This window comes from Mirounga leonina, unplaced genomic scaffold (genome assembly GCF_011800145.1).
Source record: "Mirounga leonina isolate KUSES-001 unplaced genomic scaffold, KU_Mleo_1.0 Mir_204, whole genome shotgun sequence".
Classification (NCBI taxonomy): Eukaryota; Metazoa; Chordata; class Mammalia; order Carnivora; family Phocidae; genus Mirounga; species Mirounga leonina.
The window spans coordinates 510,113-582,201 of record NW_023270513.1 but is presented as its reverse complement, the minus strand read 5'-3'; the positions used below and the strand labels follow the sequence as shown (position 1 = coordinate 582,201).

Genomic DNA, 72,089 nt, shown 5'->3' with positions numbered 1-72,089 from the left:
CCAAGCCAGCTGGGCAAGTGAGATGGTAATGAGTCTACTCTCAATGTCCTGCCTCAGCTCATGCTGGTTGGGACCCTCAAAAATTAGGAAAGGTGAGGGTTCTATGGGTAGGAAATGTCCTTATATGACCCAGTCCATTTATGCTATAGTTCTGCCACCACTTCCCTGACCAGAGTAGGGCCCTGTGCTTTTCACTACCAGGCTCTAACTTTGAATTGAAGTAGAGAAACAAAGTATGCAGTCAGCCCCTTGTCCCAGAGAAGAGTAATCATCTCCAGGGTAATTATTGGTTGAAAACATTGTCTCTCATAATTACTTCAAGGTATTGCTTCATTGTCTTCTAGAATGCAAAACTTTTTTATAAGAATTCTAAGGTTACTCTGGTTCTTATTCCTTTGTATGTGACCTATATGTGATTTATACTCTGAAAGCTTTTAGGATCTCCACTTCCTCCTTAATGTTCTGAAATTTTGACATACTGTGGTTAGGCATGGGGCTTCTTTTCATTCCTTGGGAGGACATTCACTGTACCCTTTCAATTTAGAGACTCACGTCCTGTGCCTCTGAGAAAATCTTTTGAATTATTTCTCTGATGATTTTTTGACTACACCTTCTCTCCTCTTTTTTATAGTATCACCCTTATTTAAATAATGAGTCTCTTGGATCATTTCCCTTATGTCCCTTATCTTTTTAATTCCTCCTGTGTTTTCTTTATCTTTGTCTTTTGGTTCTCCTTTTGGGGGATTTTCTTGCCTTGTCCACCAATTCCTCCATTGATTTTTTTGAAATTTAAAAACATTTTAAATTCCAGGAACTCTCTTTCATTCTTTACTTTTTTCTTATTAATATGCTTTTCTATTCTAAATATATTTTTAATGACTCTGAAGAGACAGAGTTTAATTTCACTTTTATTTCCTGAATTTTTTACTGTTTCTTCTAGAATAATCTATTTATCTGTCCTGTACATTTACTGTTGGAAATATTGATCGTGTGTCTGGGGATCCTTGATTTTCCATTCATATTTTATTATGGGGCATTAAGAATCTCATTAGGAATAAATAAAATCAAAAAGGATAAAGGAAAGCCAAAAATGACAAACAGAAACAAATAAACCCAACTATATTTCAAATGAATAACATAATCTCACTGAAGAAGGAAATAAAGAACTACCTAAGTAACTTTAAACACAGCATTTTTACTGTATATCTTCTGGCTATAGACAAAAAAAGAAATATAAGCAAGTATTAAACTGTAGTTAGTTGGTTTGTTTTTTACAGTGGTATGATTTATTATTTCCAAAACTACTTTATATGTGTTCTAGGATTCAGCACAGTAGTAAATACATTGTGGAAAATGGGAGCCAAAATTTTCACTATTAAAGAAGGGAGTTATAATATGGAAAGGAAGATGATTACAATTAACCATATGGTGTTAAGTTGGAATTGGAAGTAACAGTAGGATTTTTAATAGATGTCTATATATGCACCTATTCTAGCTCATCCTCTGAGAACTTCATCTGTATTTATTTCATTGTCCATTAAAAATGAAGAAATGCACAAAAGACCTGAATAGCTAAAGCAACCTTGAAAAAGAAAAGCAAAGCTGGAGGTATCACAGTTCCGGACTTCAAGTTATATTACAAAGCTGTAGTGATCAAAACAGTATGGTACTGGCACAAAAACAGACACACAGATCAGTAGAACAGAATACAAAACCCAGAAATAAACCCACAACTATATGGTCAATTAATCTTCAACAAAGCAGGAAAGAATATGGGAAAAAGACAGTCTCTGTGGTGTTGGGAAAAATTAGACATCAACAAACAAAAGAATGAAACTCAACCACTTTCTTATACCATATACAAAAATAAATTCAAAATAAATTAAAGACTTAAATGTGAGACCTGAAACCATAAAAATTCTAGAGAAGAACACAGGCAGTAACCTCTTTGACATAGGCCATAGCAACTTCTTTCTAGATATGTCTCTTGAGGCAAGGGAAACAAAAGCAAAAATAAACTACTGGGACCTCAAGACAAAAAGCTTCTGAACAGCAAAGGAAACAATCCCCAAAACTAAAAGGCAACCTACAGAATGGGAGAAGAGAATTGCAAATGACATATCTGATAAAGCATTAGTATCCAAAATATAGAAAGAACTTATAAAACTGAACACCCCCAAAACAAATAATCCAATTAAAAATGAGCAGAAGACATGAATAGATTTTTTCCAAAGAAGACATACAGATAGCCAACAGACATATGAAATGATACCCAACAGCACCTATCATCAGGAAAATACAAATCAAAACTACAATACAAAACTATCACCCCACACCTGTCAGAATGGCTAAAATCTGTTGAACAAGGGGAAAGACAGGCAAACCAAGAAAGAGACTCTTAACTATACAGAACAAACTAATGGTTACCAGTGGGGAGGTGGGTGGGGAGATAGGTGAAATAGGTGATGGGCATTAAGGAGTGCACTTGTTGTGAACACCAGGTACTGTATAGTTGTATGGGAGTGTTGAATCTCTATATTGTATACCTGAAACTAATATCACACTGTATGTTAACTAACCGGAATTTTTTTCAAAAAATTTTTAAATTCTTGTTAGTTAACATACAGTGCAATATTGGTTTCAGGAGTAGAATTCAGTGGTTCATCACTTACATACAACACCCAGTGATACCCATCACCCATCTAGCCCATCCCACCCACCTCCCTCCATAAACCCTCAGATTATTCTCTATCATTAAGAGTCTCTTCTGGTTTGGGGGCTCCTGAGTGGCTCACATGGTTAAGCGCCTGCCTTTGGCTCAGGTCACAATCTCCAGGTCCTTGGATCGAGCCCCGTGTTGGGCTCGCAGCTCAGAGGGGAGTCTGCTCCCTCTCCCTCTCCCTCTGCCTCTCCCCCTGCTTGTGCTCTCTGTCTCTTTCTCTCTCTCAAATAAATAAATAAAATCTTTTTAAAAAGAGTCTCTTATGGTTTATTTCCCTCCTCCTTTTTTCCCCTCTCCCATATGTTCATCTGTTTTGTTTCTTAAATTCCACATATGAATGAAATCATATGGTATTTGTCTTTCTCTGATTTATTTTACTTAGCATAATACACCTCTACCTCCATACATATCATTGCAATTGGCAAGATTTCATTCTTTTTGATGGCCGAGTAATATTCCATTGTATATATAGACCACTTCTTCTTTATCCATTCATCAGTTGATGGACATTTGGGTTCTTTCCATGGTTTGGATCATTGATAATGCTGCTATAAACACCAGGGTGCACGTACCCCTTCGAATTTGTATTTTTGTATCCTTTGGGTAAATAGTAGTGCTATTGCTGGATAGTAGGGTAGTTCTATTTTTAAATTTTTGAGGAACCTCCATACTGTTCTCCAGAGTGGTTGCACCACTTTGCATTTCCACCAAAATTGTAAGAGGGTTCCCCTTTTTCCACATCCTCGACAACACCTGTTGTTTTCTGTGTTGTTAATTTTAGCCATTCTGACATGTGGGAGGTGGTATCTCATTGTGGTTTTGATCTGTATTTGCCTGATGATGAGTGATGTTGAGCAACTGTTCATGTGTCTGTTATCCACCTGGATATCTTCTTTGGAAAAATGTCTATTCTTGTCTTCTGCTCATTTCTTAACTGGATTATTTGATTTTGGGGGGTGTTGAGTTTGATAAGTTCTTTCTATATTTTGGATATTAACCCTTTATCAGATATGTCATTTGCAAATATCTTCTCCCATTCTTTAGGCCACATTATAGTTTTGTTGATTGTTTCCTTCACTATGCAGAAGATTTTTATCTTGATGAAGTTCCAATAGTTCATTTTTGCTTTTGTTTCCCTTGCCTCTGGAGACGTGTCTAGTAAGAACTTGCTACAGCTGAGGTCAAAGAGGTTGCTGCCTGTGTTCTCCTCTAGGATTTTTATGGTTTCCTGTCTCACACTTAGGTCTTTCATCCATCTTGAATTTATGTTTGTGTATGGTGTAAGAAGATGGTCCAGTTTCATTCTGTATGTTGCTGTCCACTTTTCCCAATACCATTTGTTGAAGAGACTGTGTTTTTCCCATTGGATATTCTTTCCTGCTTTGTCAAAGATTAGTTGAGCATATACTTGTGGGTCCATTTCTGGGTTTTCTATTCTGTTCCATTGATCTATGTGTCTGTTTTTGTGCCAGTACCATACTGTCTTGATGACTACAGCTTTGTAATATAGCTTGAAGTCCAGAATCGTGATGCCTTCAGATTCGTTTTTCTTTTTCAGGGTTGCTGTGGCTATTCAGGGTCTTTTGTGGTTCTATACAAATTTTAGGATTGTTTGTTCTAGCTCTGAGAAAAATGCTGATAGTATTTTGGTAGGAACTGCGTTAAATATGTAGATTGCTTTGGGCAGTATATACATTTTAACAATATTTGTTCTTCCAATTGATGAGCATGGAATGTTTTTCCATTTCTTTGTGTCTTCTTCAATTTCTTTCGTAAGTGTTCTATAGTTTTCAGAGTACAGATCATTGACTTCTTAGGTTTATCCCTAGGTATCTTATGGTTTTTGTTGCAATTGTAAATGGGATCGATTCTTTGATTTTTCTTTCTGCTGCTTCCTTATTGGTGTATAGAAATGCAACAGGTTTCTGTACATTCATTTTATATCCTGCGACTTGGCTGAATTCATATATTTAGTTCCAGCAATTTTTTGGTGGAGTCTTTTGGGTTTTCTACATAGAGTATCATGTTTTCTGCAAATAGTGCAAGATTGACTTCTTCCTTGCTGATTTGGATGCCTTTTATTTCTTTTCAATGTCTGATTGCTGAGGCTGACTTCCAGTACTATGTTAAATATTAATGGTGAGAGTGGACAACCCTGCCTTGTTTCTGACAGTAGAGGAAGAGCTCTCAGTTTTTCCCCACTGAGGATGAAATTAGCTGTGAGTCTTTCATATATGGCCTTTATGATGTTGAAGTATAACTAACTGGAATTTAAATAAAAACTCTGAAAAAATGAAGACATGGCTGGTTTCAGAGCTGGAACAAAGAAAATACAAAATGAGCCTGAAATATCTTGGTGTGCCAAAAACTAAGGATATGCTCAAAGAATGTTGGAGACATGTCAAAAGGACACAGGAGCCAGTTTGAAGGGGGCTCCTATAGGACAAATCTGAGACAATTTGAGTATCAAAATAAATAATGAAAGTATAGAATATAACCCATAAAATATATGAGAATCCACAAATCCATGCTGATATAAATAAATTAATGCATAAATGGAGATGGAAAAGCTTTTCTTTATACTAGAATGCCAACTAATAAATGTAAGAGAAATACTGGAATTAGAAAAATGTTATTTGACAACCACTATAGTAATGATTGTTTTAGGCAAGAATCATCATTGGAGGGGGCAGAGCAAGATGGCAGAGGAGTAGGAGACCTGGATTTCGTCTGGTCTCAGGAATTCAGCTGGATGGGGATCAAACCATTCTGAACACCTACGAACTCAACAGGAGATTGAAGAAAAGAAGATCAACAACTCTCTGAACAGAAAAGCGACCACTTTCTGGAAGGTAGGACGTGAGGAGAAGTGAATCCGAGGTGATATTCGGGAGGATAGACGGCGGGGGAGAGGGCCTCCGTCGGCCACTTCTGGCAAGTGATAGAGCCACGGAGCACAAAATCGGAACTTTTAGAAGTCTGCTCCACTGAGGGACGTCGCTCCAGTGGCTAAGCGGGGGGTGGAACCCTCGTGGGACAGTGTGGTCTCAGGACCCTCGGGGTCACAGAAAGACCGGGGGTGCCTGAGTGCGGCAGAGCTCCCAGGTATCAGAGCGGGGAAGCCGGCTGCAGAGATGGAGCCGAGGAGCGGGCTCTCAGCTCGGGGTTGCCATAAAGCGTGATCTGCAGCACAGTTGGGCCACTGCTCCTCCAGCAGGGACCCAACAAGCAGCAGATCTGGGGAGACTCCCCTTCCTCCCCTGGGAGGAGTGGGGTGGGAGCGCACCGCAGGGATCTGCTGGGTTTGGAGACTCCACACCGACTCAGGTGCCAGAGATAGAAATGCCCAGTCACAGGCCGGGTGAGCATGGACTGTGGACGGAGACTGGGGAGACGGGAGTGACTGACTGCTTTTCTCTGGGGGTGCATTGAGGAGCGGGCCCGAGTTCTCGGCTCCTCCGGGGCAGAGATTGGGAGGCCGCAATTTTCACTCTCGGCCTCCAAAGCTATATGGAAAGCTTGTAGGGAACAAAAGCTCCCGAGAGCAAACCCGAGCAGATTACTTAGCCCGGACCAGCAAGGGTGGGGCAATTCTGCCTCTGGCAAAGACATTTGGGAACCACGGCAACAGACCCCTCCCCCAGAAGATCAGCAAGAACACCCAGCCAAGACCAAGTTTACTGATCAATAAGAACGGCAGAACTCCAGAGCTAGGGGAATACTGCACGTAGAATCCATGGCTTTTTTTTACCATGATTCTTTAGTCTTTCAAAGTTAATTTTTTTTAACTGTCTTTTTTTTTGAATTTTTCTTTTTCCCTTTTTCAACCAACATCTTATCAATCCCGTTTTTAAAAAACATTTTTATTTTTCATTTTTAGAGTCATATTCTATTCCTTCATAGTAGTTACCCTTATTTTTGGCATATATATATGTTGTTCTCTCTTTAAAATTTTGGGATACAGTTTCTTCTAAGAGATCAAAATATACCCTAAATCTCTAGTGTATGGCTTTGTTCTAGTCTCCTGCCTGATCATGTTCTCTCCCTTTTTATTTTTTTCTTTTAAATCCTCTTCTTTCTTTTTTCAAACAACTTCTTATCAATTCCTTTTATAAAATTTTTTATAATTTTCATCTTTACAGTCATATTCCATCCCTTCATCGTATCAACCCATATTTTTGTACATATATAAGTTTTTCTTTCTTTAAAATTTTGGGAGGCACTTTCTTCTAACAGACCAAAATACACCCAAAATCTAGTGTATGGCACTGATCTATGCACCAGCCTGATCATATTTGATCATATTTTTTTTTCTTCTGTTTTTGTTTGTTTTTGTCTTTTTCTTTTTTCTTTCTTTCCCTTTCTTTTCCCCCAGCTTCAGGTCTTTTCTGATTTGTTTAGAGTATATTTTCTGGGGACATTGTTACCCTGTTAGCATTTTATTCTCTCATTCATCTATTCTCTGGACAAAACGACAAGATGGAAAAAATCACCTCAACAAAAAGAACAAGAGGTAGTACCGACTGCCAGGGACCTACTCAATACGGACATTACTATGATGTCGGACCTAGAGTTCAGAATCATGATTTTAAAGATACTAGCTGGGCTTGAAAAAAGCATGGAAGTTATTAGAGAAACCCTTTCTGGAGAACTAAAAGAACTAAAATCTAACCAAGTCGAAATCAAAAAGGCCATTAATGAGGTGCAATAAAAAATGGGGGCGCTAACTGCTAGGATAAATGAGGCAGAAGAGAGAATCAGTGATATAGAAGACCAAATTATGGAAAATAAAGAAGCTGAGAAAAAGAGAGATAAACAACTACTGGATCACGAGGGCAGAATTCAAGAGATAAGCGATACCATAAGATGAAACAACATTAGAATAATTGGGATCCCAGAAGAAGAAGAAAGAGAGAGAGGGGCAGAAGGTATATTGGAGCAAATTATAGCAGAGAACTTCCCTAATTTGGGGAAGGAAATAGGCATCAAAATCCAGGAGGCACAGAGAACCCCTCTCAAAATCAATAAAAATAGGTCAACACCCCGACATCTAATAGTAAAACTTATGAGTCTCAGAGACAAAGAGAAAACCCTGAAAGCAGCTCAGGACAAGAGATCTGTAACCTACAGTGGTAGAAACATTAGATTGGCAACAGACCTATCCACAGAGACCTGGCAGGCCAGAAAGGACTGGCATGATATATTCAGAGCACTAAATGAGAAAAATATGCAGCCAATAAGACTATATCCAGCTAGGCTGTCACTGAAAATAGAAGGAGAGATAAAAATCTTCCAGGACAAACAAAAACTAAAGGAATTTGCAAACACAAAACCAGCCATACAAGAAATCTTGAAAGGGGTCCTCTAAGCAAAGAGAGAGCCTAAAAGCAATGTAGACCAGAAAGGAACACAGACAATATACAGTAACAGTCACCTTACAGGCAATACAATGGCACTAAATTCATATCTTTCAATAGTTACCCTAAATGTAAATGGGTTAAATGCCCCAATCAAAAGACACAGGCTATCAGACTGGATTAAAAAACAAGACCCATTGATATGCTGTCTGCAAAAGACTCATTTTACACCCAAAGACACCCCCAGATTGAAAGTGAGGGGGTGGAAAACCATTTACCATGCTAATGGACACCAAAAGAAAGCTGGGGTGGCAATCCTTATATCAGACAAATTAGATTTTAAACCAAAGACTATAATAAGAGATGAGGACGGACACTATATCCTACTTAAAGGGTCTATCCAACAAGAAGATCTAACAATTGTAAATATCTATGCCCCTAACATGGGAGCAGCCAATTATATAAGGCAATTAATAACAAAAGCAAAGAAACACATCGACAACTATACAATAATAGTAGGGGACTTTAACACCCCCCTCACTGAAATGGACAGATCATCTAAGCAAAAGATTAACAAGGAAATAAAGACTTTAAATGACACACTGGACCAAATGGACTTCACAGACATATTCGGAACATTTCATCCCAAAGCAACGGAATACACATTCTTCTCTAGTGCCCATGGAACATTCTCCAGAATAGATCACATCCTAGGTCACAAATCAGGTTTCAACCAGTACCAAAAGATTGGGATTATTCCCTGCATATTTTCAGACCACAATGCTTTGAAACTAGAACTCAATCACAAGAGGAAAGTCGGAAAGAACTCAAATACATGGAGGCTAAAGAGCATCCTACTAAAGAATGAATGGGTCAACTAGGAAATTAAAGAAGAATGAAAAAATTCATGGAAACCAATGAAAATGAAAACACAACTGTTCAAAATCTTTGGGATGCAGCAAAGGCAGTCCTAAGAGGAAAGTATATAGCAATACAAGCCTTTCTCAAGAAACAAGAAAGGTCTCAAGTACACAACCTAACCCTACACCTAAAGGAGCTAGAGAAAAAACAGCAAATAAAGCCTAAACCCAGCAGGAGAAGAGAAATAATAAAGATCAGAGCAAAAATCAATGAAATAGAAACCAAAAGAACAGTAGAACAGATCAACGAAACTAGGAGCTGGTTCTTTGAAAGATTTCACAAGATTGATAAACCTCTGGCCAGACTTATCAAAAAGAAAAGAGAAAAGACCCAAATCAACAAAATCATGAATGAAAGAGGAGAGATCACAACCAACACCAAAGAAATACAAACAATTATAAGAATATATTATGAGCAACTATATGCCAGCAAATTAAATAATCTGGAAGAAATGGATGCATTCCTAGAGATGTATCAACTACCAAAAGTTTACCAGGAAGAAATAGAAAACCTGAACAGACCTATAACCACTAAGGAAACTGAAGCAGTAATCAGAAATCTCCCAACAAACAAAAGCCCAGGGCCAGATGACTTCCCAGAGGAATTCTACCAAACATTTAAAGAAGAATTAATACCTATTCTGAAACTGTTCCAAAAAATAGAAATGGAAGGAAAACTTCCAAACTCATTTTATGAGGCCAGCATTACCTTGATCCCCAAACCAGACAAAGATCCCATCAAAAAGGAGAATTACAGACCAATATCCTTGATGAACTGGATGCAAAAATACCCAGAGGAATGTTGGAAAATAAAAGCAAAGCTGGCGGTGTCACAGTTCCAGACTTCAAGCTCTATTACAAAGCTGTCATCATCAAGACAATGTGGTACTGGCACAAAAACAGACACATAGATCCATGGAACAGAATAGAGAGCCCAGAAATGGACCTTCAACTCTATGGTCAACTAATCTTTGACAAAGCAGGAAAGAATGTCCACTGGAAAAAAGACAGTCTCTTCAACAAATGGTGTTGGGAAAATTGGACAGCCACATGCAGAAGAATGAAACTGGACCATTTCCTTACACCACACCCAAATATAGACTCCAAATGGTTGAAAGACCTAAATGTGAGACAGGAGTCCATCAAAATCCTAAAGGAGAACACAGGCAGCAACCTCTTGGACCTCAGCTGCAGCAACTTCTTCCTAGAAACATCGCCAAAGGCAAGGGAAGCGAGGGCAAAAATGAACTATTGGGACTTCATCAAGATAAAAAGCTTTTGCACAGCAAAAGAAACAGTCAACAAAACCAAAAGACAACCAACAGAATGGGAGAAGATATTTGCAAATGACATATCAGATAAAGGGCTGGTATCCAAAATCTATAAAGAACTTATCAAACTCAACACCCAAAGAACAAATAATCCAATCAAGAAATGGGGAGAGGGGCGCCTGGGTGGCTCAGTTGGTTAAGCGACTGCCTTCGGCTCAGGTCATGATCCTGGAGTCCCTGGATCGAGTCCCGCGTCGGGCTCCCTGCTCGGCAGGGAGTCTGCTTTGTCCTCTGACCCTATCCCCCCTCATGTGTTCTCTCTCTCTCAAATAAATAAATAAAATCTTTAAAAAAAAAAAAAAGAAATGGGGAGAAGACATGAACAGACCTTTCTGCAAAGAAGACATCCAAATGGCCAACAGACACATGAAAAAGTGCTCAACATCGCTCGGCATCAGGGAAATCCAAATCAAAACCTCAATGAGATACCACCTCACACCAGTCAGAATGGCTAAAATTAACAAGTCAGGAAATGACAGATGTTAGCAGGGATGCAGAGAAAGGGGAACCCTCCTACACTGTTGGTGGGAATGCAAGCTGGTGCAGCCACTCCGGGAAACAGTATGGAGGTTCCTCAAAAAGTTGAAAATAGAGCTACCATACGACCCAGCAATTGCACTACTGGGTATTTACCCTAAAGATACAAATGTAGGGATCCGAAGGGGTACGTGCACCCCGATGTTTATAGCAGCAATGTCCACAATAGCCAAACTGTGGAAAGAGCCGAGATGTCCATCGACAGATGAATGGATAAAGAAGATGTGGTATATATATACAATGGAATATTATGCAGCCATCAAAAGGAATGAGATCTTGCCATTTGCAATGATGACGTGGATGGAACTGGAGGGTGTTATGCTGAGTGAAATAAGTCAATCAGAGAAAGACATGTATCATATGAACTCACTGATATGAGGAATTCTTAATCTCAGGAAACAAACTGAGGGTTGCTGGAGTGGTTGGGTATGGGAGGGATGGGGTGGCTGGGTGATAGACATTGGGGAGGGTATGTGCTATGGTGAGTGCTGCAAATTGTGCAAGACTGTTGAATCACAGATCTGTACCTCTGAAACAAATAATGAAATATATATTAAGGGAAAAAAAAGAAGAAGAAGATAGCCGGAGGGGAAGAATGAAGGGGGGGAAATCGGAGGGGTATACGAACCATGAGAGACGATGGACTCTGAAAAACAAACTGAGGGTTCTAGAGGGGAGGGGGGGTGGGAGGATGGGTTAGCCTGGTGATGGGTATTAAAGAGGGCACGTTCTGCATGGAGCACTGGGTGTTATGCACAAACAATGAATCATGGAACACTACATCAAAAACTAATGATGTAATGTATGGTGAATAACATAATAAAAAATTTTTTAAAAACTAAAAAAAATAGTTTAAAGAATAAGCATCTTTACCATTGCTAATAAAATATACCAGTTTATTTACCAAAATAAACCAGTTTAACAAAACACTAAAAAAAAAAAAAAAGAGGGCGCCTGGGTGGCTCAGTTGGTTGAGCGACTGCCTTCGGCTCAGGTCATGATCCTGGAGTCCCGGGATCGAGTCCCACATCAGGCTCCCTGCTCAACGGGGAGTCTGCTTCTCCCTCTGACCCTCCCCCTTTTAATGTGCTCTCTCATTCTCTCTCAAATAAATAAATCTTAAAAAAAAAATTAAAAAAAAAAAGAATCATCATTGGATGCTAAAACTAGTAGGTAAAAATGCGATAAAAAGGGCACCTGGGTGACTCAGATGGTTAAGCGTCTGCCTTCGGCTCAGGTCATGATCCCAGGGTCCTGGGATCGAGTCCCGCATCGGGTTCTCTGCTCCTTGGGAGCCTTCTTCTCCCTCTGCCTCTCTCTCTCTCTCTCTCTCTGTCTCTCATGAATAAATAAATAAAATCTTTTAAAAAAATGTGATAAAAAAAACCCCAGGATATTTACATAACCCAAAGTATCTCCCCAGAACCTCGTTATTAACTACAAAGAGAAATGTAGTAACTTTATAGTGGACAGACTTGGCAAACACCACCTTAAAACAAACATTAAAGTGAACATTACCAGTAATGAGACAGACATTATATACCTGTTGATATGATGCACTGGGAAAGATAAAACATCACCTCTGCAAAATGCTTGATAAAAATGCATAACCCAGATCTAATCTTGAGGAAACATCAACAAACTGAAAATGAGGAATATTCATTTCACAAAATAAATAGCCTATATGCTCCAAAATTTTGAAGGTCATGTTAAGAAAGATGGGGGAACTGATCCCAATTAAAGGGGACTAGATCGGATCCTGGATCAGAAAAAAATTTTATTTTTATTCTGCTATAAGTATATTAGTGAGTCAGTGGAAACTGAATACAGTTTATAGATTAGATAATAGTATTACATCAATGTTCATTTCATGATTTTGATAATTCTACAGCAGTTATATGGAGAATGTCTTTTTTCTTAGGAAACTGGCACTGAAGTATTTAGGAGTAAAGTGGTATCATGCCTGCCACTTCCTCTCAAATGGTTTAAAATTATATATGTAAAATTTTAGGCAGATAAATGTAAATGCAGATAGATAGAAGACAAAGCAAATATGGTAAAATGTTAACACTCTGGGGAATGTGAGTGAAGAGTATACAGGAATTCTTTTAGCATTTTTGCAACTTTTCTGTAAATATGAAGTAATTTAAAAATAAAATAAAGAAGCATTTAAAAAATCTGGTTCGGAGCTAGTGGGAGGGACAAGCTTCATTTTAGGATGACTGGGGTGAGCTGGACAGTTACTAGGGAACCCCAAATGTCAGAAAATGAAGGTACTTACTTTTTCTGGAGTTTGTCGATTCTTTAGAGAACAATCATCCAATTTTTTGGAAATGCTGACTGCTTAGAATGGGAATGAATAAGTTGTTAGACTGCTTAGCTGACTGCTAAGAATGGGAGTGAAGAAGTTGTTAGAAGGTAATAGGGTGATAGGGCTGAAATCTTAGTACCTGTGTTCTCTGCCTAATATCTGAACTATTCGAGAAATTGACAAAGGAGACAATTGAGATAAAAAAGAAAAGGATATGCACAACAAAATATCATCTTTATACCCATAAATCTGAAATTATAATATGAGGCTAAATTGGTTTCCTAACACTGAAGCCTAGAATTAGAGCGTTTCACCCACTCAGTTGTCTGCAATGCTGGACCATCCACCCCACGCCTCCCCATACAGGCAAGGTTTGTTCTGCTAAGGTGGCTGCATGGTGGAGATCCATTGAGAGTATGCTTTCTCTGTGGGCAGGACCCTCCCTAGAAGAAGCAGAGAGGAAGGGCCTAGACTCACCTGCTTGCTTTCACCTTCCAAACTCACCAATTAGAGTTGTGGGAAGAGAAAAGAAATGTTTAGGAAATTCCTTCTCCTGGAAACCAGGAATGGAGAGTTACTCCCTACAAAGAGGGGTTAGCTCTTCTAGAGTATACAGACTCTCAACACCCATGTCTTCAGCCTCACTTTCCACATCTACCCAGCATCAAAACTGGCATTTTTAAACAACTACTCTGAGGGTCAGCAAGAGAAGATCCTAAAGAATACAGAGAAGGCATAAGCAGAGAAGTGGAACAAAAGCTCACTTATATGAAGCTGTGTCATGTAGCTCACAGCAGAATCAAGAGCCAAGAAAGAAGGGATTGTCAACAATGTTATATCAATAAAAGGCTGCACTAAGATGAATATTGGAGAAAAGCCTCTGGATTGTAATTCTAAACTGGAGCATCAGTGATATATACGGAGAAAGGTGATGGCAGAAGCTCTACTGCCAGGGGTCAAAGGGGATTGAACATTTCCCTCCTTGTGTCTTCCTTCGTTACCTTACAAAGCATCCTACACATGACCTGCCTCTCCCACTAAGGATACAGACTTTATTATCTTGGCCATCACACTGTTTAGCTCTCCTGTCAATTCTGGCTCTGACTCTGTTCAGCAGTGTGATGATGCAGAGAAAGGATGTAGTAAGAGTGTCTTGTGCTAGCAGGCTGGCTCTCACCTCAGTGCTGGTCATATGTCAGCTTTGCGCAGTCAGTACTTTTCCCAACCTGGGTGCTGAGAAAAACTAAGAACTGCTTTGCCCAGGCCAGAACAGAATTTCTCCCACTCCCAGAGAGTCAAATTTGACTTCATAAGGACCTGCAGTCAACCCACCTGAGAGAGGTCATGTAGAAGCAGAATGGCAGAGAGGAATAAACATTAGCTCTGTAATCAGATATGGGTTCAAAACATACCTCTGCTATTTACCACATGAATGACATTGGGTAAGTTACTTAACTTTTCTGAGCTTTAGTTGCCTCAACTATATAGTGGGGATAGCATCCATGCACACACAAATATTTACTGGGCATCTACTAAGTGACTAAAACTGTGAGCAACATAGGCACAACCTCCCAGAGCTTATAGTCTAATAGGAAAGCAGACATTGCCAAAATAATCACAACACATGTTAAGTGCTAATGGAGTGGACAGAGGGGGAAAGGACTTATTAATCTATGTGGAGTTAACCAGATGAAAATGGGGTAAAGAGAGCACACCAGAAATGGGGGGGGGGGGGATTCAGTGTGCAAAAGCTCAGAAATAAAAGAGAATGTAATACTTCAAAGAAAAGAAAATAATTTCAGCATTGTCTGAGAATAGAGTGCAAAGGAGTGAGAAATGAAGCTGGAAAGATAAGAACGAGCCAGATCTTAGTGGGCCTTGAGGTAAAGTTAAAGATTTTGAACTATTTTTCCTTAGTGCAGTGGAGAGAGCAAGATAAAATATTTTTAAAGCAAGGCCACTAAGAGTAATGTCATCCATAATAGCAGAGTAAGGGACACCAGAAATTATTTCCTCCATGAAATCAACAAGAATACTAGCAGAAATGATCAGAATTAACTTTTTTTCAAATCTTTGGAAACGAACTAGAATTTTTCAATAGTTAGAGGAGTGTTTATTCAAGAAGGCTGAATCTCACTAACAACAACATATTTTGTGGCATTTTAAGTTGCCCTATTGCCATATACCCTTTCCAGCTCTACATGGCCCACAATCACAGTGAAATTGGAAGCCTTGTAGGCAAAAAGGCAGAACAGAGTTGGAGCTCTATTCTATAAAAGTGTAACATTTTCCTATACTATTGAAATTAAGTAGATATTAATCTAAAGTAGATTGTTTTAAATTAAGTTGTGAATTGTAATCCCCAGGACAAAAAGTAAGAAAATAATTCAAAAGCATAGTAAAAGAGAAGAAAAGGAAATTAAAAATTATACACTGAAAATACCAATTTAACATAAAAGAAGGCAGTAATGGAGGACTAGATAAACAAAAAAGACATAAAATGCACACAGAACAAAGCAAAATGGCAGATGTAAATTGTACCTTATTAATACAGTAAATACACATGGTTTAAACACTTTAATCAAAAGCAGAGATTTGCAGAATGGATAGAGAAACATGATGCAACTCTGTGCTGTTTATAACAGACATACTTTACATTAAAAAACACAAATAAGGGGCGCCTGGGTGGCTCAGTCGTTAAGCGTCTGCCTTCGGCTCAGGTCATGGTCCCAGGGTCCTGGCATCGAGCCCCACATCGGGCTCTCTGCTCAGCGGGAAGCCTGCTTCTCCCTCTCCCACTCCCCCTGCTTGTGTTCCCTCTCTCGCTGTGTCTCTCTCTGTCAAATAAATAAAATCTTAAAAAAAACCCACACAAATAAGTTGAAAGTAAAATGATCAAAAGATATGCCATGCAAACACTAATCAAAAGAGAACTGGGTTGGTTATATTAATATCAAACAAAATAGATAAGTCAAAGATTGTTAATAATGATAAAAAAGGATATTTAATAATGATAAAAGAGTCAATCCATCACGAAGATATGACCATTTTAAACATATACACATTTAAAAATGAAGCCCCCAAATACATGAAACATAAACTGACAGAATGGAAGAAACAGACAAGCAAACAATATTAACTGGAGACTTTGATACCCCACTTTTACTTACGTATAGAACAACTAGATAGAAGATCAACAAGGAAATAGAAGATGTGAACAATACTATATACCAACTATAACTTCTAGAAAACTCCACACAACAAAAGGAGAATATATATTTATCTCAAATAAATATGAAGCATTTAATAAAATTAGTAATTAATAACAGAAGGAACTTTGGGAAATTCACAAATATGTGTAATTAAATAACACAGTTCTAAATAACCAATGGGCCAAAGAATAAATCATAACAGAAATGAGAAAAGAAACTTTGATATGCATGAAAACAAAAACATAAAACACAAAACTTGTGAGATGTCCTCTCTGGGGTTTCTTTTCTAAGAACACTAGTTGCATTCAGGAGGGCTTCACCCTCATGACTTAATCGCCTCCCCCAAAGCTCCACATCCCAGTACCATCACATCAGGGGTTAGGCTTCAATATATGCATTTTGGGAAACGCAAATATTCAGTTCATAGCATGGGAGGAAGCTAAAGCAATGCTTAGAGGGAAATTTATAGATATACAAGCCTATATATATTTTTTAAAAATTCAAATCATTAATCTAAATTTCCACCTTAGGAAGCTAGTAAAAGAAAAGCAAACTAACCTCTAGCAAGCAGAGGGAAAGAAATAATAAAGATTAGATGGGAAATAAATGAAATGGAGACTAGAAAAAGAATAGAGAACATGAAAGAAACCAAAAGTTGATTCTTAGAGAGCACCAGAAATATTGGCATACATTTGACCAGACAGAAAAGGGGTTGGGGGAGAGAAAACTGAAATCACTAGAATTAGAAATTAAAAGGGGGACATTACTACCAATTTTAAGGGAAAAAAGGATTATAAGGAAATGCTATGAACAGTTGTATGCCAAAGATAACAGATGAAATAGACAAATTTCTAAAAACACACATACTACTAAAAACAACTGAAGAAGAAATAGAAAATCTGAATAGACCTAGAACAAGCAAAGTGATTGTATTAGTAATTTAAAAAAAAAATTCTTATGAAGAAAATCCCAGGGCTAAAATGATTTCACTGATTAGTTTTACCAAATATTTAATAAGAAATTAACACCAATCATTAAAATATGTTTCCAGTAAATGAAAGAAGTAGGAATGCTTCCCAATTCATACTATGAGGACAGTATGACCTTGATACCCAAACCAGAAAAAAGACATCATAGGACAATAAATTACAGTCAATATCTCTTATGAATATAGACACAGAAATTCTCAACACAGCACACTAGCAAACTTAGCAACATATAAAAAGGATTTTTAAGCATGAGTAAGTGGTATTTATGTGAGAAATGCCAGGTTGGTTCACCATATGAAAATCAATTAGTGTAACACACCATGGCAATAGAATAAAAAACAAGCACCACATAATCATTTTAAAAATAAAGTATTTGACAAAATCCAGCAACCTCAACAAATTAGGATTAGAGGGGAACTTTCTCAACCTGATAAAGGATATCTATGAAAATCTTATAGCTAACATCATGCTTAAAAGGGAAACACTATTTTCTACCTAAAAGCAGGATGAAAACAAGATATCTGCTTTTGTCACTTCTGTTTTGTTTTGTTTTGTTTTAAGATTTTATTTATTTGAGAGAGAGAGAGTAAGCGAGAGAGAGCAGATCACAAGCCAGGGGAGGGGCAGAGGGAAGAGGGAGGAACAAACTCCCCACTGAGCAGGGAGCCCGATGTGGGACTCAATCCCAGGACCCTGGGATGATCTGAGCTGAAGGCAGATGCTTAACCAACTGAGCCAACCAGGCACCCCTGCTTTTGTCATTTCTATTTAACATTGTAATGGCAGTATTAATCAGAGAAATTAGGCAAGAAAAAGAAATTAAAAGGTATCCAGTTTGGAAAGAAAGAGTAAAACAATCTCTAGTTGCACAAAACATGATCTTTTATATATAAAACCACAAAAATCTATTTGAACTAATAAATGAGTTCAGTAAGGTTGTCCAAGATCAATACACAAAATCAATCATATTTCCATATAATAGCAATGAGCAATCTCAAAATTAAATTAAGGAAACAATTCCATTTACATCACTCTTGAAAAACAATGAAATACTTAGGAATACATTTTATTTTTAAATTTTTTTACCAAAAGAATTCTCATGATGCCCAAACTTTCAACTTTTTATTGAGATATAATCGATTGACATACATTATATTAGTCTCAGGTTACAATATAATGATTTGATATTTGTACATATTGCGAAATAAGTCTCGCTAACACAAATCACCATACAAGCTTACAGAATGTTTTTTTATGTGATGGGAACATTTGAATTTACTCTCAGCAACTTTCACATATGTGATACTGTATTAATTAACTATAGTCAACAGGCTGTACATTTCATTCCCAAGACTGATTTATTTTTTAATTGGATTTTTGTGCCATTTTACATCTTTCACACATTTGGCCCTCCCCCAAACCCCCAACTCTGGCAACCACCAATCTGTTTTGTGTATCTGTGAGTTGTTTTTATTTTTTATTTCTTACTGAGTTTTTTAATTTTAATTCCAGTATAGTTAACATACAGTGTTATATTAGTTTCAGGTGTATAATATAGATTTAACAATTCTATGCATTCTTCAGTGCTCATCATGATAAGTGTACTCTATTTTTTTTAAAGATTGATTTATTTGAGAGAGAGAGAGCACACGCATGAGTGGGGGGAGGGGCAGAGGGAGACAGAGAATCCTGAAGCAGACTCCATGCTGAGCATGGAGCCCGACCCAGGACTCTGAGTTCATGACCTAAGCCAAAATCAAGAGTGGGTCACTTATCCGACTGAGCCACCCATGTGCCCCACTAAGTGTACTCTTTAATCCAAATCACCTATTTCACCCATCCCCCCACCCACCTCACCTCTGGTAAACATCAGTTTGTTCTTTACAGTTAAAAGTCTGTTTCTTCGTTTGTCTCTCTCTTTTTTTTTTCTAATGCAAGTTTGTTTTGTTTCCTAAATTCCACATGAGTGGAAATCATGGTATTTGTCTTTCTCTGACTTATTTTGCTTAGACTTATGCTCTCTAGCTCCATCCATTTTGTAGCAAATGGCAAGATTGCAGTTCTGCATGGCTGCATAATATTCCATTATATATTTTATTTTATATATATATATATATATATATATATATATATATGTATATATACACAATACCCTATCTTTATCCATTCATCTATCAATGGACACTTGGGCTGCTTCCATAATGTGGCTACTGTAAATAATGCTGCTATAAACATAGGGGTGCATGTATCCTTTTGAATTAGTGTTTTTGTATTTTTTGGGTAAATACCCAGTAGTGCAATTACTGGATCATAGAGTAGTTCTATTTTTAAATTTTTGAGGAAACTCCATACTGTTCCCCAAAGTGGCTGCACCACTTTGCATTCCCACCAACATTGTAAGAGGGTTCCCCTTTCTCCACATCCTCACCAACACCTGCTGTTTCTTGTGTTTTTTTTTTTTTTTATTCTATCCATTCTGACAGGTGTGAATTGATATCTCATTGTGGTTTTGATTTGTATTTCCCTGATGACGAGTGATGTTTAGCATCTTTTCATGTGTCTGTTGGCCATCTGTATACCTTCTTTGGAGAAATGTGTATTCATGTCTTCTGCCCATTTTTAATTGGATTGTTTGTTTTTTGGAGTGTTGTGTTGCAGAAGTTCTTTATATATTTTGGATACTAACCCTTTATCAGATATGTCAATTGCAAATTTCTTCTCCTGTTCCGTAGGTTGCCTTTTAGTTTTGCTGACTGTTTCCTTTGCTGTGCAGAAGGTTTTTATTTTAATGTAGTCCCAATAATTTATTTTTGTTTTTATTAACCCTGCCTCAGGAGACAAATCCAGAAAAATGTTGCTAGGGTCAATTTCAGAGAAATTACTGCCTTTGTGCTCTTCTAGGATTTTTATGGTTTCAGGTCTCACATTTAGGTCTTTAATCCATTTTGAGTTCATTTTTATGTATGGTGAAAGAAAGTGGTCCAGTTTCATTCTCTGCAGGCAGATTTCCAGTTTTCCCAGCACCATTTGTTGAGTAGACAGTCTTTTTCCCATTGTATATTCTTGCCTCCTTTGTTGTAGACTAATCATATAATTGTGGATTTATTTCTGGGTTTTCTATTCTCTTTATTGATCTATGTGCCTATTTTTATGCCAGTATCATACTGTTTTGATTACTACAGTTTTGTGATATAACTTAAAGTCTGGAATTGTGATACCTCTACTTTTGTTTTTCTTTTTCAAGATAGATTTGGCTATTTGGGCTCTTTTGTGGCTCCATACTAATTTTAAGATTGTTTGTTCCAGTTCTGTGAAAAATGCTGGTGGTATTTTGATAGGTATTGCATTAAATATATATCTTGCTTTGAGTACTACATTTTTTTAAAATTTATTTTGTTCGGTTAATCACCATACATTACAGACATTTTTAACGATATTTGTTCTTCCAATCCATGAGCATGGAATGTCTCTCCATTTCTTTGTGTCATCTTCAATTTCTTTCATCAGCATTTTATAGTTTTCAGAGTACAGGTCTTTCACCTCTTTTGTTAGGTTTATTCCTAGGTATCTTATTGTTTAGGTGCAATTAGAAATGGGATTAATTCCTTAATTTCTCCTTCTGCTGCTTCATTATTTGTATATAGAAATGCAACAGATTTCTGTATGTTGATTTTGTATCCTGTGATATTACTGAATTTGTTTATCAATTCCAGCAGTTTTTTGGTGGAGTCTTTCAGGTTTTCCCTATATAGTATGACATCAGGTGAAAATAGTGAAAGTTTTACTTCTTCCTTACCAATCTGGATGCCTTTTCTCTCTTTTTTTATTTTTATTTTTATTTATTTTTAAATTACTTTATTATTTTTTTAATTTAAATATTAGGTAGTTAACATACAGTGCAATATTGGTTTCTGGAGTAGGATTCAATGATTCATCACTTACATACAATACCGAGCGTTGTGTTTTTCTTTTAATACAAGTGCCCTCCTTAATACCCATCACCCATCTAGCTGATCTCCCACCCACTTCCCTCCATCAACCCCGAGTTTGTTCTCTATTGTTAAGAATCTCTTATGTCTTCTTTCCCTCTCTCCTTTTTTTCTTTTCCCCCTTCCCATATGTTCATCTCTTTTCTTTCTTAAATTCCACATATGAGTGAGATCATATGGTATCTGTCTTTCTCTGACTGACTTATTTCACTTAGCATAATCTACTCTAGCTCCATCCATGTCATTTCAAATGGCAAGATTTCATTCTTTTCTACAACTAATATTCCATTCTGTGTGTGTGTGTGCGTGTGTGTGTGTGTGTGTCTGTACACCACATCTTTATCCATTCATCAGTCGGTGGACATTTGGGCTCTTTCCATAGTTTGGTTATTGTTGATAATGCTGCTATAAACATCGGGGTGCATGTACCTCTTCGAATCTATATTTATATCCTTTGGGTAAATACTTACTAGTGCAATTCCTGGATGGTAGGTTAGTTCTATTTTTACATTTTTGAGGAAACTCCATACTGTTCTCCAGAGTGGCTGCACCACTTTGCCTTTCCACCAAAAGTGTAAGAGGGTTCCCTTTTCTCTGCATCCTTGCAACACATGTTGTTTCTTGTATTAATTTTAGCCATTCTGACATGTGGGAGGTGGTGTCTCATCGTGGTTTTCATTTGTATTTCCCTGATGATGAGTGATGTTGAGCAACTGTTCACATGTCTGTTAGCCACCTGGATGTCTTCTTTGGAAAAATGTCTATTCGTGTCTTCTGCCCATTTCTTAACTGGATTATTTGGTTTTTTGTGTATTGAGTTTGATAAGTTCTTTATAAATTTTGGATACTAACCCTTTATTAGATATGTCATTTGCAAATATCTTCTCCCATTCTGTAGGTTGCCTTTTAGTTTTGTTGATTGTTTCCTTTGCTGTGCAGAAACTTTTTACCTTGATGAAGTCCAAATAGTTCATTTTTTTCCCTTTGCTTATGGTGATATGTCTAGTAAGAAGTTGCTATAGCTGAGGTCAAAGAGGTTGCTGCCTGTGTTCTCCTCTAGGATTTTTATGGTTTCCTATCTCATATTTAGGTCTTCATCCATTCTGAATTATTTTTGTATATGGTGTAAGAAGGTGGTCCAGTTTCATTCTTTTGCATGTTGCTGTCCAGTTTTCCCAACACCATTTGTTGAAGAGACTGTCTTTTTTTCCCATTGGATATTCTTTCCTGCTTTGTCAAAGATTAGTTGACCATATAGTTGTGGGTCCATTTCTGAGTTCTCTATTCTGTTCCATTGATCTGTGTGTCTGTTTCTGTGACTACAGCTTTCATTCAAAATAGAAGGATAAATAGAGTTTTCCAGACAAACAAAAACTAAAGAAATTTGTGACCACTAAACCAGTCCTGCAAGAAATGTTAAGGGGGACACTGAGTGGAGAAAAAAAAGGCCAAAAGCAACAAAAACTAGAAAGGACCAGAAAACATCACCAGAAACACCAACTCTACAGGTAACACAAAGGCACTAAATTCATATCTCTCAATAATCACTCTGAATGTAAATGGACTAAATGCACCAATCAAAAGACATGGTTATCAGATTATCATGATTATCAGAATGGATAAGAAAACAAGATCCATCTACATGCTGCCTACAAGACACTCATTTGAAACCTAAAGACACCTGCAGATTGAAAGTGAGGGGATGGAGAACCATCTATCATGCTAATGGAAGTCAAAAGAAAGTCGGAGTAGCCATACTTATATCAGACAAACTAGATTTTAAAAATAAAGACTGTAACAAGAGATGAAGATAGGCATTATATCATGATTAAGGGGTCTACCCATCAAGAAGATCTAACAATTGTAAATATTTATACCCCCAACTTGGGAGCACCCAAATATATAAATCAGTTAATAACAAACAAAGAAACTCATTGATAATAATACAATAATAGTAGGGGGCAACTAACATCACTTCTACAGCAACGGAAAGATCATCTAAGCAGAAAATCAAAAAGGAAACAATGGCTTTGAATGACACACTGGACTGGATGTCCTTAACAGATATACTCAGAACATTTCATCCTAAAGCAGCAGAATATACATTCTTCTCAAGTGCACATGGAACATTCTCCAGAATAGATCACATATTGGATCACAAATCAGCCCTCAACAAGTACAAAAAGACTGAGATCATACCATGCATATTTTCAGACCACAACACTATGAAACTGGAAGTCAACCGCAAGAAAAAATTAGGAAAGACCTCAAATACATGGATGTTAAAGAACATCCTAATAAGGAATGAATGGATTAACCAGGAAATTAAAGAAAAATTTTAGAAATACATGGAAGCAAATGAAAACAAAAGCACAACAGACCAAAACCTTTGGGATGCAGCAAAAGCAGTCCTAAGAGGGAAGTACAGTGCAGTACAGGCCACAAGAAGCAAGAAAAGTCTCAAATACACAACCTAACCTTACACCTAAAGGAGCTAGGAAAGGAACAGCAAATAAAACCTAAAGCCAGCATATGAAGGGAAATAATAAAGATTAGAGCAGAAATAAATGATATAGAAACAAAAAAAAATAGTAGAAGGGATTCGTGAAACTAAGAGCTGGTTCTTCAAAAGAATAAAATTGATAAACACCAAGCCAAACTTATCAAAAAGAAAAGAGAAAGGACGGACCCAAAAAGATAAAAGCACGAATGCAAGAGGAGAGATCACAACCAACACCACAAAAATACAAACAATTATAAGAGAATACTATGAAAAATTACATGCCAACAAACTGGGCAACCTGGAAGAAATGGACAAATTCCTAGAACCTTATAAACTACCAAAACTGAAACAGGAAGAAATAGAAAATTTGAGCAGACCCCTCACCAGCAAAAAAAAATGAATCAGTAATAAAAAATCTCCCAACAAACAAAAGTCCTGAGCCAGATGGCTTCCAAGGGGAATTCTGCCAGACATTTAAAGAAGAGTTAATACCTCCTCTTCTCAAACAGTTCCAAAATATAGAAATGGAAGGAATACTTCCAAACTCATTCTACGAAGCCAACATTACCCTGATCTCAAAAGCAAAGACCCCACTAAAAAGGAAAATTACAAGCCAATATCCCTGATGAACATGGCTGCAAAAATTCTCAATAAAATAGTAGCAGGGGCGCCTGGGTGGCTCAGTCGTTAAGCATCTGCCTTCAGCTCAGGTCATGATCCCAGGGTCCTGGGATCAAGCCCCGCTTCCGGCTCCCTGATCTGCAGGAGGCCTGCTTCTCCCTCTCCCACTCCCCCTGCTTGTGTTCCCTCTCTCACTGTGTCTCTCTCTGTCAAATAAATAAATAAAATCTTTAAAATAAATAATAAAATAAAATACTAGCAAATAGAATTCAACAGTACATTAAAAAAATTATTCACCACGATCAAGTGGGATTTTTTCCTGGGCTTCAGGGGTGGTTCAATATTCACAAATCAATTAACATAATACACCATATCAATAAAAGAAAGGATAAGAACTATATGATCCTGTCAATAGATGCAGAAAAAGCTTTTGACAAAATACAGCATCCTTTTCTGATAAAAACCCTCAACAAAGTAGGAAGAGAGGGAACATACCTCAATATCATAAAGGCCATGTACAAAAGACCCACAGCTAATATCATTCTCAATGGGGAAAAACTGAGAGCTTTTCCTCTATGGTCAGGAACAAGACAGGGATGACCACTCTCACCATTTTGATTTAAAATGGTACTGGAAGTCCTAGCCTCAGCAATCAGACAACAAAAAGAAATAAAAGGTATCCAAATCAGCAAAGAAGAAGTCAAACTTTCACTATGTACAGATAACATGATAATCTATGCAGAAAACCCAAAAGACTCCAAAAAATTGCTAGAACTCATACATGAATTCAGCAGTCACAGGACATAAAATCAATGCACTTCTATATACTAATAACGAAGCAGCAGAAAAAGAAATCAAGGAATCAATCCCATTTGCAACTGCACCAAAAACAGTAAGATTCCTAGGAATAAATCTAACTAAAGAAGTAAAAGATCTATACTCTGAACACTATAGAACATTTAAGAAAGAAATTGAAGAGGACACAAATAAATGGAAAAGCATTCCATGCTCATGAATTCAAAGAACAAACACTGTTAAAATGTCTATACTACCCAAAGCCATCTACACATTTAATGCAATCCCCATCAAAACACTACCGGCATTTTTCACAGAGCTAGAACCAGCAATCCTAAAATTTGTACAGAACCACAAAAGACCCTGAATAGCCAAAGCAATTCTGAAAAAGAAAAATAAAATGGGAGGCATCAAAATTCTGGATTTCAAGTTATATTACAAAGGATGCCTTTCATTTCTTGATTGTTGTGGGTAGGAGTCCCAGTACTGTGTTGATTAAAAGTCATGAAAGTGGACATCCTTGTCTTGTTCCTGACCTTAAAGGAAATCTTCAGTTTTTCCCCATTAAGGATGATGTTAGCTGTGTGTTTTTCACATATGGGCTTTATTATGTTGAGGTATGTTCCCTCTAAACCTACATTGTTGAGGGGTTTCATCATGAATGGATGTTGTACTTTGTCAAATGCTTTTTGTGTGTCTACTGAAATAATCATAAGGTTCTTATCCTTTCCTTATTGATATGATGTGTCACAAGGATTGTTTTGCCAATATTGAGCCACTCTTGCACCCCAGGAATAAATCCCCACTTGATCGAGGTGAATGCCTTTTTTCATGTATTGTTGAATTTGGTCTGCTAGTATTTTATTGAGAATTTTTGCATCCATGTTCATCGGGGTATTGGCCTGTAGTTCTCTTTTTTAGTGGAGTCTTTATCTGGTTTTGGTATCAGGGTAATGCTGGACTCATAAAATGAATTTGGAGGTATTCCTTCCTTTTCTAATTTTTGGAGTACTTTGAGAATAAGTATTAACTCTTCTACCAAACATACAATTGGCCTGTGAAGCCAATCTGGTCCTGGACCTTTCTTTGGTGGGAGTTTTTTATTACTGTTTCAATTTCTTTGCTGGTTATCAGTCTGTTCAAGTTTTCTATTTCTTCCTGTTTCAGTTTTGGTAGTTCATATGTTTCTAGGAATTTATCCATTTCTTCCAGGTTGTCTAGTTTTTTGCCATATAGTCTTTCATAATATTATCTTAAAATTGTTTGTATTTCTGTGGTGTTGATTGTGATTTCTCCTCTCTCATTCGTGATTTTATTTGTGATCTTTCTCTTTTCTTTTTGATAAGTCTGACTAGATGCAATTTTATTAATTTTTTCAGAGAATCAGCTCCTGGTTTCACTGATCGGTTCTATTGGTTTTTAAGTTTCTGTATCATTAATTTTTGCTCTAATCTTCATTATGTTCTTCCTTTTGCTGGCTTTAGCCCTTGTTTGTTGTTCTTTTTCCAGCTCCTGTAGGTGTAAGATTAGTTTATTTGAGATTTTCTTGCTTCTTAAGGTAGGCCTGTAGTGCTGTATACTTCCCTCTTAGGACTGCATTTTCTGCATCCCTAAGTTTTGGACCATTGTGTTTTCATTTTCATTTGTTTCCATGTGTTTTCTTTTTTTTTTTTTTATTTCAAGTTTTTACTTGAATTCCAGTTAGTTAACATATAACATAATATTAGTTTCAGGAGTAGAATTTAGTGATTCATTACTTACATACAACACCCAGTGCTCATCACAACACGTGCCCTTCTCAATACCCATCACCCATTTAACCCATCCTTCTGCCCATCTCCCCTCCAGCAACCCTCTGTTTGTTCTCTATAGTTAAAAGTCTGTTATTTTGATTTCTTGTTTGACCCATTTATTGTTTAGTAGCATGTTGCTTAACCTCCATGTATTTGTGGTCTTTCCAATTTTTTTCTTGTGGTTGACTTCTAGTTTCTTAGTGTTGTGGTGAAAAAGGATGCATGGTATGATTTCAATCTTTTCTATGTGTTGTGGGCTGATATGTGACTTAATATGTGATCTATTCTGGAGAATGATCATGTGCACTTGAAAAGAATGTGCATTCTGCTGTTTTAGGATGGAATGTTCTGAATATACCTGTTAAGTCCATCTGGTCCAGTGGGTCATTCAAAGCCATTCTTTCCTTGTTGATTTTTTGCTTAGATGATCTATTCCATTGATGTAAGTGGGGTGTTAAAGTCCTATTATTATTGTTTTATTATCAATGACTTTTTATGTTTGTTATTATTTTATATATTTGTGTGTTCCCATCGTGGGTGTATAAATATTTACAATTGTTGTATCTTCTTGTTGGATTGTAGCCTTTATTATGATATAATGCCCTTCTTTATCTCTTATTGCAGTCTTTGTTGTAAAGTCTCATTTTTCTGATATAAGTATTGCTGGCCCAGCTTTCTTTTGACATCCATTTGCCTCATAAATGATTCCCCATCCCCTCACTTTCAACATGCAGGTGTATGTAGATCTAAAATGAGTCTCTTGGGGTGCTTGGGTGGCTAAGTTGGTTGAGTATCTGACTCTTGGTTTTGGCTCAGGTCATGATGTCAGGGTGGTGGGATAAAGCCCCACGTTGGGCTCCACACTCAGTGGGGAGCCTGCTTGAGATTCTCTCCCTCTCCCTCTGCCCCTCCCCCTGCTTGTGCTCTCTCCCTAAAATAAATATTTTTTAAAAATAAAATAAAATAAGTCTCTTATAAGCAGAATATAGAGAGGCCCGGGTTTTTTTGGTTTTTTTTTTTCCCATTCTGACACCCTATGTATTCTGATTTTTTTAGTCCCTTTACATTCAGAGTAATTTTTTTTTTAAGACTTATCCATCCATTTTGAGAGAGAGAGAGCAAGCACAGAGGGTTGGGGCAGAGGGAGAGGGATAGAGAGTCTTAAAGTAGACTCGGTGCAGAGTGGGGAGCCTGATGCAGAGCTCAATCTCATGACCCCAAGACCACAACCTGAGCTGAAACCAAGAGTCAGATGCTTAACCAACTGCCCCACCGAGGTGCCCCTACATTCAGAGTAATTATTGACAGATATATTTTTAGTGCCACTTTATTACTTGTTTTGTCATTATTTCTGGAGATTCTCTCTGATCCTTTCTTGTCTTTGTCATTCTTGGTCTTTCCTTTCCAATCAAAGAGTCCCTTTTAATATTTTTTCCATGGCTGGCTTAGTGGTCACAAATTCCTTTAGTTTTTCTTTGTCTGGGAAACTATCTCTCCTACTATTCTGAATGATAGCCCTGCTGGATAGAGTGTTCTTGGCTGCAGATTTTTGCATTCAGCACTTTGAATATATTATGCCACTCCCTTCTGGTTTGCCAAGTTTCTATTGAGAGAGCTGCAGATAGCTTTATGGGTCTTCCTTTGTAAGTCAAGGACTTCTTTTGTCTTGCTGCTTTTAAGATTTTTTTCTTTATGAATATATTTAGCAAATTTAATTATAATATGTCTTGGTGTTGGCCTGCTTTGTTTGATTTTGATGGGAGTTCTCTGTGCCTCTTGAATCTGGATGTCTGTTTCCTTCCCCAGATTAGGAAGTTTTTAGCTATTATTTCCTCAAATAAATTTTCCGTCCCCTTTTTCCTCTCTTCTTCTTCTGGGACTCCTATCATACAAATGTTATTACATTTGATGAAATCACTGAGTTCCTCAGGTCTATTCCTGTGTTCATAATTCTTCTTCTTCTCTTTTGTTCAGCTTCATTATTTTTCTTTCTTTTTCTTCTTCTTTTTTTTTTAGAGAGAGTGCGCACGAGTTGGAGGGAGGTGCCGAGGGACAGGAAGAGAGAATCTTAAGCAGGCTCCATGTCCAGTGTGGAGCCTGATGTGGGGCTTGATCTCATGACCCTGACTGAGATCATGACCTGAGCCAAAATCAAAAGTCAGATGCTTAACTGGCTGAGCAGCCCAGGCACCCCCGGCTAATTGTTTTTCATTATTTTGTCTTTTTTTAAAGATTTATTTATTTATTTGGGAGAGAGAGAGAGTGCAGGGGGAAGGAGCAGATGGAGAGGGAGAGAGACACTTAAACAGATTCTATGCTGAGCACAGAGCCCAACATGGGGGCTGATCTCATGACCCCGAGATCACGACCTGTGCCAAAACCAAGAGTTGGACGTGCCACTGACTGTGCCACGCAGGTGCCCCATATATTTTGTCTTTTACATCACTAATTCATTCCCTTGCTTTTTCCAGCCTACTGTTCATTGCATCGAGGCTGTTTCCAATCTTATTTATTGCACTCTTCATCTCTGATTCTTTTTTAACCCTTTTATCTCTATTAAGGGTCTCCCTGATGTCCTCTATTCTTTTCTCAAGCCCGGTGAGTATCCTTATGATTGTCGATTTAAATTATCCATCAGGCATGTTGCTTATATCTGTTTTGCTTAGATCTCTAGGCAAGTCCTTATCTTGTTCTTTCATTTGGGATAAATTCCTCCATCTTGGTATTTTGTCTAACTCTCCGCCTTCTTCTCTGTGTTAGGAACACCAATTATGTTTCCTGCTTCTGAAAGTAATAGCTTTACGAAGAAGCGGTCATATAGCGCCCAGGGCTGGCGCTTCACACAGTGTCTGTTCCACGCACTCTGCTGTTGTGCTATGGCTGCTCCATCCTTCAGGCCAGTTGCCTGTAGAGGATCTCCTTGCCTGCAGTGGGCAGTATTTGGTCCTTGGACTGAATGTCGCAAGGTTTAACTATGTGTGCTCTGGTCCGCTTGTGAAAGGGGACCCCATACTTCTTCCAGCAGAATGGGGCCCTGCAGAACTCTCTGATCAGGAGATGTGGTGTGGGCAGGGGTTTGTGCTGGTCTTCTGGGGGCGGGGCTTGCCGTGCTGGGACTGAGGCTAGCATGTCTGAGAAGGGCAGTTCCACCAGACAGCAGGGGTTTGGGGCTTGGTGTATGCAAGTTAGGCAGCCCGTGTATGCAGTGTGCTGCTTCCAGCAGGTGGCTCTGTGTTTATGCTGAGGGGTGGAGGAGAGAAATGGTGCCAGCCAGCTCCTTTGTTTTCCAAGAGGTGTCTGGGTGAAAGCTGCCTCTCAGGGACAGGCTCCAAGCAGAGCAAATAATCTCCCCACTGTGTGCCCCAGGCATTCCTTAGATCACTGTTTCCATGCTATCTGCCCCTGGGTTGTTTGCCTTCTCTCCAGGAGCAGGGCAGTGCCCACCAGGCACTATCCCAGCCAAGTCTGCTGACCTTTAAAACTCCCAAGAACTCACAAAATCCAGCCCCTCTGTTTTCCCAGCCAAAACCTTTGGGGAAACGTTCTCCTTTTGTGTTCCCCTGTGTGCCCCCGTCTCTCGTCCTTCTCTGTGACCATGACTCCCTCCCCTCTGCAGCACCCATGATCCATTTCTCCCCTAAACCATGTCCACAGGTCTTAAGTTCCTTGATGTGGCCTCTTTTCTCCCTTTAGCTGTGGAGTTTATTTTGTCAGTCTTCAGGTAAATTTGTGGGGTATTTAGGATGATTTGATAGTTATCTGTGTTTGTGGGACGAGATGAGCCCAGTGCCCTCTTACTCCACTGCGAGGAGTACTTGGGAGGACACTAGCCTTGCTTGGCAGACTATGTAAGCCATGAGCTGTGCTCTCTTTTCAAGTGCTATTATATATAGGGTTGTTGAATGGGCTATGCAACTTCCTGTGTGCTCTGGTTAGGTTCCCTGGTAGGATGGGCTGAGGGCTGTATTCGGCGGTAAGTAGGGCTATGAATTAGAGTCCCTGCCCTGGCACAGCAGGAGAAGCACCTCTAAAGGCAAAAGCTCTTTGTTGTCTTAAGTCACGTCAACCTACACCCCAATTCCCTGACTGAACAAGGCCACTGTCTTTCCTCTGAAAATTATTGGCTTTGCCTACCTCTTGGCTCAAGTGCTGCTGAGCCACACAGCTTCCAGGAGTTGTCTCCAGCTTTTCTGGTCTGATGAGACCAGAAGACACTCTTCACAGCAAGTGGGCCTAGGTCTCAGCTCCCTGACCTGGCTGGGGGTAGGGGCACTCTAGGCTACTCTCAACTTCTCAGTCTCTTGGATTGGAAGGGGCTAGGAGCTATCCTCAGCTTTGGCTATGAATTAATCCCCCTGCCTGTGCATAACACAGGAATGCTCCATGCCCAATACTGGCTTTGCTCAGGGGGTGGTCAGTCCTGCTTTCCTGCATCTCAGTTCAAGCTCCACTGGGCCAGCACAGCTTCCAGGAATTGTTGCCAGCCCTTCTGGTCAGATGGGGCTGGAAGACCCTCCACGGTGGGTGGAGCTGGGATTCAGCTCCTTGCCTCTGCATAGGCAACATGGGTTCTAGGGCCAGCATATCTCATTTGAGGATCTGAATCAGGCACACCTGCACCCCACCAAGTTCCCTAGGCAGGGTGTGCCTCCAACTTGGTTCTGTAGGTGAGCAAAACTGCTAGGTGGGATTACTACACAGGTATTGTAGATATGAATTTGGTCTGCCAAGATCCATGTGCTGGTTGTTGCAAGCTTCTCCCTTCTCCATCAGATCCCAAGTGGTTGAGCCCCATAAATTTCCCTACAATCCCAATGGTGTGAGATCAGAGCAGGGGCTCCTGCAGAGCAACCCACAATGATGGAGGGGCTGGTTGTCCCCCTTGGGCTATCTTGTCCCACTGGAGGAACCGGAAGCTTAGGGGAGACCTCTCCCCATGGTGTTGTGCTGGCCTGAGGGAGGAGCAATGTCGTCAACATGCAGGTACTTCTTTTGCCCTTCTAATTCCATCTGTCTTGGTCTCTGTGGTATAGGGGGATGCTTCAGCTTCACCCCTATGTTCTAGGGTTCTCCCAGTGGTGTCTTGTTCTTGAATAGTTGTTAGTTTTCTTCTTGTGAGGGGGGAGCAAAGTTAGGAGTAATCTATGCCACCATCTTGGTGATATCACTACCCTGAGGCATTTCTGAATCCTCAATATCTAGCATAATGTAATGGTCAACCAGTTTGTTGAATGTGTGAACATTTAATCACCCATGCATCTAATCACTCATTCTTCCCTTTCACCTGACAAGAGATTTCTCTACTTTCTCCAAGGCTAAATCTACCAATTCTATTCAGAATCCTTTTCATCTCCTTTGGGTAGTTACTCCCTTAATAAACCCTTTTACTTGGAGCCTATCACTATTTCTCATGAGCTTCTTCCTTTTCCACTGTTATATATGCACATATCCACTGACAAAGTGTTGGTGACTTTTTTTTTTTTTTTTTTTTTTTTTTTTTTTGCATTAGGTTATGGCCCTTTCAGCTACTCTACTGTGTTATGTTATATAAAGAGCAGTGGACTGGACATGAAAACTGTTTTATTCTGGTTCCTTTCAATAGTGTTGAGTAAGTAACCTTCCCTCTCTCTGGCCCTCAGCTTTTCATTTTATAAAATGAGCAAATGGAATTAATTATCTCTAAAATTCCTTTCATCTCTAATGTTCTGTGCCTGATATGACTCTACAAATAAGAAACCAATACTCAGTGCCTCCATCTCCTAATAACTTCAGAAACATCAAAAAATTCTTTTAAAGAATGGCTTCTGTATCCAGTTCTCTATTGCCACTATAATGCTGCATACCGAACCACTCAAAATTCAGTAGATTAAAACAATAAGCATTTATCAAGTCCTTGAGTCTGCAGATTGGCAACTTAGGTTGGGTACAGCTGGGAAGTTCTTCTAGTCTTAGAGGACTCACTCATTTATCTGTCAGTTGGTGTTGGGCTAATCTAGAATAGCTACGGCTGGAATGACTGGGCTATGTTCCATATGTCCAGCAGGCAAACTCAGGCATGTTCTCACAGATATGGCCGAGAAATCAGAGACAAATAAAAAACACACAAAGTCTCAGGTATTCAGGGTCAGAACTGGCACACCATTACTTTTGCCAGATTTTATTAGGCAAAGCAGGCTACAAAGACCACCTAGAAAGAAGGGGTAGAGAATAGGTTCTGCCTTTTACTGAGAGGAACTCCAAAGTCACATGGCAAAGGGCAGGGATTCAGAGAGGAGTAAAATACTGGGACACTAATGCAATCAATTTACCATAGCCTTCTAGCCAAATATATTTTCTCAGTTCTTGCTTCTCATCATGCCTCCACACTCAGCATGTAGTACCTATTTACTGCCTACTTTTCTTCTAACTAATTCAACACATTTCCTGAACACCTACTTTGTACAAGGCAGTCGTTCTTAGGCTGTCCGCGTACAAAACTTTCTATAAGGGTAGCAGAGCATAGCAGAAAGTGCATAGGCTTTTGAGTTAAGACAGAGCTGTGTTCACATTCTGCCTTTGCCACTGACCAAAGCCAAACTGCTTCCTCCTCTAAAAATGAAGGAAACTACCTCAAAAGGTTAATGTAAGATAAAGGTAGCATGTAGAAATCCACAGCACATAAATAAGTTTCATTCCTTCCTTCTCATCTTTGATTCTTATCCAGTCCTGCCCTTTAGCAACTATACCTGTCAACAAGACTGAAACAATACATTCTCTCAACATGCATCGCATCTGCAAGCTCAAATTTACATTTCTGGCTATGATTTTTACTACACTTCAGACTCATATTTCCAGTTGTCTTAGGATATGGCCACTTTGATAGCCAAACTCAGCACTTCCCCAACTATTCTCAGAAACACACCATTCTTCCAGGCCCATGGTTAGAAATATATTGGCACTCCTTTCTTCTCTCTACCCTACTTGGATTCCGATTTTTCAATATGTCCTCATTTATTCCTTTATAAGTAACTTTCTTCAAGATATTCCCCTGCTCCAGAACTTTTGAAAACATCCTATTTCCTACCACAGTACTCACTATTCCTACCACACCTACTCACAATTTCCTACTTTTCAATACCTACCCTCAGTAACTTGGTCTCATCTTATCCACCAACTTTATTTCCCATAGTTGAATTCATTTCAGTATGCAAGCTATCATTAGAAAAGGATCAATATTAACATGAAGAACAACTTTCCAATTGTGTTCCTGAAACTGGCTTCATCACCCAAGGCATATTACTTCACTTATCTCAGCCTACTTCCTTAGCTATAAGCTTAGAAGTTTTACCTACCTTGCAAAGTGAAATAAAATATATAAAGGCAGCTAGAAAATTTCACAAAATTTTGACTATGTACAGGACAACAACGTGACACTTGCACATGTGCAGATAGATGGCTTCAGACTTGCCTGCTCCCTCTCACCTTTGTTCTTAAATATTCTCTACCATCTGGAATGTCCCCCTTCTCCTCTTGGATGATACAAATTCTCCCAGTATTTCAAAGACTTTTTCCTGTACTCACTGACCATCCTGAGGGCTTATGTGGTACCAAAAATAAGAACCACAATGCATTTCAACTATTAGTGTGTACAGATGGTGCGGAACTTGGTTTCTCCAAGTAGATCGTAAACTGAAGGCAGAAATTAGTACAGTCCCCAGCAGATGGGTGAAAACCCAGTTTCCCACCATATTATTAAGCTACCTGATTGATGTGGCTTAGGTTAAGTAGGTAGATATGATTTTAGTTTGGCAAGGAACTAATATAGAAGACTATGGAGTCATAAAACCTGAGTTTGAACCCTGGTTGCACCACTCACTGTGACTCTGGGCAATTTATTTAACCTCCCCCAATTTCCAGGTTCCAAAACTTTGAAATAAGGATAATACCAAAACTTTAAAAGGCTGCTGTGATTAGAGGAGATACTGTTATAAAGTAGCTAACATAACACCTGGTATATATTACTTGCTCAGTAAATGTGATTTCCCTTTTTACTTGCTGCCTGTGCAATCCTACACAGCATTCAGTATTGTCTGATCACAATATATTACATCTGAAAACAGTATGCAGGAAATATGTCTGCGTCTTTCAGCTCAAGAATAGGCACGTACACAATCTCCTTTTCCAGTGTTTTTATTTGCACATTTAACATTCACAAATCATTTTACAGATTTATTCTTTCCACAGGTTCATTATTTACAGGAAAGATCAGGATTAAAATGGAGTATTGAAGAGAACCAAGAAATTACCAGCAGTGATAGCACAGAGTACAAAGGCTCTGAAATAAACACAACAGAGTGGACAAGAGCAGCGTGTGGCCACTTCCTACCAGGCGGAATCACTGACTTCATTAAGGCAAAGCCTTTACTCTGTTATTTCCCCCACCTAGTTTAACCCAAGTAAAAAAGGGATTTTATTCTCACACTACTGCTCTCTGAGGTCTTAGAAATATAACTGGTATTATAAGTGACTAGATGCATCCCCTGACTATAAACACCTGAATAAACAGGTTAAATTTTGATGCATTAACCATCCCTCTGGGAGAATAAAAATGAAAGAGGCAGAAGTCGCTTGACTCTTAAGACTTTGGGAAAAAGGAGAGGAGAGAGAGAGAGAGAGAGAGTGTGTGTGTGTGTGTGTGTGTGTGTGTGTGTGTGTGTTGGGTGGGGGGAAAGGAGAGAAAAGGGGCTCAAGGTGGGAGAGGGCAGCAAACCTAACTCTTTCCAATGTACAACTGCTCTTGTGTTTTCCGCAGATGCTAATATAGTGTTCTATTACTCAGGGAAAAAAAAAAAAGAATGAGAGTTATCTATCTCCAGTCAGTTGTAGGGTGTAATGGCTAATGACAGGGAGCATACCCTGGGAAAGGGGTACATTCATTTCATGTATATAACAATGCAATTCAAAACTGTCTTACTATGCTCCCATCTACAGTGTTTTCCTATTTTAAATCAATTTACTGTGTGACCTTGGGCAATTTACTGAACCCTTCTGTGACTCAATTTTCTACTTGTAAAATGAGAATTATAGCACTTTATGTTAAGGAGTAGAGGAGATACATAAAAAGCACTTAAGAATAGTGCCTGGCCAAATCAACAGAGACAGAAAGCAGATTGGTGGTTGCCAGAGGCTGGGGAGAAGGGGAAAAGGAAGTGATGCTACTGGATATGGGATTTTATTGTGATGTGATGAAAATGTTTTAAAATGAACTAGTGGTGATAATTACACAATTATGTGAATATACTGAAAAATTACTTAATTGTACATCACTTTAAAAGGGTGAATTTTATGGTAAAAGTATATCTCAATAAAGCAGTTATAAAAATTCTTAAAAAAATAGAATATTGCCTGGCACAATGTAAGTGCCCAATAAATGTTAAGCCATTATTAGTAGTAATATTATTGTCATTATTATTACTTGGCCTTCCTATGGCCTGAGTAAATCCCTAGAAATCCTTTATTTTCAATAAAAGCCCACAGAATCTAGAAAAGTATTTCTAATTTACATACACGAATTAACATTCACACATTTATTTCTATTCAAATTGTCTCAGAAATTAACAGTCTAAGAATAACAATTTCAGTGTTTTACTCTGGAATAAAACAGCTCATGCAATGGATGTCTGATCATATCATTATAGCATTTAAATAAATTTCAATGACTTGATGTCACCCTAGGATTTGAAATGACCGAAGATTTTCATTTTCATCTTCAGGAAAAAACAGGAAGTCCAGGTACAGTAAGTAGTTAGATTATAAGAAGTATACAATTAAATCTTCAAATACAGGCTTGCTAGCCTTCTAATCACATCCGGCGGATACTTCATAAAAAGACAAATATAGTAAAGAGCAAAATGCAGACTGGTCCTATGCCCTGTGACAAGCCCACCTTGCCCAACAACAGAAAAAAACCCATCACAATAAAAAGATCCTATTCAACTCATGTAATAAGATTCCTAAGAGGCAAAAGACTTGACAGTTAATGGTTGACATTTAAGACTACACTGCACATTCAAATATGTTTGCATCAGTTTTTATAATCTGAACAGCAATTACATCCAGTCTTCACCTTTCCTATTGCTAAAGAATGTGACAACAGAGGCTCAATCTCAGAAGTAGGAGCAGCAAATGACAAGCCATGACAGTGATATACCACATTTGGTAATGATGCTCACACACTTGAGTTCCATCTAAAGCATGAAACTTCCCAATTCCTGGAACAGGGTTTCCTTTGTTAAAATCCCCTTCTCCTCTAGTCTTTCTTTCTAAAATTAGCCATGTGCCTTTGCAGCAAACCAGGGAAAGCTGTGTTGAGGGTTACAACTTCCAGATAATCAGGTCTTCTTGCCACAGAGAGCAATGCACTTTTTTTTTTTGCATATATTAAGAAAATAATCATTTATACCATAAAACTGACCATTCATTTTCAGAAAGATAATCTCCATTTTACATCTTCATTTAAATCAAATGAAACCACTCCTTAAGTCACCCGAGAGCAACAGATTAACACACAGAACAAGCTGCCTTAATACCCAATGAGATAACCCCCTCTCCCCTCCCTCTACCCACACAACCCCCACCCCTGTTGTAGCCTTAAAAATTTCTGACCAAAATATTTAGCCTGAGTACAATTCAGTAGGCAATTCCCTTTTGAGAAACATGATCATTTCTTTAATTTTTACATTATAACCATTGGGACAGATTATGAAATAACTTCGGAAGAGAGATGTTTTTAGTAAAGGTTAGGAAATTTCAGACAATGGAAATGGATGGTAACTTAAGGACCAATTTCAAATCAAAACCAGTTTCAAAATATTGTCTTTACCAATTCAAGATTGAAAAATCGGCTTTGTGCTCACCAGGTTTATTTTAATTAGAAGGGAAACTGAAATGAATATAAATATATAACCAAAACCTCTGGACAAGGCTGGGACAGAAGGGACCAACTTTGTAATGCTCACTAATTTAGTATCACTCCAAGAACTCATTTGCCCTAGTAGTGTTCTTAGTTAATCTGGGAATGGAGAAAATATGTTTTTAAAATTATATATCTATGTGTAGATAGTCTTTAGATAGAAAATGAATAAATATTTAGAGTCCATGATAAAGAAAGACCGTGGAATAAATTCCTATCTTTGTAAGTAACTGTATATACAATGAATGTTTTCTGCCTGACTCCTAATCTTTTGTCTATTAAGAGTTCTTCAATGTGCAATTTATAGAAGGCAGTAGCTCGTATTACCTTAAAGGAGCCCTGTTTAGCTTAGAATCAGCCTTTCCAGACACTCTGCTCCCTGAAGAGCCTTCACACTTGTGTGTATAAATAGCTGAGGATACAAGTAGAGGTGCACATGTGCAAAAAAAGTACTTGTCTAAAGAAAAGCTAAGTAGCTTTACAAATAAAGTCTAAAACCAAGAAAACAAATTGCTATTCCCCAACCCAAAAAGCACATCTAATGAAAAAACTGCTAAGCCCACTATGGAGAGGTGGCAGCTGTAAACGCACGTCACCCAACGTCATGCTCTAAGCATCTAGCTGTTCTGTGAACCAGCCAGCAGAACACTGAATCCCTCCATGTGCACATGGTTAAATGCAGGCTTCAGATTTAGCTTTACTTTCTAGTTAGAGGCCAGATTACACAGAATAATGAAGAATTCCTTAGAGCTATGCTGTATCCAAACTGCCTCATTCTACCCTGAAGAAGAAACAAGTGCCCAAATGATAATATGCATTAAGGACCAACCAATCTAAATTTCTGAGGTCTTCCACTCGGGTAAGTTCAAGCACTGGTCCACTGAGAACTTTAATGAAAGGAAAATTACATCTTGACTGCTAACAGCTTACATATTCAGAGCTAGGGAGTAAGATTAAAAACTAGAGTATCAATGCGGGGCTGTTAATAAGCATGGCAGAAAAGGGACTATACAGAACAACTAAAGAAGCTGATTCTTTAGATGTCCTTCGCTTTTTTAAAAAGCTACGAGTGCAGAATTTTCTCCGGTCAAAATCTGAATACTGGTTAATGCATGTTTTCTCCTCCCCAATTATGAAGCCCCTTCCCAACGTCTGTCATTGCCTTTTTAAGCCTAAGAAAGAAAGAAAACAACATGGAGAGACCACCCATTCCTATTTATGAAAAGAGAGGCATATTCTAATAGTCATAAGGCAATGTGTTTAAGAGCTGCACCTGAACTGGTATTCTCAAAACTGAAAATACAGTTGCTAAGTCCACTCAACTTGCAGGATGTATATCCATGTGCTTCCCAAATCATTGGCTGTCACTCACTGTCACACAGTGATCCTATCATGCCTTGAGGCAGTATACTGCATATACTACGCATTTTGAAGAAATAACATCAGGAGGCAAAGGACAGCCTTTCAAACATCGGTTCCTTACATAAGCAGTGACGGTGCTTTATGGCTCCCTTTTAAATCTCCTCACATACCAAATACCTCCAAAATTAGACAAAAGAGGGCCAGAGGCAAAGCTCCATGGTGAATTGCATCTTTCAGATGAGCTTTCAATTCACTGGTTTTTAGTTTCCATTTCCTGATTTACTGAGGAGTGAATGTGAGAATCATCCAACTGATGACAAAATAGAACAAGAAAACGGGATAAATGGCCAGGGCTTTGCGGTTTGGAGGCTGGCTATCGGCAAGAAAAGCTGTAGAGGCTAAACAAAACAAACAAAACAAAATGGAATCTTTAATATAGTAAGATTGTCACAACTGCTAACATTTACTATACTTTAATGTGCTTGGCATAGTCTGGAACACAGAATTACACAAAAAGCTCAGTTATATTTGTGATCTTCAGAGAAAAAGGCATTCTGCAGCATAGTTTTCCAGACAGTTGACAGCTACTTGTTTCCAATACTAAACTTTGAAAGTTTTCGACCATTTTACATGAGAATCTTTCTAAAAGGAGCTTCCTACCCTTTTCTGAGAAGTTACTGACCTGTGCCGAATACACTGAGAAAGACGTATTGGCTCTTTTAGATGCCATTCTTCTTGTCCACCCAGGAAATGAGACTCATCCTTTTACTCATCAGTGATCACCCTTCATGGGCAGTCTTTCCTGAACACCCATCCTGTATCCCACCATCCCAGGCGGAACTGCCCACTTACCTCCTGTGTGTCCCTACCATACCCTGCACAGACTTCCAGCTCCCACCTGGGATGCCTATTGCCCTTAAGTGTTTCCCTGTCTGGCTGTTCCACTAAGTTCTGAACTCTGAGGTTAGAGACCATGCCTAGCAAAATGCCTGACACATAGTTTGTGCTCAAGAAATATTTGCTGAGTTAAAAAATGGAATGCCTTTCTCTCTCTTCTAAAATTCTACTTTCTGAACTGCCATGAGCCTGGACACTGGATATTTAGAACTACAAGTATGGTAAATTATCAGACTCTAAGCGAGGGAATGAGGGGGTTCTCCCATGGGTAAAGCACTGGAGCTTAACACACAGTCTTCATAATATCAATTGTGGCATTCTCAGACCTTATTTTTGGGTTACTTCTTGGATTTTAACCATGTTCCAGAGCAAAGATATGTTAATGCACTTAAAAATATTAGGCAGTCTGTCTGCCCCATGAAGTAAGAAGCCAGTGAACAGTTCTAGTTGAAGGTAGAATTTTAAGAGAATTTTAGGAATGCAACAACAACGAGCACATAGCATTCACTGCCACCACTATAGGCTCTTCCTAATCTTTGGCAGAATTTTCTACTGAAGCAGCAAAGTAGTGTAGATGATATACCTAACAACCTATACTGGGAGGTAGTATAATACAGTTCTAAACAGGTGTGTCGCCTGCTTGGGTTTGAAACTTCATTCCGTATTCACTAGTTATGTGTCCTAGGGCAAGTTGCTTAACCTCACTGGGTCTGTTCCTCATCTGTAAAAATGGGACTAATAATACTAGTTTTTATTTCTTAGAGTTGTGAGGGTTAAGTGAGATAATGCATATAAAGCACTCACAACAGTGCTTGCCTAGAATAAGCAATCTGTAAATGCTGGCTACTATTCTCATCATGATTAATTTGTCAGGAAAAAGCCCAAGTCATTTCTCAAGTCACCTATGCCTCATCCTATATGCTAGGCTCTGAGCTAGGTCTAGTGTAATCTCCTTTCCCGACCCTATCCATTATTTAAGAATAAAAAAGAAAGGATATGACTGTCCACATCTCAGAAGTCCAGATATCCAACTCAGATAAGGTGGACAGCATCCCTATCATTGCCTACTCAGAGAAGAGGGTTCTATGGATGATACTGGCAAGAATCCTACCACTCACATATGACTCAGGAGTTACACTGCACCTCATCCGGTCTTCATCTCTAACTCATGTTTTTGTCTGCTTTGCTACCGTAGAGATAAGTACATTCTTACCTACTATAGACCAGGCAAACATGACGATCACCACAAAGAGCCGGACCATGAAGTTTATAGGTCCTGGCTCAGCCAAAAGCACCAACCGGCAAACCAGCATTGCCACTGTCAAGGGAAGTATACAGTAACCCAGCACACAGAGGCTCTGAAAAAAAGATCTAAAAAATAACATACATCTGTAAAGATCATAAATATAGTTGATCTGTATCATGATACAGTTTATTACACAGATTTCTATATATCATGGATTGTTACCTTCCTTCAAATACATAATACCTATACCCTAACATTGATTTTATGAGGAGAGGCTTCTGTATTAAGCATATGCTTTAATTTTTCTCTCCCCGTACTCTTCCTCCTTTCCTCTCAAACTCCTTGAGAGTCAACCATCTAAGGTACCAGATGATCTACTCTAATTCCTAGAGACTTCCTTCTCCCACTGAACCTCTAAGACAGTTGTTCTTAATCTTTTCTAGTTTAAAGACCTACTTGAGAATTTGTTGAAAGCTACAGACCATCTCTTCCGCAAAATGGACATAATCTTCTAACACAAAAAAAGTCTCCATATGATTTCAGGAGCTGGAGAGAGCATCTGAAGCTTATCATAGGACCCTAGATAATTTAAGGTAAGTTAAACTAGGTTATCTCTGTTCAGTGGGTTTAAGAGAACTTTCTCTTTAGCCCTCATTTATTTTCATTTTTCTTTTAAAAAAATACCTAACTAGCCAGACTTCCTTAAAAATCTGATATGCTACCTGGCAAGGGAAAAAGTACATTTTAATAATACTCACATGTTTCCTCCAAGAAGTTTTGAGTTGAGGGTGATAGTAACTGCACCAAACCAGACAATGACAAACACTTCTGCAAACTGGGGCCCTCCATCCTTTTCACTATCTATAGAGCTTCTTTGAAGCATTCTGTGACAAGGAAATGACATGAGAATTGCTTCATCTTTTATTTAGAGCAATAAAGTTAAGGCAAACTTTGAATCAGGGAGCTGTCCTAAACCTTACCTGAAGATCTGTAACATACAGGTTGTACGAAAGTAAAATGCCAGAAATATTTGGCAAGGCTCCCTTACTTCCAATTCCAAATGCCTCAGGACTACAAGGGTCACCTCACTTGGCCTTGTTGGGATGTGTAAATGGATTACTGAAGACCTTTTTGGTTAAGCAGAGGTTATAAATTGAAGGGTCAAATGTGACTCACAGACAAGAGGTTGTCAGTCCGTACAAGACTTAAAATGGGTTTAAGTTCAAGTGACAGTTTTTAAAATTGGGAGGTTTCACCTAAAAATATGTATTTCTGGATTTTCCTGAAAAACCTGAAGACTTTCTAACAGTGGGCTTACATTCCTACATGGCAACAACTGGGAGCAGTTGACTGACATAGAAGCAGGTCCCTTCACAAGGGGCTTCAGGTCACCAAATCATGCACACATTTAAGTTACTTCTCTAGCCCCTAGACACATTGCATTTGTAATCCTTTGGTTAAGGCTTTAGTTCTGACATTTATTATTTTTTTAAGATTTTATTTGAGAGAGAGAGAGCAGAGCAAAAGAGAAAGTATGAGCGGGGGGCGGGGGAGAGCACAGGGAGAGGAAGAAACAGGCTCCCCACTGAGCAGGGAGCACGACATGGGGCTGGATCCCAGGACCCCAGGATCATGACCTGAGCCCAAGGCAGACACTTAACTGACTGAGCCACCCAGGTGCCCCTAGTTCTGACATTTCAAAATGGAAACAGTCTATAAACCTATTTAGGTGATTTTTTTGAATCAAAACACAGATTATTACTAAAAGACTTTGCTTTAAAATGGAGTAGTTGAACAGTCACTGAAATATTTTCTTTGTCTAAGAATTTTACAGACATAAACTGTTTTGAATTGTGGACTAGAACACTTGGACTGAGGTCATTTTTTCCCCCAGAAAAATAGTAACACCAAGCTCCCAGTCTCTTTTTATTACATAGTATAGAGGAATCACATAGTAAGTCTCGCCCTGCTATGCTGTTTGCCGGGACAGGCTTCTGTATTCTACAGTTGTATGTACTCCGTTCTGAGTCCTGACAATCCGATGCAAGGAATGCTGGTACTCATCACTTGTTGTCTAGAATCTCTACTGCTTCAGCATGGTATCATGGGAGAACATTAATGGGCCTCGAAGGCAGGAGATCCAGAAAGTGACCCTAGTTCTGTCACTAGGTGTATAAACTAGAGTAAATCACTTGATGTCTTGGGACTCCAGTTGTCCTTTCTGCAAATAAATTGGGTTAAACTACATAATCTCTAATGTTAACCTTTTAAAACTAAAAAAGTATATGCTCAGTGATTCTACTATAAACCTGTCCGTCAAGGCACTGAGTATTGCCCTTGATGTGGTTATTAAAGGCATAAGAAATAGCACTCTATGTTATTACCTAAATTACCACATTAAGTATGGGCAGAGAAGTCATTAGAAATTTGCTGAATTTAGAATCATCAAAGGTCAAGCCTGCAAGGGATCCTTAGCCATTTCCTTTTATAGATATGGAAGAGGAGACCGAGAGGGGTTAGGTGGGAAGAGACGTATAATAATCACAGAGGAAGAAAATGGGCAATCAAGGAAATCTGAGGTTGAATCCCAGGTCTACCACTGATTGTAGTGATCTCGGTTCAGTCCCCAATCTCTTTGAACCTAAGCTTGTTTGTCAAAAAAAAAAAAAGAAAAAAGAAAATAATATTCTTGCTACGAGGATAAAATAAAGAGAAGGTATTTAAAAGTTTTCTGTAAACCGGGAAAAATCATTATACACATTTTAGGGTTCTAAGTATCCCAAAATCGCTTTGCTGATAGCACAGTCAGGATGAGAACCCAGAACTGAATCCTAATGCAGTATTTTTTTCCATGCTACCAATGGTTATATTCCCCTTTCCAATGGAACTTCGCTCTTCTGTCTTCTCCCTTTAAGTACAACGTGTATGGAAAGCCTAACACTTTGAAACATGATCTTGCTTTGAACTCTACCAGTTCTACTCTAATTTATTCTCATTCTCATCTTTATTATTATTAAGATTTAAAAAGAACTATGTTCACAAATAAACAGTGCTTAAACCTACAGATATTTAATTCACTTAGTTTAATGATGGGGAGGTGCATGAGAATAAACAAATGTCAGTTCAACAGAAATGGCTAAAACAGGCTAAGAATTTATTGGTAAACAGAGAGGAGCGCAATTTTCATACCTTTAATTCCATCACTCTTTGAATTGATCTGGAAACCTGCTTCATGTTTTAGATTTAAATCATAAGGAGTACAGTATGTCATAGAAGTCCTAAATTAAATATTCAAAATTCCCCTCAATTTTGAAACTCCACACAAAAAAAGTAGTCTATCTCAAATGACAAAGGAAGGAAATGTAAGTACTTACAATGCAAGTGTCACACAAAGGATCAAAGGGCCCCACAGATCCCCTATGAGGCAAGAAAAAACAGAAGACTATTAAGAAACAACTATGTAGTATTTTCTAACTTTATTCCAATTATCTACCTCTCCCACTCTTGGAATTCAGACATCAAGGCTCCTTCTGCCTGCCCAAGCGTTCCCACTTCTCCTACCCCTCTACCTGCCCTCCCTGCTCCCCAATTCTGAATGCCCTTCTTCATATATCCTTTAAATTTTGTTGACTTCTTAGACCACAAATCACCTCTCTCTACCACCTACTAAGCCACATTCCAGCATGCTGTAAAGACCAAGGGGCCGGGAGTCAAAAGACTTAGGTGCCCCACCCTCAGAAAGACTAGAGCCAAGTCACTCCACCAAACTGAGACTACATTAGACAAGGCAAGTATAATCAGGCTCACCTCAAGAATATGAGAAATGGAGCTTAGAAGGAAGTGACTTCCCCAAGTTTATATAAATAGTTAGGTATGGAGGGGGGACCAGACCCTTGGTCTTCTGAGTCCTACTCCAAAGTTCTTTCCACTCTGCCACACTGCTTCCCTTCTATAATCATTACACTGAACTAGTATGGAATTGCTGTTCTTATAGGTGAAAAAACAGGCCAATACTGGTAATTTCATAAGGTCAAACCTTAGCAAATAACATGAAAGCTTTTGGAAAAGTATAAACGGCTCTGCCAACATCAGGTCTAAGCACAGCGGTTCTCAATTAATAGCTGTTAGGTAAATTAATCAGCCAACAGTTCAGTTACATACAGCCTACAGCAAAATTACCTTCCTCCACTAATATGAAAAAAGATACATATACCATTTCTAACTTTAACCTCTTATGTACATAACTTTAAAGAAGTATGCATATGTACATACTTATATTGGGTTTTTTTTTTCACATTATATATGTAATTTTGACACCACTGAGGAAAGTTTGGAAAAGGTATAAAGAAAAATTATAATCCTACCACTCTGATAAAATATTGTTTTTCTTGTTAAATTTTTGAACTTATCAACTAAAAAAGTGAATTCAAGTACAACTGACATTAATACACTGGCTTTTAAAAAAATACACTTAAGTTTTTTTTTAATTCATAAAAAATCTGTAACAGTATTTTAGAACATTTTCTTATTTTAGCAGAATATATATATATATTTTTTTAGTAGAATATATTCTATTTTTAGTAGAATATTTTCTACTTAGTAGAATATATATATATATTCTATTAAGGAATTTACCATTTTAGTCACTTTTAAGTGTACAGGCTTTGGGTACATTCATTGTTGTACAACCTTTTTTTTTTTTTTTCATTGTTGTACAACCTTTGTATCATCCATCTCCAGAACTTTTTCATCTTCCCAAACTAAAACTCCAACCCTGAAATAATAACTCCCATTCCCCACTTAGCCTCCAGCAATCATCATTTTACTTTCTATCAATTCAACTACTCTAGGAACCAAATGTAAGTGAAAAAACGTATGTCCTTTTGTGACTGGCTTATTTTACTTAGCACAATGTCTTCACGGCTCATCCATGTTGTAGCATGGATCAGAATTTCACTCCTTTTTAAAACTGAGTCATAGGGGTGCCTGGGTGGCTCAGATGTTAAGCGTCTGCCTTCGGCTCAGGTTGTGATCCCAGGGTCCTGGGATCGAGCCCCGCATCAGGCTGCCTGCTCAGTGGGAAGCCTGCTTCTCCCTCTCCCACTCCCCCTGCTTGTGTTCCCTCTCTCACTGTGTCTCTGTCAAATAAATAAATAAAATCTAAAAAAAAAAAAAAGAAAACTGAGTCATAGTCTATTAGTATATAGTATATGTCATGGTGTACATACCACAATTTGTCTATCCATCCGTCCACCTTTTGGCTATTGTGAATAAGGTTGCTATGGACATGGGTGCACAAATATCTGCTTGAGTTCCTGCTTTCAATTTTTGGGTATATACCTAGAAGTAGAATTGCTGGATCATATAGTAATTCTATGCTTAATTTTCTGAGGAACCACCATGCTATTTTGCACAGCGACTGCACCATTTTACATTCCCACTAGCAATGCGCAAGGGTTCCAATTTCTCCACATCCTCACCAATACTTGTGATTTCTGTTTCTTTGATAATGGCCATCCTATTGGGTGTGAAGTGATATCACATTGTGGTTTGTTTTTTTTTTAATTTATTTTTAAGTCGTGAATTTTTTCCTTGCCACTTTGCCAAGGGTTATGCTAACAGGGCAGGGCAGAAGTGCAAATTTGGGCCATGACTGACTTACCCTTTGTGCCAGCCTATGTGTTTATCCCCACAAGGTCTGGGAATGGACCTTAACACATGACATAGCTAATCATCATCACTAATCGGCAAGATAACACACTGGTTCTGCATTGTCACTGAAGCAAACTTGTTTTGGACTGAGCCACAGCAGCAGTTGAAGGGGTATCCTCACATCTGGGATAGCAGTGGTAGAATGGAAAGGGCAATGAACTTGAAAACTGGGTGCTAGTCCTGCCTGTGTCATCCTGACCAGACATTCAGCTTCTCTGAGACTCATTCTCTTCATCTGTAAAACAGGAGCAATAACTCCTACTTCACAAGGTTGTTGTAAGGATTAAAAAAGAAGTGTGTGTAGGGGGAGGGCAAGGCACTAGAGTAACAGCTACCATTTATGGGGTGCCTACGAAATGTCAGATGCTGTGCGAGGTGGCTGATATGCATTATTTCTAAGCCTCACCAGCAGATACACGGTATTATCTCCACTTTAACAGAGGAAGAAACTTGAGCCTCAGAAAAGTTAACTGTCTTATCCAAGATCACATAGGTAGTGATGGAACCACTATTCAAACCCGGATCTGTCCATGGTCTTTCCACTACATACCCGCAGTAGCAAATCATGTCAGCTCCAACCCACAGTGTACTATGTTAAAAAAGATTCTGACACTGCATCCATGTGCCACATATTTGACATCCCTACATTACAGCTGAAATGCTGCCAAAATAGAAGGTAAACTCATGTGCAACATCATTGTTACTACTCTCAAACAACTGATTCAATTTTTCTGATAAAGGGTACTATGAAAGCAAAAATAAAAGGTCTAACAATTTTAATAATAAATTCTAAATAAAGGGCGCCTGGGTGGCTCAGTTGGTTAAGCGACTGCCTTCAGCTCAGGTCATGATCCCAGGGTCCTGGGATCGAGTCCCACATCGGGCTCCCTGCTCGGCGGGAGGCCTGCTTCTCCCTCTCCCACTCCCCCTGCTTGTGTTCCTGCTCTCGCTGTCTCTGTCTCTGTCAAATAAATAAATAAAATCTTTAAAAAATAAAAAATAAAAATAAATAAATTCTAAATAAGAGCATAATTTATTGCAAACACTGTTTTGATAGACCTCGTGGACAAAAAAAAGCAGTCATCAGACTAAGTAATAGTTCTGCAAATAGAAATGTCAATAAAGGTATTAATTTGCTAATCCTTAATGGGTATTAGCTGTTACTCTAATTTAATATTCAGACATTTTGCCTTTCCCTTGGAGACTGTCAGCTCTGTGGTTGAATAAAGTCCCTATGTGTTTGCACCTTCCAGAAATATTTTTTTCAGTGGCAGGTGAAGATATACAGTCTATATTTATTGATGAAGACAATATATTAAGCAAAATCTTCCAATCTCTGAAATTCCATTCTAAATGTTTAAATTCTTCAGAATGTTCATTTGCATGTTCATTTATATATTTTTTCATTCTGCAAAATGTCAGTTTTCTTATCACAGAAATTTAGCCATATAAAAGTATTTACGATAAGGTACGCTGAAAAATAGCAAATCCTCAAAAAACTCATATACTTACAATCTCTCAAAAGAGTATTACTTTTCCTTGGGTACAAAACATGCATGAATTTTTTCCCAACAGCTTTTAGATCACGCATCTGAAAGACAGAAACAACTTGTTGTATTGTCATGACCAAGGTTACGAAGTAGTTCCCTCACTTAGTTTGCTCAAATTTCTTTTATTTTAACCTCTTGGGTTCATTGAATTTGGGAGCTACAATTCCAGTTTAACTCCTTCACTATACAAACAAACAGAAAGATAGTGCGTTTCTTATTAACTTTTTTCTTTTTTTAATTTATTTAAATTCACTTAACTAACATATAATGTATAATTGGTTTCAGAGGTAGAGGTCAATGATTCATCAGTCTTATATACTACCCAGTGCTCTATTAACTTTTTTATTAACTCTTTAAGCCAACATTTAACTCTTTACCACACCCACCAGCTCTGTTTTTTTAAAGCTCTGTAAAAGAGAAATATAGCTGTCCCAATATGTTACTTAAAGAAACTAAAATAATATAACTATTAAAATCTACTCTGCAACACATGGCATCTGACTTTCAGTTCATAACTGATGAAAGTCCTAAGGGCCAATTAGCCTGCTTCCCAGCTACCACATTATATACAATATAAAACAAATTAATCTCCAACATTCCCAATTTAACTGGTAAGTGAATCCTAAAAGCCAGATTTTTAAAAATCAAGACAGTTGAGGGGCATCTGGGTGGCTCAGGTCACAATCTCACAGTCCTGGGATGGAGCCCCCTGTTGGGCTCCCTGCTCAGCAGGGAGTCTGCTTCTCCTTCTCACTCTCCCCCTGCCTCCACCCCATTCATTTTCCCTCTCTCTCAAATAAATAAAAAAACCTTTAAAAAAAATCATGACATTTGAGGAAGAGTACAGTAATACAAATATAACCTGTCAAAATATAGTTGAGATAATTCTGTCCTGACTTTTTTACCTAGAAATTTCTTCATGTCATTAACAGTTCTTTGTAAATACATTTTTAATGGTTGTTTAGTATTCCATTACACAGATGTAACATAATTTACTTAACTGATATCCCCTGTTGTTCAATTTCTCCTTATCATAAGGAATGTTGTAATAAACATCTTTGTATATTAATATTCTTCTGTATTTTGAAAAATATTTTTTTAAAAAATTCCATATACTGTATGTGGAGCAGAATTATCAGCTTAAAAATATTCGAACATTATAAGATTCTTAATACTCATTATAGCCAAACTGCTCTCCAAAAAGCCTGTACCAAATTATTCTCTAGGGGAAAATCTTAAATTTCAATAAATAAGATATACTGAAAATCAGTTAGCCAAATAAAAATAATTACTATAGTTATTTAGTCCCATGATACTGAATAGAAGTTCTCTCAGCTAGTCTCACTTACAATGGTATTCTGAACAGATTCATTTAATGTGGAGCTGTCAAATTCCCGAATGTGAGATCTCATAGGAATGGTGATTTCTCCTTCCACGGGGATGTCTTGTGAGATTGATATATCGGAAAGGCCTGCAAACTGAGAAGAGTTGGGGAAAAAAAAGTAAAGTCTATAATCAACTGCAGCATTCCTCAAAGACATCATTTCCTAGTGAGTAGGGACTATGTCTTTTTGTAGGGTTTTATACAGTTTTTCAAGTAACGTATTAGTTTACCAGACATTAAACAATATGGTCAACTAAAATTCTCAAATGCTTATTTCTTTTAACTTAAAGAAGGAGATGGCATATGATGGAAAAAATTGCGAAGTAAATGGCATAGACACTTTCTTGCCCTCAAATATTTGCTTTCTTTCAAGCATGAAACCTTCACATGGCACAAGCTAACAAGACTGCAAAGCTATTTGAAAGCGACCTTTCGGCAATCACATCTTCACACAGCCACAATTCTGTAGCTCTTCTGCTCCTTGGTAGGCTCCGGTGGCCTCTGCTGGCTAGAAAGGAGCATTAGGTGAAGCCTAACGGGAAACTGGGAAGAACAGGGAAATAGCAAAACAAATCTTGATTTCTACTCTTTTTACCAGGTTACCTAGCAAAACAGATCAAATAACATTTCCAAAGTGAATTATGAGATTGCAAGCTTATAAACTCTTATGTTCATCTGCCAAATTTTATTATTCTAACTAAAACTCTGAAATCTTCAAGTTCCTAAGAAAACAAAAGCAATCCCTTCTCACATGGATTTTGGCCCAACAGGCACAATATTTAGAGCGTAGCAGTTGTAGGTAAACCAAGTACAAGACAGTATACTGAAATTTTAGGAAGAATAAAGTTGCTTAAAGAACTTATGAAAAACAAATTCTCAAACACACTTTTAATAAGAAATGCAAATTAAAGTTACTTGTAATAAAAATTTTTCCCTGTTAAGACTGGCAAAAATCCAACAGTTTGACAACATACTCTGCAGGTGAAGCATTCACACACATCTGGTACTACAGTCTACTGAAGATGAATCTGGCAATATCTAGCAAATTTATATATGGATTGCCCATTGACTAAGCAATGCCACTTTTAGGAGTCTAAAGACAAAGTGGCAAAAACACAAAAGGACATATAAACAAAACTACTCATTAGAACACTACTTGTAAAAGCAAAATCCTGAGAATAATCCATATGCCCATCAACGGAGGACTACTTGAATAAAGTATGGGATATGCACATAACAGAGTTCTATGCAGCTGTAAAAGGAATGGGAGTATCTCCAAAGAACTATTTATGGAGTGTTAAATAAAAAAGCAATGTGGAGAAAAGTTTGTATAATATGCTACCATTTATCTAAGAAAGGAGGGAATACAAATAAGACACTCTCGCACCTGAATGTTATCTTTTAAATGTAAGAAATGTGTAAGAGATAAATCATGCAGTGTGATGTAAGTCGTATGTAAGAAGTAAGTCATATGGGGCGCCTGGGTGGCTCAGTTGGTTAAGCGACTGCCTTTGGCTCAGGTCATGATCCTGGAGTCCCGGGATCGAGTCCCACGTCGGGCTTCCTGCTCATCAGGGAGTCTGCCTCTCTCTCTGACCCTCCCCCCTCTCATGCTCTCTATCTCATTCTCTCTCTCAAATAAATAAATAAAATCTTAAAAAAAAAAAAAAAGAAGTAAGTCATATGATTTTTTTTTTTAAAGAGACTTCCTATTAAGGAAAGTGGGGAATAAGGTAGAGGAGACAGGGAGAGAAGTTAGGCTTCTTCAAATACAAGCTGTTCTATATATATGACTTGAGAGCTTGAAATCATATAAATAGTTGCAATAATTATGAAACAAAATTAAAACTTAAAAGAAGTCCTTAAGACAAAGAAAAATGAAACAAATGAACCTACTGTATGTTGAATTAAATGCATAACCACACAGCAACTATTTCAAGTGACTTTAATACACTGTAATTTGACTTGTGATTAGAATGTAGAAAGCTGGAAAGAATACCCCTCCCACTAGAACAATGAGAAAAAGTTAGATAAACTACAAAATCATAACTTTCCTCGAACCCATCAGAGAGTTGAGGCCTACAGCAACCAAGCAGCCTGATTAAAATCTAAGAAAAGAGAGGTACTTCCAGGAAAACATGGGACATGAGCACCACTTTGCACATTGTATCATAACACAGAGAATGACACTAGGCATCACACAGATGCTTAAGAATTCTGCTAAAATTTAGAATTAATTGCTAAAGGCCAAGCATGGACTAGTACGAGGGTACAGAGCCCCTGGAAGCATCAGACACAAGGGGAGTTCACACCCACTTGCAGAGTCTTCTCCACCGACTTCCACTGGGTGTGGGTTTTGGGGAAGGGAGGAGCTGCCAACTCTGAGAAAAGCAAAGAGCCCTGCTCAGACCCTTCTCCCCTACAGAACAAGAGCCTTAGGGCTACTGGGAGAACTCTGTTGTCTCCAGGGCACAGGCGAAGACCCGCTGTGGCTGGGGAAAGGGAAAAGACAAATCTCTCTACTCCTGGGGGAGGGATAGGAAAACATCCTGAGGCCAGACCACGACAGTCTCCTTCAGCTGGGGGGAGAAACAGAATCACTGAGCAAGTCCCACTCAGGAGACACAGGGATACACGGTTTGCCTAAGGCTGAGGCTGGACCAACAGAGCAAAGAATCCCCCCTCCCTTGCTAGCCCCACCGCCCAGGCTAGCAAGTATGGAGTCAAAACCAACAGCAGTCTACTGCTAGGGGAGGGCCTAGAGATTGGAGAGAGAACCACGATCTTATGCAAGGGCAAAGGGAAAATGCAGAGAGCTGAGAATAGAACAGGAACGTTAGTAAAAACACAGGGATGATCTAGCACTCACCCCAAGCACAATGTAATGGAAGAGGAATTTGAAGCTGGGGACACACTGAAGGTTCCCATAGCAAGGATAAAACCCAAGCACAGTTCAACTCCTGACCAGACTGATTTAATCCCCACAGGAAAACCTTGGCAGAAAAGATGTGCCACTTCCAGGCAGTCTCTACTGTTCTATACATGATGGCCAGCATTCAATAAAAAAAATTACTCCCCCCACAATGAAGAAACAACCCACTATGATGAGACATAGCAATCAATAAAACCAGAGAGACTCTGAGAGGCCCCAGATGTTAGAATTACCCGAGGAAAATTAATAGGACTATGATTAATATGTTAAAGGCTCTAGTAGAAAAGGCATATGCACAAACAATGGTGAATTTCTGCAAAGAGATGGAAACTGTAAAAGTCAAATGGTAATCCCAGAAATAAATGAACACAGTAACAGATGAAGAATGCCTTTGACAGCTTTATCTGTAGATTCAACACAGCCAAAAAAAGAAATCAGTGATAGGTCAGTCAAAATTATCCAGACTAAAACAAAAAGAGAAAATTTTAAGGAGAAAAAAATATATCAAATCATTGTTGTACACCTTAAACTTATACAGTGTTATTATGTCAATTATATCTCAATAAAACTAGAAAAAACAAACAAAACCCAAAACAGAATAAGCATCCAAGAGCTGTGGGTCAATATTAAATGGTCTAATATAGATATAATTGGAATCCCAGAAGAGTGAGAAAATGTGTCTGAAGAAATATTTGGAAAAAGAATGCTGAATATTTTCCAAAATTAATGACACACATCAAATGACAGATCCAAGCCCAGAGAACCTCACTCAAGATAAATACCTAAAGACAAAACAAAACCAAAAATCCACAAACCTGGACACAATCAAACTACTGAAAACCAAAAATAAAGAAAATCCTGAAGGCCGCCAGAGAAAGACACTGCATTCAGAGGGACAAAGATAAATAACAGACATTTCACCCACAACTACCCAAGCTAGAAGAAAATGGAAATACCTTTAGAATGCTGCAAAAAACTGTCAACCCAGAATTCTAAACCCAGGAAAAATAGCTATCAAAAATGAAGGCAAATACTTTTTTCAGACAAGCAAAAGCTGAGACACACACTACAAGAAATGTTAAAGAAAGATCTTCAAGAATGTGATACCAGAATGAAACCTGGACTAACACAGAAAAAGAAGATCTCCAGAAGTGGTTAAAATGAAGATAATTATAAAAAATATTTTTTCTTGTTTTAAATTATTCTAAAAGATGATTGCCTAGAGCAAGGGTCACAAAACTTTTTCTGTAAAGGGCGCCAAAAGTAAGTGTTTCAGGCTCTGAGAGCCATGTAGATTCTGTTGCAACTACTCAACTCTGCTGCTGTAGCATGAAAGCAGTCCAAGACAAGACATAAACAATTAATAAAACCTTATTTATAAAAATAGGTAGTGGGCCAGATTTTAAATCATAAAAATATGACATTTAGGAGATAACTGGAAATGTGAACACTGACAAGATATTTGATATTAGGGAATTACTAATTTTTTGGATGTACTAATGATACTGTTATGTTCTTTAAAAACAGACTCCTTTTCTTTTAGAGATACATGTTAAATATTTACTAAAGTAATGATGCCTAAGATGTGCTTCAAAATAGTATAGAAGGGAAATGGACAGGGCTATAGAAAAAAGAAGACTTGCCATAAATTGGTAAGTACTGAAGGTTAGGTACATAAGGGTATATTTTACCATTGTTCTTTTGTATACCTCTTAAACTTTTCTTAATAAACAGTTAAAAAAACAAACATTCCGACGAACCATGAGAGACGATGGACTCTGAAAAACAAACTGAGGGTTCTAGAGGGGAGGGGGTGGGGGGATGGGTTGGCCTGGTGGTGGGTATTAAAGAGGGCATGTATTGAATGGAGCACTGGGTGTTATACACAAACAATGAATCATGGAACACTACATCTAGAACTAATGATGTAATGTATGGGGATTAACATAACAATAAAAAATTAAAAAAATTAAAGGATTAAAAAAAAAAACATTCCTAATTTTAGGGGCTGAGTTCTTTTTATTCTTGCCCCTCCTCCAACCGAAATGAACCTGAACACAATCAAGCCTCTATATCTTAGAGTTAACAGGAAATATGTGGATAGAGGAACATACTAAAAATACCATGAGAATACCAATCAGCCAAATACAGAAAATGAAGAGTTCAACAAGACAAATGACTGAATTTAAACAAATAAAGTACATTAAAAACAGGAGAATGTTTAATAGTAAAAGAGACTTATGAGACTTATTATCCAAATGCAATTTGTTGACTTTGGATCCTCATATGGACAAACTATAAAAACACACGTTTTTAGAAAATTGTGAGATGATGAGCAGAGATTAGATGATACTGAGAAATTATTAGTCTTGTTATTGTGATAACAAAGAAAACGTCCTTCCCTGTTAGAGAAACACACTGACGTATTTACAGGTGAAGTGGTATGTCTAGGATTTGCTTTTAAACACTCAGAAAAGATCATGAAAGACAATGAAAGACCATTAAAGACTGAAGGGAACTAAGGAAAAACAACAACTCAAAGCAATGTGAGATCCTGGATAAGATCCTGAAACATTAGTAGAAATGTGGTATAATTCAAGTAAGATCTGTGATTTAGTTAATAGTATTGTGTCAATGTTAATTTGCTGATTCTGCTCATTGTACTATAGTTATGTACAATGTTAACATTAGAGGAAACTGGGTAAGGGCTATATAGGAACTCTCTGTTGCAACTTTTCTGTAGGTATAAAATTAGTTAAAAATAAACAGGTTAAAACTCATACTCCAAAGAAAAAGGAACCTTTGTGCATTGTTGGTGGGAATGCAAGCTGGTGCAAGCCACTGTGGAAAACAGTATGGAGGTTCCTCAGAAAATTAAAAAGAGAATTACCATAGGATCCAGTAATTCCACTACTGGGTATTTACCCAAAGAAAACAAAAACACTAATTTGAAAAGATATATGCACCCTATGTTTACTGCAGCATTATTTACAATAGCCTAGATATGGAAGCATACCAAGTGTCCTTTGATAGATGATTGGATAAAGATATATGCACAATGGAATATTATTCAGCCATAAAAAAGATTGAGATCTTTCCATTTGCAGCAACGTGGATGGATCTAGGGGCGCCTGGGTGGCTCAATCGTTAAGCGTCTGCCTTCGGCTCAGGTCATGATCTCAGGGTCCTGGGATCGAGCCCCACATCGGGCTCCCTGCTCGGCGGGAAGCCTGCTTCTCCCTCTTCCACTCCCCCTGCTTGTGTTCCCTCTCTCGCTGTGTCTCTCTCTGTCAAATAAATAAAATATAAAACAAACAAACGGATGGATCTAGAGGGTAAGTAATGCTAAGTAAAATAAGTCAGAGAAAGACAAGTACCATATGATTTCACTCATAAGTGGAGTTTAGGAAACAAAAACAAATGAGCAAAGAAAAAAAGAGACCAAAAAACCAGACTCTTAAACATAGAGAACAAACCTGTCGTTGCAAGATGGGAGGCTGACTGGGGGGATGAGTGAAAAAGATAAAGGGGATTAAGAGTACACTTATTGTGATGAGCAGCACTGAGATGTGTACAGAATTGTTGAATCATTATATTGTACACCTGAAACTATTATAACACTGTATGTTATACATACGTGAACTTAAAAAATAAACAACAAAAAAAGATTAAACAAAAAAATAAAATCGTATTCCAGAAAAAAAATGTGGTGGGGAGATGAAATAAGAACAGCAAAATTTTGATAGGTACCTGGGTTCATTATACCACTCTTTATTTTATTTATATACTTAAAAACTTCTGTAATAGAGGGGCGCCTGGGTGGCTCAGTCGTTAAGCGTCTGCCTTCGGCTCAGGTCATGATCCCAGGGTCCTGGGATCGAGCCCCGATTCGGGCTCCCTGCTTGGCGGGAAGCCTGCTTCTCCCTCTCTCACTCCCCCTGCTTGTGTTCCTGCTGTTGCTATCTCTGTCAAATAAATAAATAAAATCTTTAAAAAAAAAAAAATAACTTCTGTAATAGAATTCTTAAATACATCATTTCCTTGTTTCTGCCATTCCCTCAAACTACTCTCCTTCCCCTCCTCCTCCCTGATCAAACTGCTCTGCACTTGCCCACTCCCTTAATCCTTTGTAACTTGGCACTTGACCTTCCCACAACTTTACTTTCCCTACGGCTCTGTAACAGTGATCTCATAACCAAGAAGTACAAGGATCCCTTCGCCCTCTGAATATTCTTCAGCACTTAATATGTCAATCACCCCTTTTGAAGCTGTATTCTCTCACTACTATGACACTGACCTTTCAAGTTCCAGGATTGCTGTTTTGACTTTTCATGCTGCCTGCAACTGCTAGGGAAGGCAAAGCAGTACAGAAGGAACGAGCTTCAAAGACAAATTGGGCTCTGCCCTCACTTGGAGACAACACCATCGTAAGAATTAGGTAACACCAGCATTGCACCTAGCACACGGTCAATGCTCAACATACGATATTTGGAGCGTATTGGTTAAGTGTGCTGCTGGAAGCCATTCAGCTCTATCATTTACTACCTATGTGACACTGAGCAGGTTCCTTAACCTCTCCATACCTCAGTTCCTCATCTATAAAATTGAGAATAGTATCATCATCACAGGGTTGTTGTGACGAAGAAATGCATTACTGTGTGTAAAGCACTTAGTAAGAGGTTCACAGCAGGGGCTAGATACAGGTTAGCTCTAGTTCAAGATTCCCAGGGGGTCAATTCCAGTTCTGTCCCTTGTATAAAATGGGGAATTTGGCTGGCCTTTGTCTCCTGTTCCTGCAAGGTAGCCTCTAAACCCTTGGAATTTCCTAAATGATAGTGTTATTTTTGTTATTCATGGTGGGCCCTAACAGTTTAGCTAACAGGTGAGTCATGGTAGGCCCCTAGACAGTTTATGCTAATGAGATGACTCAGCATGGGGGCAAACCATTCCAGACAGACAAAACACAGTATTAGAGGGTTGAAGCTTTGACTCCTGTGACATAAACCTGGCCTCTGGGAAGGCAGCTATGCTCACCACTATACCACCAACGCAGATAAACCTGGCCTCTGGGGAGGGGAGGAGTCAATGATCTAGTCAATCATGCCTGCATAAAGAAACACTAATAAAGACTCTAGATACATGACTGCACTTCACTGGTGGGCAATATTCTGCCTATTGTCACAGATTGATGTATCAAGGGGTTAACAGGGTCCTGACTCCACAGGGAGAAGACAAGGAAGCTTTGTGTTAGGGGGACCCTCCCAAATCTCACCCTATACATCTCCCCCTTTTGCTGGTTTGGAGTGTATCCTTTTGCTATAATAAAACTGTAATTTTAAGTATAGTGCTGTCCTGAATTCTATGAACCATTCTAATGAAGTATGGAGCTTGAGGGGATCATGGGAACCCCTGAATTTGCAGCCAGTAGGTTAGAAGTAAGGGTGGTCCTGGGAACATTCAAACCTGTGGCTGGTGTCTGAAGTAAGGGCAGTCTTGTGGAAGACTGCCCTTAACCTGTGAAGTTTGGCCTAAGTCCAGCTAATTGGTTTTGGAAGTCACTGCAGTCACTAAAGTGTCATGTGATTCCTATCCTATTCCCCCATCCCAACATTTCCTTAATATCTCTTCTCAGGAGAATCAGTGATATGGTTCAGAGAGCTGAGCCAGGATCTGTGGACTTCAAGCCCCACATATGACAAACAGGACTGCTAGGCCCTCAGCTAGTCAGGTCTAGTGGGCACTATTCTTGCTCTCTGACTAGCAATATCCTTGCTCTCTGACTAACCTCTCAGGGGGGATGAAAGGTGCCTTGGGACACAATGTCTCTTCCCTTCTCCCTCTGCAGGTAGGCTCATGCACACATATGCACACGTGTGCACAGAAACCCATGTGTACACTCTGCTGCCTGGCTTGGGCCAAGGAGGGGAGCAGGTAGAGGCAGGGCCAAAAAGATACAGTAGAAGCAGGGACTGCAGACTTAAGAAAGCAGCTGGGACCAGATGGGTTATACTACTGACCAAAATCCTGGAGCAAAGAGTCAACAAGTTGGGGGGTGGGGGGCATCAAGCAGAAACCAGCTCAGTCCAAGAGGCCTGGCTCCAAGAAGTGGGGAGGGGTGACTAGTGGTGTGGTCTCCAGCTAGCCCCTTTACCTGAGGCCAACATCCCTCCAGCCCTCAGGCTAAAGCCATTATTATAACTCTTTTTCCTGCTCCCTAAACAGACAAACAATAGATAAGCATTACCAAAGACTGTCTTCTCAACTCTATGCAAATGACTCCTAATTAAACCTAGTCCTGACTTCTGAGCCCTGAAGTCCAGGTTTTAGACAAACTGCCTGCTGGGTATCTACTGGATGGTCTGCCAATATCTCAAACTAAACATGTCCCAAAGTGAATTAATCAACTTTTAGGGTCCTCATCCTCCTCTTACGTATTTCTGTTCAGGGCATCAGTATCTTGCTTTTCAAAATGTGGTACCGGGGGACACCTGGGTGGCTCAGTTGTTAAGCGTCTGCCTTCAGCTCAGGTCATGATCCCAGGGTCCTGGAATTGAGCCCCACATCGGGCTCCCTGCTTGGCCAGAAGCCTGCTTCTCCCTCTCCCACTCCCCCTGCTTGTGTTCCCTCTCTCACTGTCTCTCTCTCTGTGTCAAAATAAATAAGTAAAATCTTTAAAAATAAATAAAATAAATAAAATAAAATGCGGTACTGGGAGCAGCAGCGGCAGCAGTATCACCTGGGAGCTTGTCAGAAATGCAGAATCGCAGGTGTCCTCTCAGACCTACCAAATCAGAATCTGCCATTTAACAAGATTCCCCAGGTGACTGCTATGCACGTTACAGTTCGAAAAACTCTGATCCAAGACACAGTCTCCCCAGCACTCCAAACCCTCAAGGAGCCTGCCTGTGTCCAGTCTTCATGGCTCCCACCACTGCTATAGTCCAGGTAGCAATCACTTGTTCCTAGAACTACTGGTTTTGCTAGTCTAGCTTCCAAACATTCCTCATGGTAACTCTCCCTCAATTATGTTGTCAAATTCATGACTTTAAACCCTTCCCTCCTCAAAAATTTCCACTGGCTCCTCATTGCCTATTAAACCTCCAAGCTTAGTAGTCAAGAAGAAGAAATATTGTATGATCATTATTAGTATTGTATGATCATTACGTGCCAGGCACTCTACCAAGTATTTTACATGTCTTAACTCATTTAATCCACCTAACAACCCTATGAGCTAATTATTACTGTATCTTCATTCTACAGATGGGGAAACGGAGGCATGGAGAGGTTAAATGACAGCTGGGAATCAAACCTAGGCAATTTGACCCCAATGCACAAATTCCTAACCACTGTTTCATACTGTTCCCTAATTCAGTGGCCTTATTTTTTTTTAAGGCTTACCTCCTAAGACTTCCCTGTACTTTAGCCAAAGTGATCTACCTGTTGTTCTATAAATACATTAACACTTCCCAACTTCTGAGAGGTTGTGCAGTCTTAATGGAAATAATCTGGGCTTCAGAAGCAGACATAGTTTCAAGTTTTAGGCCTGGCGACTAACTGGTTCTAAGACCCTAGGGAGATGATCAAACCTCTCTGAGTCTCCTCTCCTCATCCGCAAGTAAAACACAATTTAAAAACCACCTAACTGAAATGGTTGCTGTGAAGTTTAGAAAATATGCAGAGGATGTCTAGTACAATCTTGGCACATAGCAGGTGCTCAATCATTGATAGCTCTTATGCTCACCTGAAATTTCAAATCTTACCCACCCTTTGACGCCCTCTCAAATATAACTTCTACTGTGTAGCTTGCTTTGTCACCCCAAATGGACATGATAGCATCTTCCTTTAAATTTTGTTAATATTTTATGTGTAACTGTCTCTGATTTACCTTATTTTAGCATTGTACTTGTGTCGTATTAGACTTTAAGCACCATAAGGGCAAGCCCTAAAACAGCTAGCATAATGCATTGCACATTTGTGGGAGTTCAATAAACATTACAGAGTAGAAGTGGATTGGACATTGAGTTACGAATGACCAGAACCACTAAAATTAATTGGGGAAAACTTCATAAAAAAAGAGGTGGAACAGGAACTAAAAACAGCTAAGCACCTGTAACTATGTCACACGAGGCACTGTGTGTATAATAGCTCATTAGTACTCTCAATAAGTCTGTGATGAGTTACTATCCCATTTTCCAAATGAGGAAACTGGGGTTGAGAGTGACTTCCTCAAGGTCACAATTGTTCCATGAGAACTTGGAGCCACTCACTCTCTTTCACTGCTGTATCCCCAGTGCCTAAAGGAGTGCCGGGAACACAGTAGATGCTCAATAAATATTTGTTGAGTGAATGAAGAGATGAAAAAATTGTGCTAGTAAGCAGAACCAGGACTAGAAGCAATTTCACCTGACTCCCAGTTCAGTCCTCTGCTGTTAATTTGCCAATTTAAAACAGAGGAAAGGGATGTACCATTTATTAAACAACTGCTATAAAACTGAACACCGTTTGGGAAGAGGGATCTTAGGGCAGAATGTTGAATAATTACACTCCTCAGTTCATGACACTGATTGTGTTTGACACTTTACATAAATTATATCATTTCATCTTCCTAAAAACTCTTTGAGGCGGCTATTTTTATATCCATTTTACGGATGAAGAAACACTCTCCATGAAATGATTTGCCCAAACTCTCATAAGAGGCAGAGCGGGTGATTCCAGCCCAGATAGGTTTAACTCCAAAACCTGTGTTCTTAAATACTTGTCCAGGCTTTGGGCTTGTACTTGCAATGGAAATCGTACCCCCTGTAGAGACAGGAGCAAGACAGCATCATGAAGAGCAGGGCATCACGAAGAGCACTGCAAGGAACTGCAACAGGGAGGGCAGGGATTAAATCAAGACTACTGAGGTCACTGAACAAATCAATAATCAAGTTGTAACGTCCTTTGGGAAGCAATCTCATGAATCCAAGAATACTGCTACTCCAACAAGAACCAGTGACAGAACTTGATAACATGAAGGACAGCAGAAGCAAAGGTACTTAAGAAATCACCTAAAGCTTGGCATTTAACACAATGTACGGGAGGAGGACAGGCCCTGAGAGTATGGGACAGGAAAATGAATAGGAGTTTCACAAGAAGGCGTGGAAGGAACGAGGAGGACAAGGGGAAAGCGGTTAGCCCAAAGAGCAGCTGCAGTGTTGAGACTGGTTCTGGCATCGGGTATAGGAAGGGCCTACCGGGAGGAAGGAGTTCCGGCCTTCTCAGGCCAGGAGCCCGTCACCCGACTTCCTTAAGGGCACTCTGCCTCACCCTCAGTCCCTTCTGCCGCAGAACCCAAGCTCACCAGGGGCCTGGGCGATGCTGTCCCCGGGTCTCCTGAAGACTCGGCCGCTTTCGCCATCTTGGCCCTCCTTCTCCCCGGTCGCTCCCACAGGCCTTTGCGGAGCCTGAGACGTGGAGGCCGCCGCTGGTCAGCGCGTCATCGCGCGGCGGGCGCGTCACCGAAAGGCGCCCGGTGCGGGCTGTCGGTCCCGTCGCTCGTTGCTGTCCCTGTCCTCCGGGTGTCCGGGAGCGGTCCGAGTCGCCGCGCCTCGCTTCGCTTCTTAGGGACCGTAGGTCCTTTAGACATGCTCCCCCTTTCATACTCAACCCCGATCCTGAGACCGCTGCACGGCTGCCTTGTTTTAATCCATCGCACCCGCGCACCCGTTTCTCGCTCTCAGGGCGGGTCCGCAGAGCTAGCACTTCACGGAAAAAGCCTGCGCCTCCCCGGGCCGCAGAAGAAATTCGCGTTTCCGTGCTCCTGAATAAAGAGATCAAGGCCGCCTGACCCACTGCTTCCTCCGCCGTCGCTGCTGCCTTGCGCTCCCCGCCCCCCCCGCCCCCCCGCTACCAGCCGCTTTCCACTTCTCAGCTTTTATAAACTGTACAAGATTACTTTTCTTTCTCCCTCGCCCCCTTTGAGGGGGGGCGAAGCTAGCTTCTCTATATACGGTGGCCAAAATGTTAATCTCACTACAACTTCTAAAATTGCTAAGTGATGTGGAGCAAGTACTAAAGATGTTTAAGGTCCAAAAGAGGGTGATTATTGTAGTAATAACTTCAAAAAAAAAAAAAACCCTGCATGTCCCAACCTCTTTTCCCTACCTAATTCCGGGTCTTTCTCACTCCACTTTACCTCGGCCCCAGGTTAAAATGCGATCAGGTAGTACAATCATTTTTGATGCAAGGAGGATTCAGGATACCTGAGTGTCTTTCGGTGGTATGAATATCAGGTTTCCGCTTCTAACAAACAGGGTAGAGATGGGTGTGTAATAAAGTGCTTTATATTTTCGGATAGGCAATCCAGAAAGAAATCAAGTCTTAAATTTAAGAAGAAAGAATGTGGAATATGGTGGGACGAAATTCTCAAATGTTGGGGTGGGGGGTGTAGGGGGCTTGTGTGGGGTGTTTTGTTTATTCTCAATTCTTCAGCTCAAGCACATTTTCAGTACTTGCTCAAGTACTGATGGGAGTGATATTAAAATTGAGGCCAATAGATATGAAACATCTTTTGAAACATTTTTTTAAAAAGATTTTACTTATTTGAGGTAGAGCGAGAGAGCAGGAGCAGGGAGAGGAGAGGGAGAGGGAGAAGCAGGCTCCCCGCTGAGCAGGGAGCCCCACGTGGGGCTGATCCCAGGACAGCGGCATCATGACCTGAGCGGAAGGCAGACACTTCATGACTGAGCTAGCCAGGAGTCCCTGAAACATTTTTTTTTTTTTTTTTTACAAGAGAATATTAGGTAAATTCCCCAGCCCAGCTTCGCCACCCACTCTACCCCTCCCGCTTCCACCCCAGTCCAGATTTCCGGCACTTGTTATCGGCTTACCAAGTCCCTTCCCATTTTCCTGAGGCCGTTGATAATCTCTTCTATTTCCTTGCCAACCTCCAAAATTAAGTTCTCTCTCCCTAACCCCAAGCTCCAACTTCTGCCACCTAACCTCATCTCTTGGTCTCTTTGCTACTGGTTTCAAGAAGGCTCTGATGCTGGGTTAAGAAGAGGACAGGCCATAAAACAATTGTTCAGGCAGTCAGTGTTCAGTTCGGGTTCCCTAGGGATTAATTAGTTCCGGCTAACATGTCAGTTTTCCTCATTTAACTAATAGGGTACAGGTTGAATATGAGGTAATATGCTGTGAAGAAAAAAACTCAGGACAGTTGTAGAGGAGGCAGGTGGCACAGGGACATGCTCCTAAAATAGGAATTATTTTATGTTTTTTATTTTTTTTTTAAGATTTTATTTATTCATTTGAGAGAGAGAGAGTACAAGCAGGGGGAGCAGCACACAGAGGGAGAAGCAGGCTTCCCGCCGAGCAGGGAGCCCGATATGGGACTTGATCCTAGGACCCTGGGATCATGACCTGAGCTGAAGGCAGCCGCTTAACGACTGAGCCACCCAGGCGCCCCAGAATTATTTTATGTTTTTAGTTGCAAATATATCTTACAAAATTGCCAAGCTCGGTATTCTTTAACACACTTTCAGTCATTACCCTCTGTTAGACTATGAACATTTACAGTGCAGCAGGACTCAACATGACTTGCCCAAAGTTGCCCAGAAACTTTGTAAGTGGTGGAAGTGAGATTAATATTTAGGCCAATAGGTATGGAGAACTTTTTTAGTTGTTCTAAATTACAGAACAATACAAAGCGCAACTCTAAGAAAACAACTAGAAAATATTGAGGAAACAGGCAGTTTCCTAGAAAAATGGTCAAAATTAATTCAAAAAGGAAGTAGGGAATTTCATTGGGATAAAATTTTGGAAATGAAAAATCAAATATATAAAAAGCAAAGTACAGAACAGTTTGTATGGTATGCTACCATCTGGGGAAAAAGTAAGGGGGAGGGAATATATATTCATATACTTGAATTTTCACTGACTATGTCCCAATGGCTACACAAGAGATTGGTAACAGTGGTTGCCTCAGGAGACAAACGGAGGGACTGGCAGTAAGAGGTGGGAGGGGCTACTTAATGACTTTCAAGGGAGGACTGTTTGTTGTATAACCTTTCATGCAGTTTGAAATTTTTACCATAGACATGTATTACTTTAACATAAAGTTGCCAAAATCTATCCTTCCCTCCCACCCACAAAGTGCTGGATGGTTTCACAGGCTATTCATTCAAGCCTTCAAGGAGCAGATCATTTCTACATTACATAATTTTTTCCAGAGAGAGGGAAAAAGAAAATTTACGAGTTTATTCTAGGGACCCAGTATAAACATGGTATCAATCCTGACAAAGAGTAAAAGAGAAAACTGTATCAGTCTCACTATCAATATTAGGTACAAACATCTTTACACTAGCAAATCAAATCTGGCAAAATAATACAATAATAATATCCCATGACCAAGTAAAGTTTTTCTCAGAAATGTAAAGTTCATTCAGAAACAGGAAATGCAATAGTGATAACTGACCATTTTAACATGTCAAAGAAGAGAACCATCATCTCGAGGCTGAAAATTCAAACTTCATTCCTGAAAATACATTATTAATAATAACTATACAATAACTACATTAGGATACCTAATTTCATAAAGAAATCTGTCTCAAACCAAAAGTCAGCATCTTGCTATACCTGGCCTTCTATTTAAGCCAAGACCAAGAGAAGAATGCTTATTATCACCACTATCATTTGACACTGTCCTGGAAGTGCCAGGCCGTGCAATTAGACTCTTCCTCCACTGGGGGCCGGGGGTAGCCTTGCTCATTCTCTTTGAGGCCATTGGTCCCCCTGGATATTCTCACCCATAAACCCCACCTTAACCCTCTCTCTCTAATACACAAGCAAACTTCTAACCCTAGAAACTCCAAGTCTGTTTCCCACTTCCAGTATTTTCTTTTCTTGGCACTTGCCTCTCCCGAAGTATAGCACTTCTCTGTGTAAACACTCCACCCTTCCTGGTGTAAACATAGTTTCTTCCCTCTCCTATTGTAAAGAATTACTGATAACTCCCCTCCCTAACCTATCTGCCTCCACCTCTTTCCCAGTTGCTGCCTTGGCCCAGCCCTTCCCTTACCCCATTCTCCTCCAGTCCTTTTCCACTTTCAGAGGCTTTAAAAAAAAAAAAAAAAAGATTTTATTTATTTACTTGAGTGAGTGAGAGAGCAAGCGAGAGGAAGAGCATGAGCGGGGGAGGGGGCAGAGAGAGAGGGAGAAGCAGACGCCCCGCTGAGCGGGGAGCCCGATGCTGGGCTCGATCCCAGGACCCCAGGACCCCAGGACCTCAAGACCATGACCTGAGCTGAAGGCAGATGCTTAACTGACTGAGCCACCCAGGTGCCCCAACTGAGGCTTCTTATACCTTTTATTTTCACACCTATCTCCAAACTAGGTTATTTCTCTGATTCCTCTACCATGTACCTCATCCCTGGGCTTTCTCAGCGCTTCTGACTCAGGATTGCCTTGCCCCTGGGCTAGGAGGAGGTCAGGCTATGAAGTAATTGTAGATTCAGTCAGTATTAAGGTTACCTGGGTGCCCTTTCAGGCTACACATACCCGTTCCCTCTTTACCAAATAAGGTAGGAGATTGGTATGAGATGAAGTAGAGTGCTGTGTATTTTTGGATAGGCACTCCACAAAATTTCAGAGTCGCTCTAAAAGTGAAAAGATGTAAAGGACAGAAACAACTCACAGAATAGGAATTGCCATCGCATTTTTTTCTGTTACAAGCATATCCAGCAACATTTATGATTGTGTATACCTACATTAATTATTCTTTTTAAAAACATGGATATTTTCTGGGGCGGCTGAGAGGCTCAGTCGTTAAGCGTCTGCCTTTGGCTCAGGTCATGATCCCAGGGTCCTGGGATCGAGCCCCGCATTGGGCTCCCTGCTCCGCGGGTAGCCTGCTTCTCCCTCTCCCACTCCCCCTGCTTGTGTTCCCTCTCTCACTGTCTCTCTCTCTCTCTGTCAAATAAATAAATAAAATCTTTAAAAAAAAATGGATGTTTTCAATAGAGCAGTTGACATATGATTTTTTTAATCCATAAAATTACATTCATACCCTTAACATGTGACAAATTATAATTTTGTAGCAAAAGAAATAATTTTACAATTTATTTTTAATATTTGTACATTTGTCCATATTTTTCAATTTGATTCATACTTCCCCAAAATTTTGCTATGAAAATATCCAAATATATCCAAATATCCAAATATATAGAAAAATTGAAAGAATAATACAGTGAGCCCCCACCTAGATTTCTACAATTCACATTTCACTATTTCTGCCATCATACGTGGATACATCTCTATCCATCTGTCCATCCAACAAATCTCTTCATGCATCATTCATTTCATTCTTTATACATTTCAAAGCAAAGACATTAGTATACCTCATGCTTAAACACTTAAGCATGCATTGTTTGGAAAAGGAAAAATAGGTCTTTGTGTATTGACATATGAAGATATCCGTGATATATTAAAAGAAAAAAAGCAGCATATAAAAAACATAATTTGTGTTAAGTAGAGAGGTTAATGCAGACAGGAATTTAATTGCCTCAACAATATCCATTTTTCCCTTATTCCTTCTTGATAGACCCCACTTTTGTTCAGTTTGGCAATGTGTCCAGACCCAAGTATTGAATCATGATCAATTCAAGTCAATCATGGCAATCTTTCCAACTTCCTTTGCTGACATGGATGACCATATGATCCAGTTTTGGCTAATGAGAACAAAAAGAAGTCATCCAGGGAGGCTTCTGGGAAAGCATTTGCTTTGTAAGATAGAAGAAACAGATTCAGCTTGCATGGCTTGCAGCTTCCCCCAGTCCTCCTTCCCTGAATGCAGGTATGATGTCTGGAGGTGTAGCAGCTAACTTGCAACTAAGAGAAGACAAAGATATGGACAAATTGTCATGGGCTGAGAACGGTCTTTTCATATTCTATGTAATTTTTTTTTTAAAGAATCATCACATGTTATTGCAATATATGAATAAGTAAATATGAAAATGGAGATATACTATCAACACTTAATTCAAACTAAATTTTGGAGGCTTAAATGAGAAAGTAGCAAAGTGTGAACAATAAAGTTAAAGTTAAAGTTAAATATATTCTATTGGAAGAGTAGTCTGTCTTACCCTGCATTTCCTTCAGAAAGCAGAGCCTGAGACAAGGACTTTTATATACATGTTGATGTTGGGAAGTGATCCCAGGCAACAGTAGGAACTGGGAAGAGTGAAGCAGAAATGGAAGGAAGTTCATTAGAAGGGTACATTTTCAAGCTGCAAAACTGGGGATAGATACCACTGGGGAGCCATGGAGAATGTGCTTTACAATTGTCCCTGGAGAGACAGAAGAGGGAACTATTTCTCTACAGCTCCCACATCCCGTTGTCAAAGGTCGCTATGTGGAGTGTTAAGTCTCTTGCACCTCCAAACATGCACGCACTTCAGAATGGCAGAAGAGATTTCCATAGGCCTTCGACAGAAGGTGAGATACAGCACAGCATAGACAAGTGCTTTTCGGTTCGGCCTGGCAGAATGGAGGGCTAAGAGGATGTGAGGCTGGGCCTGAGCGGCAGATGCCTAGTCTAAACACAAGATGATGGACATCTGAAAAATAGTGGTGGCAGTAGGAATGCCAAAGGAGCAATTTTGTTTTCCTTTTTTCTTTATTTTTATACTTGCATTTATAAAAAGAGAGGCAACTTAGTGAAGTGAAGAAGAACATAAACTCTGGAACCAGAACACTTGGGTATGAAACTCAGCTCCACCATTTACTCATTTACTTTTTAGTTGACTTTTGTCAAGTTACTAAACCTCTCTGTGCCTCAGACTCATCATCTGTAAAATGGAGACAATAACAATAGCTGACTTTTAGAGTTGTAAGGACTATGAGTTAAACGTTAGCTATTAATACTGACGATGAAAATACATGTTTGTTGTGAGGAATCAAAATACATACGTATATAAAACACAAAGTGTCCTGTATCTGTTAGAAAGCTTTTGTTTTCAAGTGAAAGAAAAGCAAACCACCCTGCCAGGGAGGGATTGGACACGGATGGGATATTGAGATAGGAAGTCTCGGGCTTAGGCAATTGGAAGGTGACACAAAATATTCTGTCAGCAATGTCAGGTCAGGTCAAGTGTTGAGGGAAACTGAGGAGTGGAAAGCAAAGCAGGTAAATTGAGTGGTGAGTGTTAGTATCTAGCTAGCCAAGGAGGAGTATTCCTCCCCTTACCTCCTTTGGTTATTCCTTCTGCCTATTTTTCTCGTCCTTCAGTATCTTGCTTGTTAGCAGCAATGCCCTTCGCTTCTGTAGCTAGGAAGAAGTAGGACATGGGACTACTGTGGGAGAATTTCTTGGCTCAGTGGACCACAAGAACTAAAAATGTAGAATGTCTGGTCAATGTTTGTTCTGAATAAGTTCATCTGAAAAGTGTACTTTTCAAAAGTGAACAAAACCTTTGCAATTAGACTTTCATTGAAATTACACACAGAGCAAAGAGAAATGTGTCTGCTGGACTACACATTTCTTCTTCCCACCCTTCCCCAACATCTCTTTTTCAAAAAGGGAGGTTGTAAATAAGGAGAGCAGGGGGAAGGATAGGAAAGGAAAGAACACTCTGAGGAGTATGGAACAGCTTCACTTCCCTTTCTTTAAGTAAACTGCAATATGAAAACACCATTTGGAATCATTTTGAAGTAGGTTTCCTCTATAAGAAGGTTGGGAAAGGAAAATGGTGTGAGTGGGCATGACAAAGTGAGGCTGAGGCCACTGATTTTCCTAGATCTTGCAGTCCCTAAGGAAGCATACATAATCCACTAATATCTGAACTACTTGTATGAGAACTTAAAATATAGTTAATTCTTTAGTTCAGCCCACCAAATTATTTCCTACCTCTGTTTATGTGTGAATTCTTAGAAAAGCCCACTGCTTTAGTGTATGTGAGATGAGCAAGAAACAAGCTCAGGGAGAAACAAAACCACCTCACTCCTTCTATTCTTTGATTTCATTGGGACTTAAAATTAATTGATCTACTGATATTTCACTGTCCCACATCCCGCTGATGTCTTCTCTTCCCTACTTATACGGCTCAAACTCCATTGATGATCACTATACTCACTCCCTTGCAAAACTCTCAACTCCTTTGGCCCTGTTTTGCTTCATCATATCTATGTGGCAAAAGTCTAGCCCCGGTTGAACGCAACACCAGATCTCCTTGGTGCCTGCCACAGTCAGCTAAGTGTGATTGGAGTAAAGCATGCAACTGTGCTGACTGGTCTCACTTAAAATGACCACAAAGCTTTATGGACTGGTTAATGCTGCCTGGTGATCACACATATTTTGTAAGTCCAGTCACTCACCCAATCGCTTAGACGAGTATTTTATTATACCTCTGTCTCCTCAACATTTTCTCTCTAGTCCTAAATTTCACATGACAACTTTGCCTTCAACTTGACTAACATAAAAGCAATAAAAAGAGAACTTCTACAGACTTTTACCACCACAACTACCCACTTATAAACATCTGTAACCACACTCTCTGCCCTTGCTCCTGACAAATATCATTATTATATAAGGCTAACCCCCTTCACTCGTGTACTAGATCCAATCCCTTATCTTCCCACTCAAAGGTAACATGTCAAAGTTAAAAGGAAGAGTCTACATAAATGAAATGAGTTGGTTAAAATAACAAATAACCTAGCAGGTTAAAAATAACAACTAGCCTCAACTTGGGCTCAACTATTTTAGAAACCAATTTCACATACATTATTGCATCTTATCCTCACAAAAATTCTGTGAGGTAAGTTTTATTATTCTTCCCATTTTAGGAGACTATGAGACTAAAACAAGATAAGTGATTTGTTCCAAATTGCTCAGAAATTTTGTAGTGATAAAAGTGGGCTTAAGGGGCACCTGGGTGGCTCAGAGGTTAAGCGTCTGCCTTCGGCTCAGGTCATGATCCCAGGGTCCTGGGATTGAGCCTTGCATTGGGCTCCCTGCTCAGCGGGAAGCCTGCTTCTCCCTCTCCCACTCCCCCTGCTTGTGTTCCCTCTCTCGCTGTGTCTCTCTCTGTCAAATAAATAAAAATCTTAAAAAAAAAGTGGGCTTAAAATTAAGGCCAAGAGTAATAATGAAGTTTTTTTTTTTAATTTATATAAGAGTACTATATACATATCCATGCAAACAAGTTTAAAAACATCAAAGAGATGGATAGATTCTTAGGAAAATATAAATCAAAACTGCCCCAGGAGGATTTAAAAAACCTTGTCAGAACAATACCTTTGTAATAACATATTGTATTTTTTAAAAATATTTTACTTGAGTATGGCTGACACACAGTATTACATTAGTTTCTGTTGTACAACATAGTGATTCGACTTCTCTATATGTTATGCTGTGCTTACCACAAGGGTAGCTACCATCTGTCACCATACAATGCTATTACAATATCATTGACTATATTTCTTATGGTGTGCTATTTTATTCCTGCGATTTATTTATTCCGTAACTGGAAACCTATATCTCCCATTCTCCTTCACCCATTTTGTACAATCCACTCTCCTCCTTCCCTCTGACAACCACCAATACTCTGTATTTGCAGGTCTGATTCTGTTTTTTGTTTGTTTATTCGTTTTGTTTTTTAGATTCCGCATATGAATGAAATCACGTGACATTTGTCCTTCCCAGTCTGACTTATTTCACGTAGCATAATACCCTCTAGGTCCAAGCATGATGTTGCAAATTGCAAGAACTCATCCTTTTTATGGCTGTGTGACATTGCACTATATTTATCTCAATGGACACTTAGGTTACTTCAATATCTTGGCTACTAAATAATGCTGCAGTAAGCATAGAGGTGCATATATCTTTTCAAATTAGTGTTTTCATTTTCTTTTGGTAAATACCCAGTAGTGGAATAACTGGATTGTATGGTATTTCTATGTTCAATTTATTGAGGGACCTCCACAAATCTTACCACAGTGGCT

The 72,089-nt window shown here is 39.1% G+C and overlaps 1 protein-coding gene across 3 annotated transcripts; it reads right to left on the bottom strand.

Moving 5' to 3' along the window:
- Positions 1–35,233: 35,233 nt before the first annotated feature.
- Positions 35,234–62,561, bottom strand: YIPF6 (Yip1 domain family member 6). 3 transcript variants are annotated; one of them, XM_035028674.1, is made up of 7 exons: positions 62,455–62,561; positions 50,148–50,276; positions 48,761–48,839; positions 44,911–44,953; positions 42,295–42,420; positions 41,504–41,661; positions 35,234–39,791 (listed from the first exon to the last, which is right to left on the bottom strand). In XM_035028674.1, the coding sequence occupies exons 1-7, from the start codon at positions 62,509–62,511 to the stop codon at positions 39,673–39,675; spliced, it is 711 nt and encodes a 236-aa protein (XP_034884565.1). In that variant the 5' UTR covers positions 62,512–62,561; the 3' UTR covers positions 35,234–39,672. The 3 variants fall into 3 exon arrangements, with proteins under 3 accessions (XP_034884565.1, XP_034884566.1, XP_034884567.1); XM_035028675.1 differs by having other exon boundaries at positions 62,421–62,488; XM_035028676.1 differs by lacking the exon at positions 62,455–62,561 and adding an exon at positions 56,131–56,136.
- Between the last annotated feature and the right edge of the window lie 9,528 nt (positions 62,562–72,089).

Bases quoted from the DNA above. Each gene is read 5' to 3' on its own strand.
- YIPF6 (XM_035028674.1), bottom strand. From the start codon at position 62,511: ATGGCGAAAGCGGCCGAGTCTTCAGGAGACCCGGGGACAGCATCGCCC. The intron at 50,277-62,454 runs GTGAGCTTGGGT...AACTCTTCTCAG, and splicing joins CAGCATCGCCCAGGCCCCTG to TTTGCAGGCCTTTCCGATAT. The intron at 39,792-41,503 runs GTAAGAATGTAC...TGTTTTGTTTAG, and splicing joins GTTTGCCTGGTCTATAGTAG to CCTCTACAGCTTTTCTTGCC.